Below are 67,501 nucleotides of genomic sequence, written 5' to 3' on the forward strand. Positions count from 1 at the left end.
ACATACACATTCAAGGTATAGAGCTTGAAAACCTCCCTGGAAAAACAATCATCTGAAAGTGACTTTGAGAGGGGAAAAGTTTGGAAGTAAAATTTCTATTTTTGGTTTGTTTTTAAAGGGGAGAGCGCGAACGCAGTCCCCACACTTATAAATTGCGCACCCGAGTCGTCCACATTTGGGACGATCGCAGGGGTCAACCAAGCCGATGTGCAATGGAAAGGTCTCGCCCCGGGCCCACAGCCTTGCGGATCACTGTAAAGCCTGTGCCAGGTAAGTATGCTTTTCCCTGGCCGCAGTTTTCATTTACATCATCCTGGCTTCACCCCACTCGGGTGTCTGTTAAACAACGCTTCACATATATTCCATGACAGGTTTCTTGTTCATACTGTTTAATGTACAGGACACTACATTAGCACATTCACTTTATGAAAAAAATACTGATAGAGAAAACCACACAGAACGGGGTTTATTTACATTTAAGCTGTATAAACGCTCTCCTCATGTCCGGGACGCAGGGGAGACAACTTGACAGTCAAAACACAACTGGCTCTCAATGGGATCCCATCTGAAATATATTCAAGTCAGAGTTGAATGAAATAGATTCTTTTGCTTAAGTATATAGCTTGACACATACACATTCAAGGTATAGAGCTTGAAAACCTCCCTGGAAAAACAATCATCTGAAAGTGACTTTGAGAGGGGAAAAGTTTGGAAGTAAAATTTCTATTTTTGGTTTGTTTTTAAAGGGGAGAGCGCGAACGCAGTCCCCCACACTTATAAATTGCGCACCCGAGTCGTCCACATTTGGGACGATCGCAGGGGTCAACCAAGCCGATGTGCAATGGAAAGGTCTCGCCCCGGGCCCACAGCCTTGCGGATCACTGTAAAGCCTGTGCCAGGTAAGTATGCTTTTCCCTGGCCGCAGTTTTCATTTACATCATCCTGGCTTCACCCCACTCGGGTGTCTGTTAAACAACGCTTCACATATATTCCATGACAGGTTTCTTGTTCATACTGTTTAATGTACAGGACACTACATTAGCACATTCACTTTATGAAAAAATACTGATAGAGAAAACCACACAGAACGGGGTTTATTTACATTTAAGCTGTATAAACGCTCTCCTCATGTCCGGGACGCAGGGGAGACAACTTGACAGTCAAAACACAACTGGCTCTCAATGGGATCCCATCTGAAATATATTCAAGTCAGAGTTGAATGAAATAGATTCTTTTGCTTAAGTATATAGCTTGACACATACACATTCAAGGTATAGAGCATGAAAACCTCCCTGGAAAAACAATCATCTGAAAGTGACTTTGAGAGGGAAAAGTTTGGAAGTAAAATTTCTATTTTTGGTTTGTTTTAAAGGGAGAGCGCGAACGCAGTCCCCACACTTATAAATTGCGCACCCGAGTCGTCCACATTTGGGACGATCGCAGGGGTCAACCAAGCCGATGTGCAATGGAAAGGTCTCGCCCCGGGCCCACAGCCTTGCGGATCACTGTAAAGCCTGTGCCAGGTAAGTATGCTTTCCCTGGCCGCAGTTTTCATTTACATCATCCTGGCTTCACCCCACTCGGGTGTCTGTTAAACAACGCTTCACATATATTCCATGACAGGTTTCTTGTTCATACTGTTTAATGTACAGGACACTACATTAGCACATTCACTTTATGAAAAAATACTGATAGAGAAAACCACACAGAACGGGGTTTATTTACATTTAAGCTGTATAAACGCTCTCCTCATGTCCGGGACGCAGGGGAGACAACTTGACAGTCAAAACACAACTGGCTCTCAATGGGATCCCATCTGAAATATATTCAAGTCAGAGTTGAATGAAATAGATTCTTTTGCTTAAGTATATAGCTTGACACATACACATTCAAGGTATAGAGCATGAAAACCTCCCTGGAAAAACAATCATCTGAAAGTGACTTTGAGAGGGGAAAAGTTTGGAAGTAAAATTTCTATTTTTGGTTTGTTTTTAAAGGGAGAGCGCGAACGCAGTCCCCACACTTATAAATTGCGCACCCGAGTCGTCCACATTTGGGACGATCGCAGGGGTCAACCAAGCCGATGTGCAATGGAAAGGTCTCGCCCCGGGCCCACAGCCTTGCGGATCACTGTAAAGCCTGTGCCAGGTAAGTATGCTTTTCCCTGGCCGCAGTTTTCATTTACATCATCCTGGCTTCACCCCACTCGGGTGTCTGTTAAACAACGCTTCACATATATTCCATGACAGGTTTCTTGTTCATACTGTTTAATGTACAGGACACTACATTAGCACATTCACTTTATGAAAAAATACTGATAGAGAAAACCACACAGAACGGGGTTTATTTACATTTAAGCTGTATAAACGCTCTCCTCATGTCCGGGACGCAGGGGAGACAACTTGACAGTCAAAACACAACTGGCTCTCAATGGGATCCCATCTGAAATATATTCAAGTCAGAGTTGAATGAAATAGATTCTTTTGCTTAAGTATATAGCTTGACACATACACATTCAAGGTATAGAGCATGAAAACCTCCCTGGAAAAACAATCATCTGAAAGTGACTTTGAGAGGGGAAAAGTTTGGAAGTAAAATTTCTATTTTTGGTTTGTTTTTAAAGGGAGAGCGCGAACGCAGTCCCCACACTTATAAATTGCGCACCCGAGTCGTCCACATTTGGGACGATCGCGGGGTCAACCAAGCCGATGTGCAATGGAAAGGTCTCGCCCCGGGCCCACAGCCTTGCGGATCACTGTAAAGCCTGTGCCAGGTAAGTATGCTTTTCCCTGGCCGCAGTTTTCATTTACATCATCCTGGCTTCACCCCACTCGGGTGTCTGTTAAACAACGCTTCACATATATTCCATGACAGGTTTCTTGTTCATACTGTTTAATGTACAGGACACTACATTAGCACATTCACTTTATGAAAAAATACTGATAGAGAAAACCACACAGAACGGGGTTTATTTACATTTAAGCTGTATAAACGCTCTCCTCATGTCCGGGACGCAGGGGAGACAACTTGACAGTCAAAACACAACTGGCTCTCAATGGGATCCCATCTGAAATATATTCAAGTCAGAGTTGAATGAAATAGATTCTTTTGCTTAAGTATATAGCTTGACACATACACATTCAAGGTATAGAGCATGAAAACCTCCCTGGAAAAACAATCATCTGAAAGTGACTTTGAGAGGGAAAAGTTTGGAAGTAAAATTTCTATTTTTGGTTTGTTTTTAAAGGGGAGAGCGCGAACGCAGTCCCCACACTTATAAATTGCGCACCCGAGTCGTCCACATTTGGGACGATCGCGGGGGTCAACCAAACCGATGTGCAATGGAAAGGTCTCGCCCCGGGCCCACAGCCTTGCGGATCACTGTAAAGCCTGTGCCAGGTAAGTATGCTTTTCCCTGGCCGCAGTTTTCATTTACATCATCCTGGCTTCACCCCACTCGGGTGTCTGTTAAACAACGCTTCACATATATTCCATGACAGGTTTCTTGTTCATACTGTTTAATGTACAGGACACTACATTAGCACATTCACTTTATGAAAAAATACTGATAGAGAAAACCACACAGAACGGGGTTTATTTACATTTAAGCTGTATAAACGCTCTCCTCATGTCCGGGACGCAGGGGAGACAACTTGACAGTCAAAACACAACTGGCTCTCAATGGGATCCCATCTGAAATATATTCAAGTCAGAGTTGAATGAAATAGATTCTTTTGCTTAAGTATATAGCTTGACACATACACATTCAAGGTATAGAGCATGAAAACCTCCCTGGAAAAACAATCATCTGAAAGTGACTTTGAGAGGGAAAAGTTTGGAAGTAAAATTTCTATTTTTGGTTTGTTTTTAAAGGGAGAGCGCGAACGCAGTCCCCACACTTATAAATTGCGCACCCGAGTCGTCCACATTTGGGACGATCGCAGGGAAGTCAACCAAACCGATGTGCAATGGAAGGTCTCGCCCGGGCCCACAGCCTTGCGGATCACTGTAAAGCCTGTGCCAGGTAAGTATGCTTTTCCCTGGCCGCAGTTTTCATTTACATCATCCTGGCTTCACCCCACTCGGGTGTCTGTTAAACAACGCTTCACATATATTCCATGACAGGTTTCTTGTTCATACTGTTTAATGTACAGGACACTACATTAGCACATTCACTTTATGAAAAAATACTGATAGAAAACCACACAGAACGGGGTTTATTTACATTTAAGCTGTATAAACGCTCTCCTCATGTCCGGGACGCAGGGGAGACAACTTGACAGTCAAAACACAACTGGCTCTCAATGGGATCCCATCTGAAATATATTCAAGTCAGAGTTGAATGAAATAGATTCTTTTGCTTAAGTATATAGCTTGACACATACACATTCAAGGTATAGAGCATGAAAACCTCCCTGGAAAAACAATCATCTGAAAGTGACTTTGAGAGGGGAAAAGTTTGGAAGTAAAATTTCTATTTTTGGTTTGTTTTTAAAGGGAGAGCGCGAACGCAGTCCCCACACTTATAAATTGCGCACCCGAGTCGTCCACATTTGGGACGATCGCGGGGAGTCAACCAAACCGATGTGCAATGGAAGGTCTCGCCCCGGGCCCACAGCCTTGCGGATCACTGTAAAGCCTGTGCCAGGTAAGTATGCTTTTCCCTGGCCGCAGTTTTCATTTACATCATCCTGGCTTCACCCCACTCGGGTGTCTGTTAAACAACGCTTCACATATATTCCATGACAGGTTTCTTGTTCATACTGTTTAATGTACAGGACACTACATTAGCACATTCACTTTATGAAAAAAATACTGATAGAAAACCACACAGAACGGGGTTTATTTACATTTAAGCTGTATAAACGCTCTCCTCATGTCCGGGACGCAGGGGAGACAACTTGACAGTCAAAACACAACTGGCTCTCAATGGGATCCCATCTGAAATATATTCAAGTCAGAGTTGAATGAAATAGATTCTTTTGCTTAAGTATATAGCTTGACACATACACATTCAAGGTATAGAGCATGAAAACCTCCCTGGAAAAACAATCATCTGAAAGTGACTTTGAGAGGGAAAAGTTTGGAAGTAAAATTTCTATTTTTGGTTTGTTTTAAAGGGAGAGCGCGAACGCAGTCCCCACACTTATAAATTGCGCACCCGAGTCGTCCACATTTGGGACGATCGCAGAAGTCAACCAAACCGATGTGCAATGGAAGGTCTCGCCCCGGGCCCACAGCCTTGCGGATCACTGTAAAGCCTGTGCCAGGTAAGTATGCTTTTCCCTGGCCGCAGTTTTCATTTACATCATCCTGGCTTCACCCCACTCGGGTGTCTGTTAAACAACGCTTCACATATATTCCATGACAGGTTTCTTGTTCATACTGTTTAATGTACAGGACACTACATTAGCACATTCACTTTATGAAAAAATACTGATAGAAAACCACACAGAACGGGGTTTATTTACATTTAAGCTGTATAAACGCTCTCCTCATGTCCGGGACGCAGGGGAGACAACTTGACAGTCAAAACACAACTGGCTCTCAATGGGATCCCATCTGAAATATATTCAAGTCAGAGTTGAATGAAATAGATTCTTTTGCTTAAGTATATAGCTTGACACATACACATTCAAGGTATAGAGCATGAAAACCTCCCTGGAAAAACAATCATCTGAAAGTGACTTTGAGAGGGGAAAAGTTTGGAAGTAAAATTTCTATTTTTGGTTTGTTTTAAAGGGGAGAGCGCGAACGCAGTCCCCACACTTATAAATTGCGCACCCGAGTCGTCCACATTTGGGACGATCGCGAAGTCAACCAAACCGATGTGCAATGGAAAGGTCTCGCCCCGGGCCCACAGCCTTGCGGATCACTGTAAAGCCTGTGCCAGGTAAGTATGCTTTTCCCTGGCCGCAGTTTTCATTTACATCATCCTGGCTTCACCCCACTCGGGTGTCTGTTAAACAACGCTTCACATATATTCCATGACAGGTTTCTTGTTCATACTGTTTAATGTACAGGACACTACATTAGCACATTCACTTTATGAAAAAATACTGATAGAAAACCACACAGAACGGGGTTTATTTACATTTAAGCTGTATAAACGCTCTCCTCATGTCCGGGACGCAGGGGAGACAACTTGACAGTCAAAACACAACTGGCTCTCAATGGGATCCCATCTGAAATATATTCAAGTCAGAGTTGAATGAAATAGATTCTTTTGCTTAAGTATATAGCTTGACACATACACATTCAAGGTATAGAGCATGAAAACCTCCCTGGAAAAACAATCATCTGAAAGTGACTTTGAGAGGGAAAAGTTTGGAAGTAAAATTTCTATTTTTGGTTTGTTTTTAAAGGGGAGAGCGCGAACGCAGTCCCCACACTTATAAATTGCGCACCCGAGTCGTCCACATTTGGGACGATCGCAGGGTCAACCAAACCGATGTGCAATGGAAGGTCTCGCCCCGGGCCCACAGCCTTGCGGATCACTGTAAAGCCTGTGCCAGGTAAGTATGCTTTTCCCTGGCCGCAGTTTTCATTTACATCATCCTGGCTTCACCCCACTCGGGTGTCTGTTAAACAACGCTTCACATATATTCCATGACAGGTTTCTTGTTCATACTGTTTAATGTACAGGACACTACATTAGCACATTCACTTTATGAAAAAATACTGATAGAGAAAACCACACAGAACGGGGTTTATTTACATTTAAGCTGTATAAACGCTCTCCTCATGTCCGGGACGCAGGGGAGACAACTTGACAGTCAAAACACAACTGGCTCTCAATGGGATCCCATCTGAAATATATTCAAGTCAGAGTTGAATGAAATAGATTCTTTTGCTTAAGTATATAGCTTGACACATACACATTCAAGGTATAGAGCATGAAAACCTCCCTGGAAAAACAATCATCTGAAAGTGACTTTGAGAGGGGAAAAGTTTGGAAGTAAAATTTCTATTTTTGGTTTGTTTTAAAGGGGAGAGCGCGAACGCAGTCCCCACACTTATAAATTGCGCACCCGAGTCGTCCACATTTGGGACGATCGCAGGAGTCAACCAAGCCGATGTGCAATGGAAAGGTCTCGCCCCGGGCCCACAGCCTTGCGGATCACTGTAAAGCCTGTGCCAGGTAAGTATGCTTTTCCCTGGCCGCAGTTTTCATTTACATCATCCTGGCTTCACCCCACTCGGGTGTCTGTTAAACAACGCTTCACATATATTCCATGACAGGTTTCTTGTTCATACTGTTTAATGTACAGGACACTACATTAGCACATTCACTTTATGAAAAAATACTGATGGAGAAAACCACACAGAACGGGGTTTATTTACATTTAAGCTGTATAAACGCTCTCCTCATGTCCGGGACGCAGGGGAGACAACTTGACAGTCAAAACACAACTGGCTCTCAATGGGATCCCATCTGAAATATATTCAAGTCAGAGTTGAATGAAATAGATTCTTTTGCTTAAGTATATAGCTTGACACATACACATTCAAGGTATAGAGCATGAAAACCTCCCTGGAAAAACAATCATCTGAAAGTGACTTTGAGAGGGGAAAAGTTTGGAAGTAAAATTTCTATTTTTGGTTTGTTTTAAAGGGAGAGCGCGAACGCAGTCCCCACACTTATAAATTGCGCACCCGAGTCGTCCACATTTGGGACGATCGCAGGGGTCAACCAAGCCGATGTGCAATGGAAAGGTCTCGCCCCGGGCCCACAGCCTTGCGGATCACTGTAAAGCCTGTGCCAGGTAAGTATGCTTTTCCCTGGCCGCAGTTTTCATTTACATCATCCTGGCTTCACCCCACTCGGGTGTCTGTTAAACAACGCTTCACATATATTCCATGACAGGTTTCTTGTTCATACTGTTTAATGTACAGGACACTACATTAGCACATTCACTTTATGAAAAAATACTGATGGAGAAAACCACACAGAACGGGGTTTATTTACATTTAAGCTGTATAAACGCTCTCCTCATGTCCGGGACGCAGGGGAGACAACTTGACAGTCAAAACACAACTGGCTCTCAATGGGATCCCATCTGAAATATATTCAAGTCAGAGTTGAATGAAATAGATTCTTTTGCTTAAGTATATAGCTTGACACATACACATTCAAGGTATAGAGCTTGAAAACCTCCCTGGAAAAACAATCATCTGAAAGTGACTTTGAAGGGGGAAAAGTTTTGAAGTAAAATTTCTATTTTTGGTTTGTTTTTAAAGGGGAGAGCGCGAACGCAGTCCCCCACACTTATAAATTGCGCACCCGAGTCGTCCACATTTGGGACGATCGCAGGGGTCAACCAAGCCGATGTGCAATGGAAAGGTCTCGCCCCGGGCCCACAGCCTTGCGGATCACTGTAAAGCCTGTGCCAGGTAAGTATGCTTTTCCCTGGCCGCAGTTTTCATTTACATCATCCTGGCTTCACCCCACTCGGGTGTCTGTTAAACAACGCTTCACATATATTCCATGACAGGTTTCTTGTTCATACTGTTTAATGTACAGGACACTACATTAGCACATTCACTTTATGAAAAAAATACTGATGGAGAAAACCACACAGAACGGGGTTTATTTACATTTAAGCTGTATAAACGCTCTCCTCATGTCCGGGACGCAGGGGAGACAACTTGACAGTCAAAACACAACTGGCTCTCAATGGGATCCCATCTGAAATATATTCAAGTCAGAGTTGAATGAAATAGATTCTTTTGCTTAAGTATATAGCTTGACACATACACATTCAAGGTATAGAGCATGAAAACCTCCCTGGAAAAACAATCATCTGAAAGTGACTTTGAGAGGGGAAAAGTTTGGAAGTAAAATTTCTATTTTTGGTTTGTTTTAAAAGGGAGAGCGCGAACGCAGTCCCCACACTTATAAATTGCGCACCCGAGTCGTCCACATTTGGGACGATCGCAGAAGTCAACCAAACCGATGTGCAATGGAAAGGTCTCGCCCGGGCCCACAGCCTTGCGGATCACTGTAAAGCCTGTGCCAGGTAAGTATGCTTTTCCCTGGCCGCAGTTTTCATTTACATCATCCTGGCTTCACCCCACTCGGGTGTCTGTTAAACAACGCTTCACATATATTCCATGACAGGTTTCTTGTTCATACTGTTTAATGTACAGGACACTACATTAGCACATTCACTTTATGAAAAAATACTGATGGAGAAAACCACACAGAACGGGGTTTATTTACATTTAAGCTGTATAAACGCTCTCCTCATGTCCGGGACGCAGGGGAGACAACTTGACAGTCAAAACACAACTGGCTCTCAATGGGATCCCATCTGAAATATATTCAAGTCAGAGTTGAATGAAATAGATTCTTTTGCTTAAGTATATAGCTTGACACATACACATTCAAGGTATAGAGCTTGAAAACCTCCTGGAAAAACAATCATCTGAAAGTGACTTTGAGAGGGGAAAAGTTTGAAGTAAAATTTCTATTTTTGGTTTGTTTTTAAAGGGAGAGCGCGAACGCAGTCCCCACACTTATAAATTGCGCACCCGAGTCGTCCACATTTGGGACGATCGCAGAAGTCAACCAAGCCGATGTGCAATGGAAAGGTCTCGCCCGGGCCCACAGCCTTGCGGATCACTGTAAAGCCTGTGCCAGGTAAGTATGCTTTTCCCTGGCCGCAGTTTTCATTTACATCATCCTGGCTTCACCCCACTCGGGTGTCTGTTAAACAACGCTTCACATATATTCCATGACAGGTTTCTTGTTCATACTGTTTAATGTACAGGACACTACATTAGCACATTCACTTTATGAAAAAATACTGATGGAGAAAACCACACAGAACGGGGTTTATTTACATTTAAGCTGTATAAACGCTCTCCTCATGTCCGGGACGCAGGGGAGACAACTTGACAGTCAAAACACAACTGGCTCTCAATGGGATCCCATCTGAAATATATTCAAGTCAGAGTTGAATGAAATAGATTCTTTTGCTTAAGTATATAGCTTGACACATACACATTCAAGGTATAGAGCTTGAAAACCTCCCTGGAAAAACAATCATCTGAAAGTGACTTTGAAGGGAAAAGTTTGGAAGTAAAATTTCTATTTTTGGTTTGTTTTTAAAGGGAGAGCGCGAACGCAGTCCCCACACTTATAAATTGCGCACCCGAGTCGTCCACATTTGGGACGATCGCGAAGTCAACCAAACCGATGTGCAATGGAAAGGTCTCGCCCGGGCCCACAGCCTTGCGGATCACTGTAAAGCCTGTGCCAGGTAAGTATGCTTTTCCCTGGCCGCAGTTTTCATTTACATCATCCTGGCTTCACCCCACTCGGGTGTCTGTTAAACAACGCTTCACATATATTCCATGACAGGTTTCTTGTTCATACTGTTTAATGTACAGGACACTACATTAGCACATTCACTTTATGAAAAAATACTGATGGAGAAAACCACACAGAACGGGGTTTATTTACATTTAAGCTGTATAAACGCTCTCCTCATGTCCGGAACGCAGGGGAGACAACTTGACAGTCAAAACACAACTGGCTCTCAATGGGATCCCATCTGAAATATATTCAAGTCAGAGTTGAATGAAATAGATTCTTTTGCTTAAGTATATATAGCTTGACACATACACATTCAAGGTATAGAGCATGAAAACCTCCCTGGAAAAACAATCATCTGAAAGTGACTTTTGAGGGGAAAAGTTTGGAAGTAAAATTTCTATTTTTGGTTTGTTTTTAAAGGGAGAGCGCGAACGCAGTCCCCACACTTATAAATTGCGCACCCGAGTCGTCCACATTTGGGACGATCGCGAAGTCAACCAAACCGATGTGCAATGGAAAGGTCTCGCCCCGGGCCCACAGCCTTGCGGATCACTGTAAAGCCTGTGCCAGGTAAGTATGCTTTTCCCTGGCCGCAGTTTTCATTTACATCATCCTGGCTTCACCCCACTCGGGTGTCTGTTAAACAACGCTTCACATATATTCCATGACAGGTTTCTTGTTCATACTGTTTAATGTACAGGACACTACATTAGCACATTCACTTTATGAAAAAATACTGATGGAGAAAACCACACAGAACGGGGTTTATTTACATTTAAGCTGTATAAACGCTCTCCTCATGTCCGGGACGCAGGGGAGACAACTTGACAGTCAAAACACAACTGGCTCTCAATGGGATCCCATCTGAAATATATTCAAGTCAGAGTTGAATGAAATAGATTCTTTTGCTTAAGTATATAGCTTGACACATACACATTCAAGGTATAGAGCTTGAAAACCTCCCTGGAAAAACAATCATCTGAAAGTGACTTTGAAGGGGGGAAAAGTTTTGAAGTAAAATTTCTATTTTTGGTTTGTTTTTAAAGGGGAGAGCGCGAACGCAGTCCCCCACACTTATAAATTGCGCACCCGAGTCGTCCACATTTGGGACGATCGCAGGGGTCAACCAAGCCGATGTGCAATGGAAAGGTCTCGCCCCGGGCCCACAGCCTTGCGGATCACTGTAAAGCCTGTGCCAGGTAAGTATGCTTTTCCCTGGCCGCAGTTTTCATTTACATCATCCTGGCTTCACCCCACTCGGGTGTCTGTTAAACAACGCTTCACATATATTCCATGACAGGTTTCTTGTTCATACTGTTTAATGTACAGGACACTACATTAGCACATTCACTTTATGAAAAAATACTGATGGAGAAAACCACACAGAACGGGGTTTATTTACATTTAAGCTGTATAAACGCTCTCCTCATGTCCGGGACGCAGGGGAGACAACTTGACAGTCAAAACACAACTGGCTCTCAATGGGATCCCATCTGAAATATATTCAAGTCAGAGTTGAATGAAATAGATTCTTTTGCTTAAGTATATAGCTTGACACATACACATTCAAGGTATAGAGCTTGAAAACCTCCCTGGAAAAACAATCATCTGAAAGTGACTTTGAAGGGAAAAGTTTGGAAGTAAAATTTCTATTTTTGGTTTGTTTTAAAGGGGAGAGCGCGAACGCAGTCCCCACACTTATAAATTGCGCACCCGAGTCGTCCACATTTGGGACGATCGCGGGGGTCAACCAAGCCGATGTGCAATGGAAAGGTCTCGCCCCGGGCCCACAGCCTTGCGGATCACTGTAAAGCCTGTGCCAGGTAAGTATGCTTTTCCCTGGCCGCAGTTTTCATTTACATCATCCTGGCTTCACCCCACTCGGGTGTCTGTTAAACAACGCTTCACATATATTCCATGACAGGTTTCTTGTTCATACTGTTTAATGTACAGGACACTACATTAGCACATTCACTTTATGAAAAAATACTGATGGAGAAAACCACACAGAACGGGGTTTATTTACATTTAAGCTGTATAAACGCTCTCCTCATGTCCGGAACGCAGGGGAGACAACTTGACAGTCAAAACACAACTGGCTCTCAATGGGATCCCATCTGAAATATATTCAAGTCAGAGTTGAATGAAATAGATTCTTTTGCTTAAGTATATAGCTTGACACATACACATTCAAGGTATAGAGCATGAAAACCTCCCTGGAAAAACAATCATCTGAAAGTGACTTTGAGAGGGGAAAAGTTTTGAAGTAAAATTTCTATTTTTGGTTTGTTTTTAAAGGGAGAGCGCGAACGCAGTCCCCACACTTATAAATTGCGCACCCGAGTCGTCCACATTTGGGACGATCGCAGGAAGTCAACCAAGCCGATGTGCAATGGAAAGGTCTCGCCCCGGGCCCACAGCCTTGCGGATCACTGTAAAGCCTGTGCCAGGTAAGTATGCTTTTCCCTGGCCGCAGTTTTCATTTACATCATCCTGGCTTCACCCCACTCGGGTGTCTGTTAAACAACGCTTCACATATATTCCATGACAGGTTTCTTGTTCATACTGTTTAATGTACAGGACACTACATTAGCACATTCACTTTATGAAAAAATACTGATGGAGAAAACCACACAGAACGGGGTTTATTTACATTTAAGCTGTATAAACGCTCTCCTCATGTCCGGGACGCAGGGGAGACAACTTGACAGTCAAAACACAACTGGCTCTCAATGGGATCCCATCTGAAATATATTCAAGTCAGAGTTGAATGAAATAGATTCTTTTGCTTAAGTATATAGCTTGACACATACACATTCAAGGTATAGAGCTTGAAAACCTCCCTGGAAAAACAATCATCTGAAAGTGACTTTGAGAGGGAAAAGTTTTGAAGTAAAATTTCTATTTTTGGTTTGTTTTAAGGGGAGAGCGCGAACGCAGTCCCCACACTTATAAATTGCGCACCCGAGTCGTCCACATTTGGGACGATCGCGGGAGTCAACCAAGCCGATGTGCAATGGAAAGGTCTCGCCCCGGGCCCACAGCCTTGCGGATCACTGTAAAGCCTGTGCCAGGTAAGTATGCTTTTCCCTGGCCGCAGTTTTCATTTACATCATCCTGGCTTCACCCCACTCGGGTGTCTGTTAAACAACGCTTCACATATATTCCATGACAGGTTTCTTGTTCATACTGTTTAATGTACAGGACACTACATTAGCACATTCACTTTATGAAAAAATACTGATGGAGAAAACCACACAGAACGGGGTTTATTTACATTTAAGCTGTATAAACGCTCTCCTCATGTCCGGAACGCAGGGGAGACAACTTGACAGTCAAAACACAACTGGCTCTCAATGGGATCCCATCTGAAATATATTCAAGTCAGAGTTGAATGAAATAGATTCTTTTGCTTAAGTATATAGCTTGACACATACACATTCAAGGTATAGAGCTTGAAAACCTCCCTGGAAAAACAATCATCTGAAAGTGACTTTGAAGGGGAAAAGTTTTGAAGTAAAATTTCTATTTTTGGTTTGTTTTAAAGGGAGAGCGCGAACGCAGTCCCCACACTTATAAATTGCGCACCCGAGTCGTCCACATTTGGGACGATCGCAGGGGTCAACCAAGCCGATGTGCAATGGAAAGGTCTCGCCCCGGGCCCACAGCCTTGCGGATCACTGTAAAGCCTGTGCCAGGTAAGTATGCTTTTCCCTGGCCGCAGTTTTCATTTACATCATCCTGGCTTCACCCCACTCGGGTGTCTGTTAAACAACGCTTCACATATATTCCATGACAGGTTTCTTGTTCATACTGTTTAATGTACAGGACACTACATTAGCACATTCACTTTATGAAAAAATACTGATGGAGAAAACCACACAGAACGGGGTTTATTTACATTTAAGCTGTATAAACGCTCTCCTCATGTCCGGAACGCAGGGGAGACAACTTGACAGTCAAAACACAACTGGCTCTCAATGGGATCCCATCTGAAATATATTCAAGTCAGAGTTGAATGAAATAGATTCTTTTGCTTAAGTATATAGCTTGACACATACACATTCAAGGTATAGAGCTTGAAAACCTCCCTGGAAAAACAATCATCTGAAAGTGACTTTGAAGGGGGAAAAGTTTTGAAGTAAAATTTCTATTTTTGGTTTGTTTTAAAGGGAGAGCGCGAACGCAGTCCCCCACACTTATAAATTGCGCACCCGAGTCGTCCACATTTGGGACGATCGCAGGGGTCAACCAAGCCGATGTGCAATGGAAAGGTCTCGCCCCGGGCCCACAGCCTTGCGGATCACTGTAAAGCCTGTGCCAGGTAAGTATGCTTTTCCCTGGCCGCAGTTTTCATTTACATCATCCTGGCTTCACCCCACTCGGGTGTCTGTTAAACAACGCTTCACATATATTCCATGACAGGTTTCTTGTTCATACTGTTTAATGTACAGGACACTACATTAGCACATTCACTTTATGAAAAAAATACTGATGGAGAAAACCACACAGAACGGGGTTTATTTACATTTAAGCTGTATAAACGCTCTCCTCATGTCCGGAACGCAGGGGAGACAACTTGACAGTCAAAACACAACTGGCTCTCAATGGGATCCCATCTGAAATATATTCAAGTCAGAGTTGAATGAAATAGATTCTTTTGCTTAAGTATATAGCTTGACACATACACATTCAAGGTATAGAGCTTGAAAACCTCCCTGGAAAAACAATCATCTGAAAGTGACTTTGAAGGGGGAAAAGTTTTGAAGTAAAATTTCTATTTTTGGTTTGTTTTAAAGGGAGAGCGCGAACGCAGTCCCCCACACTTATAAATTGCGCACCCGAGTCGTCCACATTTGGGACGATCGCAGGGGTCAACCAAGCCGATGTGCAATGGAAAGGTCTCGCCCCGGGCCCACAGCCTTGCGGATCACTGTAAAGCCTGTGCCAGGTAAGTATGCTTTTCCCTGGCCGCAGTTTTCATTTACATCATCCTGGCTTCACCCCACTCGGGTGTCTGTTAAACAACGCTTCACATATATTCCATGACAGGTTTCTTGTTCATACTGTTTAATGTACAGGACACTACATTAGCACATTCACTTTATGAAAAAAATACTGATAGAGAAAACCACACAGAACGGGGTTTATTTACATTTAAGCTGTATAAACGCTCTCCTCATGTCCGGAACGCAGGGGAGACAACTTGACAGTCAAAACACAACTGGCTCTCAATGGGATCCCATCTGAAATATATTCAAGTCAGAGTTGAATGAAATAGATTCTTTTGCTTAAGTATATAGCTTGACACATACACATTCAAGGTATAGAGCTTGAAAACCTCCCTGGAAAAACAATCATCTGAAAGTGACTTTGAAGGGGGAAAAGTTTTGAAGTAAAATTTCTATTTTTGGTTTGTTTTTAAAGGGAGAGCGCGAACGCAGTCCCCACACTTATAAATTGCGCACCCGAGTCGTCCACATTTGGGACGATCGCAGGGGTCAACCAAGCCGATGTGCAATGGAAAGGTCTCGCCCCGGGCCCACAGCCTTGCGGATCACTGTAAAGCCTGTGCCAGGTAAGTATGCTTTTCCCTGGCCGCAGTTTTCATTTACATCATCCTGGCTTCACCCCACTCGGGTGTCTGTTAAACAACGCTTCACATATATTCCATGACAGGTTTCTTGTTCATACTGTTTAATGTACAGGACACTACATTAGCACATTCACTTTATGAAAAAATACTGATGGAGAAAACCACACAGAACGGGGTTTATTTACATTTAAGCTGTATAAACGCTCTCCTCATGTCCGGAACGCAGGGGAGACAACTTGACAGTCAAAACACAACTGGCTCTCAATGGGATCCCATCTGAAATATATTCAAGTCAGAGTTGAATGAAATAGATTCTTTTGCTTAAGTATATAGCTTGACACATACACATTCAAGGTATAGAGCTTGAAAACCTCCCTGGAAAAACAATCATCTGAAAGTGACTTTGAAGGGGAAAAGTTTGGAAGTAAAATTTCTATTTTTGGTTTGTTTTAAAGGGGAGCGCGAACGCAGTCCCCACACTTATAAATTGCGCACCCGAGTCGTCCACATTTGGGACGATCGCAGGGGTCAACCAAGCCGATGTGCAATGGAAAGGTCTCGCCCGGGCCCACAGCCTTGCGGATCACTGTAAAGCCTGTGCCAGGTAAGTATGCTTTTCCCTGGCCGCAGTTTTCATTTACATCATCCTGGCTTCACCCCCACTCGGGTGTCTGTTAAACAACGCTTCACATATATTCCATGACAGGTTTCTTGTTCATACTGTTTAATGTACAGGACACTACATTAGCACATTCACTTTATGAAAAAATACTGATGGAGAAAACCACACAGAACGGGGTTTATTTACATTTAAGCTGTATAAACGCTCTCCTCATGTCCGGAACGCAGGGGAGACAACTTGACAGTCAAAACACAACTGGCTCTCAATGGGATCCCATCTGAAATATATTCAAGTCAGAGTTGAATGAAATAGATTCTTTTGCTTAAGTATATAGCTTGACACATACACATTCAAGGTATAGAGCTTGAAAACCTCCCTGGAAAAACAATCATCTGAAAGTGACTTTGAAGGGGAAAAGTTTTGAAGTAAAATTTCTATTTTGGTTTGTTTTAAAGGGGAGAGCGCGAACGCAGTCCCCACACTTATAAATTGCGCACCCGAGTCGTCCACATTTGGGACGATCGCAGGGTCAACCAAGCCGATGTGCAATGGAAAGGTCTCGCCCCGGGCCCACAGCCTTGCGGATCACTGTAAAGCCTGTGCCAGGTAAGTATGCTTTTCCCTGGCCGCAGTTTTCATTTACATCATCCTGGCTTTCACCCCACTCGGGTGTCTGTTAAACAACGCTTCACATATATTCCATGACAGGTTTCTTGTTCATACTGTTTAATGTACAGGACACTACATTAGCACATTCACTTTATGAAAAAAATACTGATGGAGAAAACCACACAGAACGGGGTTTATTTACATTTAAGCTGTATAAACGCTCTCCTCATGTCCGGAACGCAGGGGAGACAACTTGACAGTCAAAACACAACTGGCTCTCAATGGGATCCCATCTGAAATATATTCAAGTCAGAGTTGAATGAAATAGATTCTTTTGCTTAAGTATATAGCTTGACACATACACATTCAAGGTATAGAGCTTGAAAACCTCCCTGGAAAAACAATCATCTGAAAGTGACTTTGAAGGGGGAAAAGTTTTGAAGTAAAATTTCTATTTTTGGTTTGTTTTTAAAGGGGAGAGCGCGAACGCAGTCCCCCACACTTATAAATTGCGCACCCGAGTCGTCCACATTTGGGACGATCGCAGGGGTCAACCAAGCCGATGTGCAATGGAAAGGTCTCGCCCCGGGCCCACAGCCTTGCGGATCACTGTAAAGCCTGTGCCAGGTAAGTATGCTTTTCCCTGGCCGCAGTTTTCATTTACATCATCCTGGCTTCACCCCACTCGGGTGTCTGTTAAACAACGCTTCACATATATTCCATGACAGGTTTCTTGTTCATACTGTTTAATGTACAGGACACTACATTAGCACATTCACTTTATGAAAAAATACTGATGGAGAAAACCACACAGAACGGGGTTTATTTACATTTAAGCTGTATAAACGCTCTCCTCATGTCCGGAACGCAGGGGAGACAACTTGACAGTCAAAACACAACTGGCTCTCAATGGGATCCCATCTGAAATATATTCAAGTCAGAGTTGAATGAAATAGATTCTTTTGCTTAAGTATATAGCTTGACACATACACATTCAAGGTATAGAGCTTGAAAACCTCCCTGGAAAAACAATCATCTGAAAGTGACTTTGAAGGGGGAAAAGTTTTGAAGTAAAATTTCTATTTTTGGTTTGTTTTTAAAGGGGAGAGCGCGAACGCAGTCCCCCACACTTATAAATTGCGCACCCGAGTCGTCCACATTTGGGACGATCGCAGGGGTCAACCAAGCCGATGTGCAATGGAAAGGTCTCGCCCCGGGCCCACAGCCTTGCGGATCACTGTAAAGCCTGTGCCAGGTAAGTATGCTTTTCCCTGGCCGCAGTTTTCATTTACATCATCCTGGCTTCACCCCACTCGGGTGTCTGTTAAACAACGCTTCACATATATTCCATGACAGGTTTCTTGTTCATACTGTTTAATGTACAGGACACTACATTAGCACATTCACTTTATGAAAAAATACTGATGGAGAAAACCACACAGAACGGGGTTTATTTACATTTAAGCTGTATAAACGCTCTCCTCATGTCCGGAACGCAGGGGAGACAACTTGACAGTCAAAACACAACTGGCTCTCAATGGGATCCCATCTGAAATATATTCAAGTCAGAGTTGAATGAAATAGATTCTTTTGCTTAAGTATATAGCTTGACACATACACATTCAAGGTATAGAGCTTGAAAACCTCCCTGGAAAAACAATCATCTGAAAGTGACTTTGAAGGGGGAAAAGTTTTGAAGTAAAATTTCTATTTTGGTTTTGTTTTAAAGGGGAGAGCGCGAACGCAGTCCCCACACTTATAAATTGCGCACCCGAGTCGTCCACATTTGGGACGATCGCAGGGGTCAACCAAGCCGATGTGCAATGGAAAGGTCTCGCCCCGGGCCCACAGCCTTGCGGATCACTGTAAAGCCTGTGCCAGGTAAGTATGCTTTTCCCTGGCCGCAGTTTTCATTTACATCATCCTGGCTTCACCCCACTCGGGTGTCTGTTAAACAACGCTTCACATATATTCCATGACAGGTTTCTTGTTCATACTGTTTAATGTACAGGACACTACATTAGCACATTCACTTTATGAAAAAATACTGATGGAGAAAACCACACAGAACGGGGTTTATTTACATTTAAGCTGTATAAACGCTCTCCTCATGTCCGGAACGCAGGGGAGACAACTTGACAGTCAAAACACAACTGGCTCTCAATGGGATCCCATCTGAAATATATTCAAGTCAGAGTTGAATGAAATAGATTCTTTGCTTAAGTATATAGCTTGACACATACACATTCAAGGTATAGAGCTTGAAAACCTCCCTGGAAAAACAATCATCTGAAAGTGACTTTGAAGGGGGAAAAGTTTTGAAGTAAAATTTCTATTTTTGGTTTGTTTTTAAAGGGGAGAGCGCGAACGCAGTCCCCCACACTTATAAATTGCGCACCCGAGTCGTCCACATTTGGGACGATCGCAGGGTCAACCAAGCCGATGTGCAATGGAAAGGTCTCGCCCCGGGCCCACAGCCTTGCGGATCACTGTAAAGCCTGTGCCAGGTAAGTATGCTTTTCCCTGGCCGCAGTTTTCATTTACATCATCCTGGCTTCACCCCACTCGGGTGTCTGTTAAACAACGCTTCACATATATTCCATGACAGGTTTCTTGTTCATACTGTTTAATGTACAGGACACTACATTAGCACATTCACTTTATGAAAAAATACTGATGGAGAAAACCACACAGAACGGGGTTTATTTACATTTAAGCTGTATAAACGCTCTCCTCATGTCCGGAACGCAGGGGAGACAACTTGACAGTCAAAACACAACTGGCTCTCAATGGGATCCCATCTGAAATATATTCAAGTCAGAGTTGAATGAAATAGATTCTTTTGCTTAAGTATATAGCTTGACACATACACATTCAAGGTATAGAGCTTGAAAACCTCCTGGAAAAACAATCATCTGAAAGTGACTTTGAAGGGGGAAAAGTTTTGAAGTAAAATTTCTATTTTTGGTTTGTTTTTAAAGGGGAGAGCGCGAACGCAGTCCCCCACACTTATAAATTGCGCACCCGAGTCGTCCACATTTGGGACGATCGCAGGGGTCAACCAAGCCGATGTGCAATGGAAAGGTCTCGCCCCGGGCCCACAGCCTTGCGGATCACTGTAAAGCCTGTGCCAGGTAAGTATGCTTTTCCCTGGCCGCAGTTTTCATTTACATCATCCTGGCTTCACCCCACTCGGGTGTCTGTTAAACAACGCTTCACATATATTCCATGACAGGTTTCTTGTTCATACTGTTTAATGTACAGGACACTACATTAGCACATTCACTTTATGAAAAAATACTGATGGAGAAAACCACACAGAACGGGGTTTATTTACATTTAAGCTGTATAAACGCTCTCCTCATGTCCGGAACGCAGGGGAGACAACTTGACAGTCAAAACACAACTGGCTCTCAATGGGATCCCATCTGAAATATATTCAAGTCAGAGTTGAATGAAATAGATTCTTTTGCTTAAGTATATAGCTTGACACATACACATTCAAGGTATAGAGCTTGAAAACCTCCCTGGAAAAACAATCATCTGAAAGTGACTTTGAAGGGGGAAAAGTTTTGAAGTAAAATTTCTATTTTTGGTTTGTTTTTAAAGGGGAGAGCGCGAACGCAGTCCCCCACACTTATAAATTGCGCACCCGAGTCGTCCACATTTGGGACGATCGCAGGGGTCAACCAAGCCGATGTGCAATGGAAAGGTCTCGCCCCGGGCCCACAGCCTTGCGGATCACTGTAAAGCCTGTGCCAGGTAAGTATGCTTTTCCCTGGCCGCAGTTTTCATTTACATCATCCTGGCTTCACCCCACTCGGGTGTCTGTTAAACAACGCTTCACATATATTCCATGACAGGTTTCTTGTTCATACTGTTTAATGTACAGGACACTACATTAGCACATTCACTTTATGAAAAAAATACTGATGGAGAAAACCACACAGAACGGGGTTTATTTACATTTAAGCTGTATAAACGCTCTCCTCATGTCCGGAACGCAGGGGAGACAACTTGACAGTCAAAACACAACTGGCTCTCAATGGGATCCCATCTGAAATATATTCAAGTCAGAGTTGAATGAAATAGATTCTTTTGCTTAAGTATATAGCTTGACACATACACATTCAAGGTATAGAGCTTGAAAACCTCCCTGGAAAAACAATCATCTGAAAGTGACTTTGAAGGGGGAAAAGTTTTGAAGTAAAATTTCTATTTTTGGTTTGTTTTTAAAGGGGAGAGCGCGAACGCAGTCCCCCACACTTATAAATTGCGCACCCGAGTCGTCCACATTTGGGACGATCGCAGGGGTCAACCAAGCCGATGTGCAATGGAAAGGTCTCGCCCCGGGGCCAACAGCCTTGCGGATCACTGTAAAGCCTGTGCCAGGTAAGTATGCTTTTCCCTGGCCGCAGTTTTCATTTACATCATCCTGGCTTCACCCCACTCGGGTGTCTGTTAAACAACGCTTCACATATATTCCATGACAGGTTTCTTGTTCATACTGTTTAATGTACAGGACACTACATTAGCACATTCACTTTATGAAAAAATACTGATGGAGAAAACCACACAGAACGGGGTTTATTTACATTTAAGCTGTATAAACGCTCTCCTCATGTCCGGAACGCAGGGGAGACAACTTGACAGTCAAAACACAACTGGCTCTCAATGGGATCCCATCTGAAATATATTCAAGTCAGAGTTGAATGAAATAGATTCTTTTGCTTAAGTATATAGCTTGACACATACACATTCAAGGTATAGAGCTTGAAAACCTCCCTGGAAAAACAATCATCTGAAAGTGACTTTGAAGGGGAAAAGTTTGAAGTAAAATTTCTATTTTGGTTTGTTTTTAAAGGGAGAGCGCGAACGCAGTCCCCACACTTATAAATTGCGCACCCGAGTCGTCCACATTTGGGACGATCGCAGGGAAGTCAACCAAACCGATGTGCAATGGAAAGGTCTCGCCCGGGCCCACAGCCTTGCGGATCACTGTAAAGCCTGTGCCAGGTAAGTATGCTTTCCCTGGCCGCAGTTTTCATTTACATCATCCTGGCTTCACCCCACTCGGGTGTCTGTTAAACAACGCTTCACATATATTCCATGACAGGTTTCTTGTTCATACTGTTTAATGTACAGGACACTACATTAGCACATTCACTTTATGAAAAAAATACTGATGGAGAAAACCACACAGAACGGGGTTTATTTACATTTAAGCTGTATAAACGCTCTCCTCATGTCCGGAACGCAGGGGAGACAACTTGACAGTCAAAACACAACTGGCTCTCAATGGGATCCCATCTGAAATATATTCAAGTCAGAGTTGAATGAAATAGATTCTTTTGCTTAAGTATATAGCTTGACACATACACATTCAAGGTATAGAGCTTGAAAACCTCCCTGGAAAAACAATCATCTGAAAGTGACTTTGAAGGGGGAAAAGTTTTGAAGTAAAATTTCTATTTTTGGTTTCTTTTTAAAGGGGAGAGCGCGAACGCAGTCCCCCACACTTATAAATTGCGCACCCGAGTCGTCCACATTTGGGACGATCGCAGGGGTCAACCAAGCCGATGTGCAATGGAAAGGTCTCGCCCGGGCCCACAGCCTTGCGGATCACTGTAAAGCCTGTGCCAGGTAAGTATGCTTTTCCCTGGCCGCAGTTTTCATTTACATCATCCTGGCTTCACCCCACTCGGGTGTCTGTTAAACAACGCTTCACATATATTCCATGACAGGTTTCTTGTTCATACTGTTTAATGTACAGGACACTACATTAGCACATTCACTTTATGAAATTATGAAAAAAATACTGATGGAGAAAACCACACAGAACGGGGTTTATTTACATTTAAGCTGTATAAACGCTCTCCTCATGTCCGGAACGCAGGGGAGACAACTTGACAGTCAAAACACAACTGGCTCTCAATGGGATCCCATCTGAAATATATTCAAGTCAGAGTTGAATGAAATAGATTCTTTTGCTTAAGTATATAGCTTGACACATACACATTCAAGGTATAGAGCTTGAAAACCTCCCTGGAAAAACAATCATCTGAAAGTGACTTTGAAGGGGAAAAAAGTTTGAAGTAAAATTTCTATTTTGGTTTTTGTTTTAAAGGGAGAGCGCGAACGCAGTCCCCACACTTATAAATTGCGCACCCGAGTCGTCCACATTTGGGACGATCGCAGAAGTCAACCAAACCGATGTGCAATGGAAAGGTCTCGCCCCGGGCCCACAGCCTTGCGGATCACTGTAAAGCCTGTGCCAGGTAAGTATGCTTTTCCCTGGCCGCAGTTTTCATTTACATCATCCTGGCTTCACCCCACTCGGGTGTCTGTTAAACAACGCTTCACATATATTCCATGACAGGTTTCTTGTTCATACTGTTTAATGTACAGGACACTACATTAGCACATTCACTTTATGAAAAAAAATACTGATGGAGAAACCACACAGAACGGGGTTTATTTACATTTAAGCTGTATAAACGCTCTCCTCATGTCCGGAACGCAGGGGAGACAACTTGACAGTCAAAACACAACTGGCTCTCAATGGGATCCCATCTGAAATATATTCAAGTCAGAGTTGAATGAAATAGATTCTTTTGCTTAAGTATATAGCTTGACACATACACATTCAAGGTATAGAGCTTGAAAACCTCCCTGGAAAAACAATCATCTGAAAGTGACTTTGAAGGGGGAAAAGTTTTGAAGTAAAATTTCTAGTTTTGGTTTGTTTTAAAGGGAGAGCGCGAACGCAGTCCCCCACACTTATAAATTGCGCACCCGAGTCGTCCACATTTGGGACGATCGCAGGGGTCAACCAAGCCGATGTGCAATGGAAAGGTCTCGCCCCGGGCCCACAGCCTTGCGGATCACTGTAAAGCCTGTGCCAGGTAAGTATGCTTTTCCCTGGCCGCAGTTTTCATTTACATCATCCTGGCTTCACCCCACTCGGGTGTCTGTTAAACAACGCTTCACATATATTCCATGACAGGTTTCTTGTTCATACTGTTTAATGTACAGGACACTACATTAGCACATTCACTTTATGAAAAAAATACTGATGGAGAAAACCACACAGAACGGGGTTTATTTACATTTAAGCTGTATAAACGCTCTCCTCATGTCCGGAACGCAGGGGAGACAACTTGACAGTCAAAACACAACTGGCTCTCAATGGGATCCCATCTGAAATATATTCAAGTCAGAGTTGAATGAAATAGATTCTTTTGCTTAAGTATATAGCTTGACACATACACATTCAAGGTATAGAGCTTGAAAACCTCCCTGGAAAAACAATCATCTGAAAGTGACTTTGAAGGGGGAAAAGTTTTGAAGTAAAATTTCTATTTTTGGTTTGTTTTTAAAGGGGAGAGCGCGAACGCAGTCCCCCACACTTATAAATTGCGCACCCGAGTCGTCCACATTTGGGACGATCGCAGGGGTCAACCAAGCCGATGTGCAATGGAAAGGTCTCGCCCCGGGCCCACAGCCTTGCGGATCACTGTAAAGCCTGTGCCAGGTAAGTATGCTTTTCCCTGGCCGCAGTTTTCATTTACATCATCCTGGCTTCACCCCACTCGGGTGTCTGTTAAACAACGCTTCACATATATTCCATGACAGGTTTCTTGTTCATACTGTTTAATGTACAGGACACTACATTAGCACATTCACTTTATGAAAAAATACTGATGGAGAAAACCACACAGAACGGGGTTTATTTACATTTAAGCTGTATAAACGCTCTCCTCATGTCCGGAACGCAGGGGAGACAACTTGACAGTCAAAACACAACTGGCTCTCAATGGGATCCCATCTGAAATATATTCAAGTCAGAGTTGAATGAAATAGATTCTTTTGCTTAAGTATATAGCTTGACACATACACATTCAAGGTATAGAGCTTGAAAACCTCCCTGGAAAAACAATCATCTGAAAGTGACTTTGAAGGGGGAAAAGTTTTGAAGTAAAATTTCTATTTTGGTTTGTTTTAAAGGGAGAGCGCGAACGCAGTCCCCACACTTATAAATTGCGCACCCGAGTCGTCCACATTTGGGACGATCGCAGGGGTCAACCAAGCCGATGTGCAATGGAAAGGTCTCGCCCCGGGCCCACAGCCTTGCGGATCACTGTAAAGCCTGTGCCAGGTAAGTATGCTTTTCCCTGGCCGCAGTTTTCATTTACATCATCCTGGCTTCACCCACTCGGGTGTCTGTTAAACAACGCTTCACATATATTCCATGACAGGTTTCTTGTTCATACTGTTTAATGTACAGGACACTACATTAGCACATTCACTTTATGAAAAAATACTGATGGAGAAAACCACACAGAACGGGGTTTATTTACATTTAAGCTGTATAAACGCTCTCCTCATGTCCGGAACGCAGGGGAGACAACTTGACAGTCAAAACACAACTGGCTCTCAATGGGATCCCATCTGAAATATATTCAAGTCAGAGTTGAATGAAATAGATTCTTTTGCTTAAGTATATAGCTTGACACATACACATTCAAGGTATAGAGCTTGAAAACCTCCCTGGAAAACAATCATCTGAAAGTGACTTTGAAGGGGAAAAGTTTTGAAGTAAAATTTCTATTTTGGTTTGTTTTTAAAGGGAGAGCGCGAACGCAGTCCCCACACTTATAAATTGCGCACCCGAGTCGTCCACATTTGGGACGATCGCAGGGGTCAACCAAGCCGATGTGCAATGGAAAGGTCTCGCCCCGGGCCCACAGCCTTGCGGATCACTGTAAAGCCTGTGCCAGGTAAGTATGCTTTTCCCTGGCCGCAGTTTTCATTTACATCATCCTGGCTTCACCCCACTCGGGTGTCTGTTAAACAACGCTTCACATATATTCCATGACAGGTTTCTTGTTCATACTGTTTAATGTACAGGACACTACATTAGCACATTCACTTTATGAAAAAATACTGATGGAGAAAACCACACAGAACGGGGTTTATTTACATTTAAGCTGTATAAACGCTCTCCTCATGTCCGGAACGCAGGGGAGACAACTTGACAGTCAAAACACAACTGGCTCTCAATGGGATCCCATCTGAAATATATTCAAGTCAGAGTTGAATGAAATAGATTCTTTTGCTTAAGTATATAGCTTGACACATACACATTCAAGGTATAGAGCTTGAAAACCTCCCTGGAAAAACAATCATCTGAAAGTGACTTTGAGGGGAAAAGTTTTGAAGTAAAATTTCTATTTTTGGTTTGTTTTAAAGGGAGAGCGCGAACGCAGTCCCCACACTTATAAATTGCGCACCCGAGTCGTCCACATTTGGGACGATCGCAGGGGTCAACCAAGCCGATGTGCAATGGAAAGGTCTCGCCCCGGGCCCACAGCCTTGCGGATCACTGTAAAGCCTGTGCCAGGTAAGTATGCTTTTCCCTGGCCGCAGTTTTCATTTACATCATCCTGGCTTCACCCCACTCGGGTGTCTGTTAAACAACGCTTCACATATATTCCATGACAGGTTTCTTGTTCATACTGTTTAATGTACAGGACACTACATTAGCACATTCACTTTATGAAAAAATACTGATGGAGAAAACCACACAGAACGGGGTTTATTTACATTTAAGCTGTATAAACGCTCTCCTCATGTCCGGAACGCAGGGGAGACAACTTGACAGTCAAAACACAACTGGCTCTCAATGGGATCCCATCTGAAATATATTCAAGTCAGAGTTGAATGAAATAGATTCTTTTGCTTAAGTATATAGCTTGACACATACACATTCAAGGTATAGAGCTTGAAAACCTCCCTGGAAAAACAATCATCTGAAAGTGACTTTGAAGGGGGAAAAGTTTTGAAGTAAAATTTCTATTTTTGGTTTGTTTTTAAAGGGGAGAGCGCGAACGCAGTCCCCCACACTTATAAATTGCGCACCCGAGTCGTCCACATTTGGGACGATCGCAGGGGTCAACCAAGCCGATGTGCAATGGAAAGGTCTCGCCCCGGGCCCACAGCCTTGCGGATCACTGTAAAGCCTGTGCCAGGTAAGTATGCTTTTCCCTGGCCGCAGTTTTCATTTACATCATCCTGGCTTCACCCCACTCGGGTGTCTGTTAAACAACGCTTCACATATATTCCATGACAGGTTTCTTGTTCATACTGTTTAATGTACAGGACACTACATTAGCACATTCACTTTATGAAAAAAATACTGATGGAGAAAACCACACAGAACGGGGTTTATTTACATTTAAGCTGTATAAACGCTCTCCTCATGTCCGGGACGCAGGGGAGACAACTTGACAGTCAAAACACAACTGGCTCTCAATGGGATCCCATCTGAAATATATTCAAGTCAGAGTTGAATGAAATAGATTCTTTTGCTTAAGTATATAGCTTGACACATACACATTCAAGGTATAGAGCTTGAAAACCTCCCTGGAAAAACAATCATCTGAAAGTGACTTTGAAGGGGGAAAAGTTTTGAAGTAAAATTTCTATTTTTGGTTTGTTTTTAAAGGGAGAGCGCGAACGCAGTCCCCACACTTATAAATTGCGCACCCGAGTCGTCCACATTTGGGACGATCGCAGGGGTCAACCAAGCCGATGTGCAATGGAAAGGTCTCGCCCCGGGCCCACAGCCTTGCGGATCACTGTAAAGCCTGTGCCAGGTAAGTATGCTTTTCCCTGGCCGCAGTTTTCATTTACATCATCCTGGCTTCACCCCACTCGGGTGTCTGTTAAACAACGCTCACATATATTCCATGACAGGTTTCTTGTTCATACTGTTTAATGTACAGGACACTACATTAGCACATTCACTTTATGAAAAAATACTGATGGAGAAAACCACACAGAACGGGGTTTATTTACATTTAAGCTGTATAAACGCTCTCCTCATGTCCGGGACGCAGGGGAGACAACTTGACAGTCAAAACACAACTGGCTCTCAATGGGATCCCATCTGAAATATATTCAAGTCAGAGTTGAATGAAATAGATTCTTTGCTTAAGTATATAGCTTGACACATACACATTCAAGGTATAGAGCTTGAAAACCTCCCTGGAAAAAAAACAATCATCTGAAAGTGACTTTGAGAGGGGAAAAGTTTGAAGTAAAATTTCTATTTTTGGTTTGTTTTAAAGGGGAGAGCGCGAACGCAGTCCCCACACTTATAAATTGCGCACCCGAGTCGTCCACATTTGGGACGATCGCAGGGGTCAACCAAGCCGATGTGCAATGGAAAGGTCTCGCCCCGGGCCCACAGCCTTGCGGATCACTGTAAAGCCTGTGCCAGGTAAGTATGCTTTTCCCTGGCCGCAGTTTTCATTTACATCATCCTGGCTTCACCCCACTCGGGTGTCTGTTAAACAACGCTTCACATATATTCCATGACAGGTTTCTTGTTCATACTGTTTAATGTACAGGACACTACATTAGCACATTCACTTTATGAAAAAATACTGATAGAGAAAACCACACAGAACGGGGTTTATTTACATTTAAGCTGTATAAACGCTCTCCTCATGTCCGGGACGCAGGGGAGACAACTTGACAGTCAAAACACAACTGGCTCTCAATGGGATCCCATCTGAAATATATTCAAGTCAGAGTTGAATGAAATAGATTCTTTTGCTTAAGTATATAGCTTGACACATACACATTCAAGGTATAGAGCTTGAAAACCTCCCTGGAAAAACAATCATCTGAAAGTGACTTTGAGAGGGGAAAAGTTTGGAAGTAAAATTTCTATTTTTGGTTTGTTTTTAAAGGGGAGAGCGCGAACGCAGTCCCCCACACTTATAAATTGCGCACCCGAGTCGTCCACATTTGGGACGATCGCAGGGGTCAACCAAGCCGATGTGCAATGGAAAGGTCTCGCCCCGGGCCCACAGCCTTGCGGATCACTGTAAAGCCTGTGCCAGGTAAGTATGCTTTTCCCTGGCCGCAGTTTTCATTTACATCATCCTGGCTTCACCCCACTCGGGTGTCTGTTAAACAACGCTTCACATATATTCCATGACAGGTTTCTTGTTCATACTGTTTAATGTACAGGACACTACATTAGCACATTCACTTTATGAAAAAATACTGATAGAGAGAAAACCACACAGAACGGGGTTTATTTACATTTAAGCTGTATAAACGCTCTCCTCATGTCCGGGACGCAGGGGAGACAACTTGACAGTCAAAACACAACTGGCTCTCAATGGGATCCCATCTGAAATATATTCAAGTCAGAGTTGAATGAAATAGATTCTTTTGCTTAAGTATATAGCTTGACACATACACATTCAAGGTATAGAGCATGAAAACCTCCCTGGAAAAACAATCATCTGAAAGTGACTTTGAGAGGGGAAAAGTTTGGAAGTAAAATTTCTATTTTTGGTTTGTTTTTAAAGGGAGAGCGCGAACGCAGTCCCCACACTTATAAATTGCGCACCCGAGTCGTCCACATTTGGGACGATCGCAGGGGTCAACCAAGCCGATGTGCAATGGAAAGGTCTCGCCCTGGGCCCACAGCCTTGCGGATCACTGTAAAGCCTGTGCCAGGTAAGTATGCTTTTCCCTGGCCGCAGTTTTCATTTACATCATCCTGGCTTCACCCCACTCGGGTGTCTGTTAAACAACGCTTCACATATATTCCATGACAGGTTTCTTGTTCATACTGTTTAATGTACAGGACACTACATTAGCACATTCACTTTATGAAAAAATACTGATAGAGAAAACCACACAGAACGGGGTTTATTTACATTTAAGCTGTATAAACGCTCTCCTCATGTCCGGGACGCAGGGGAGACAACTTGACAGTCAAAACACAACTGGCTCTCAATGGGATCCCATCTGAAATATATTCAAGTCAGAGTTGAATGAAATAGATTCTTTTGCTTAAGTATATAGCTTGACACATACACATTCAAGGTATAGAGCATGAAAACCTCCCTGGAAAAACAATCATCTGAAAGTGACTTTGAGAGGGGAAAAGTTTGGAAGTAAAATTTCTATTTTGGTTTGTTTTAAAGGGGAGAGCGCGAACGCAGTCCCCACACTTATAAATTGCGCACCCGAGTCGTCCACATTTGGGACGATCGCAGGGGTCAACCAAGCCGATGTGCAATGGAAAGGTCTCGCCCGGGCCCACAGCCTTGCGGATCACTGTAAAGCCTGTGCCAGGTAAGTATGCTTTTCCCTGGCCGCAGTTTTCATTTACATCATCCTGGCTTCACCCCACTCGGGTGTCTGTTAAACAACGCTTCACATATATTCCATGACAGGTTTCTTGTTCATACTGTTTAATGTACAGGACACTACATTAGCACATTCACTTTATGAAAAAATACTGATAGAGAAAACCACACAGAACGGGGTTTATTTACATTTAAGCTGTATAAACGCTCTCCTCATGTCCGGGACGCAGGGGAGACAACTTGACAGTCAAAACACAACTGGCTCTCAATGGGATCCCATCTGAAATATATTCAAGTCAGAGTTGAATGAAATAGATTCTTTTGCTTAAGTATATAGCTTGACACATACACATTCAAGGTATAGAGCATGAAAACCTCCCCTGGAAAAACAATCATCTGAAAGTGACTTTGAGAGGGGAAAAGTTTGGAAGTAAAATTTCTATTTTGGTTTGTTTTAAAGGGGAGAGCGCGAACGCAGTCCCCCACACTTATAAATTGCGCACCCGAGTCGTCCACATTTGGGACGATCGCAGGGTCAACCAAGCCGATGTGCAATGGAAAGGTCTCGCCCGGGCCCACAGCCTTGCGGATCACTGTAAAGCCTGTGCCAGGTAAGTATGCTTTTCCCTGGCCGCAGTTTTCATTTACATCATCCTGGCTTCACCCCACTCGGGTGTCTGTTAAACAACGCTTCACATATATTCCATGACAGGTTTCTTGTTCATACTGTTTAATGTACAGGACACTACATTAGCACATTCACTTTATGAAAAAATACTGATAGAGAAAACCACACAGAACGGGGTTTATTTACATTTAAGCTGTATAAACGCTCTCCTCATGTCCGGGACGCAGGGAGACAACTTGACAGTCAAAACACAACTGGCTCTCAATGGGATCCCATCTGAAATATATTCAAGTCAGAGTTGAATGAAATAGATTCTTTTGCTTAAGTATATAGCTTGACACATACACATTCAAGGTATAGAGCATGAAAACCTCCCTGGAAAAACAATCATCTGAAAGTGACTTTGAGAGGGGAAAAGTTTGGAAGTAAAATTTCTATTTTGGTTTGTTTTAAAGGGAGAGCGCGAACGCAGTCCCCACACTTATAAATTGCGCACCCGAGTCGTCCACATTTGGGACGATCGCAGGGGTCAACCAAGCCGATGTGCAATGGAAAGGTCTCGCCCCGGGCCCACAGCCTTGCGGATCACTGTAAAGCCTGTGCCAGGTAAGTATGCTTTTCCCTGGCCGCAGTTTTCATTTACATCATCCTGGCTTCACCCCACTCGGGTGTCTGTTAAACAACGCTTCACATATATTCCATGACAGGTTTCTTGTTCATACTGTTTAATGTACAGGACACTACATTAGCACATTCACTTTATGAAAAAAATACTGATAGAGAAAACCACACAGAACGGGGTTTATTTACATTTAAGCTGTATAAACGCTCTCCTCATGTCCGGGACGCAGGGGAGACAACTTGACAGTCAAAACACAACTGGCTCTCAATGGGATCCCATCTGAAATATATTCAAGTCAGAGTTGAATGAAATAGATTCTTTTGCTTAAGTATATAGCTTGACACATACACATTCAAGGTATAGAGCTTGAAAACCTCCCTGGAAAAACAATCATCTGAAAGTGACTTTGAGAGGGGAAAAGTTTGGAAGTAAAATTTCTATTTTTGGTTCTTTTTAAAGCAGGAGGCCTATTGTAGTTATATAGCTTGACAGATACATAATTCAAAAGGTATAATTCAATTTCAACAGCAAATATCTGCAAAACTACTCATCTCAATGACTTTGAAATGTCTTGAGTAGATGCGCAATCAAAATGTGTACAAGTTCGTCTGGACGGGTCGAGTCGCTAAAATGCACCGCTTGGCCGCTATTTTGGATTGAAGTTTTTGCTGGTGCTTTTCATCATAATCCCGAATACTTTCCTCCCAAAATGTGCTGCACTGAAAGTACAAGAGCTACGGCTTTCAAACTTTGCATACTTGGTGTCTGTGCACCTTCCTACACAGGGGCATCGTCAAATGTGGCTATGTGGATATGATGGCCGCGATATTGGACGCTACTTCTGGGCCAAAGTTGTCTTCAAAAACTACCAAGAACTTCTTTGCGATTTTGTGACAAACCAAACTTAGCACATACAACACTTGAAACGTTTTGAGAACTTTAGTTATTCATTTATTGATGTCACTTCTAAAGAGCGCCATCAGAGTTGCTGATCAAAACATCTGTGCAGCATTATCCATGTGAACACAGCGTATGGTAGCTAAAAGGGAAAAAAAAACTATTTGAGACGTGCCCCAAATGAAAGAAAAAGAGTGCCAAGCAAACTGACGCACAACTCGAGGCACACCACACCAGAAATCACGCAAAAAGTATTCCAACACCGTACCAGTCATCATAAATGATACTTACATTCAGAAACCCAAAGTTTGGACAGATTTAATGAAATAAGGACTTCTTTATATCACCGACGGCCCAGGGATACATTGCCGAATGTGTCATAAGTTTCATCGACATTTACAGCACCGCAGATTACCCGTGCAAAACATGGGACAGTCTGAAGGAAAGTGCGAGGACGATTATGGCCGCTCTTTCAAGCAGGTACTCGCGTTGTCTGTTATCGATTCCCCACAGACGCAGGCAAGTTGCACATACTTATTCACCGTGTCAGCATCGATAGCACTTGAAAACTAATAGGTAAGTATGCAGTCACATGTTCATAACATCTACATCTATATCTACATCTCAAAATGTGCATGGGATGCCTTGGCGACACTTTGCCCGCTAAATTCCCCCCCACCCTTCCTTCCCCCATGATATATCCTATAAAGAGACTACCACTGCAAAGCGTGGTCCACGTGCAGATACGGGACACGATGTCAATTTCAATTGACAATGACGAGCGCTGTCCAGCGGCCAACGTGGTGTTATTGTCGATTACAGAGATATAATATTTCTTGTGTCTGACAAGAAGACATTTAATTCTCAACGTGATAACATACTTGGCTTTGTCTGTATCCATCCTATGAATACATGTCTTGTGACCGATGAAAGACTACATAAAGGAATTGAGTAATTAGAGCTAATACAATGTTAATAATAATAAGTAGATCTGTTATGTGACAAAAACCCACAGCGTTACACAAAATTAAAATACATTGCAGTAGAGGTGTTATATCTTCATTGTAATTCAATCTTTTGTAAGGGGTATGTCTTTAGGCAGCTTTTAAACATTGTCAATGATTGTGCATTCCGGGTCATGGTAAAACTTGTAGCTGTGGTCTAAGGGGGGTAGCCCTGATCTAGCTGAAGGAAGCGCTAGTAAAATCGTTCAACACTGCCCACTCGCCGGCTTTACAATGCCCAAAGACTAATGCGCTTTCGGTAACATTTGGGTTTTGTGCAGTTTGCATGGATTTCAAAACTTTACAGGTGACCTGTATCGAGGTGTTACGTGTATTTCCAGTATATATACCTGCTCTCGATTCACAAATTCAGTTCCAACGACCCGAGTGTAACAATGTGATGGATACTGATACAAACTACTGAAGTACCTTAACTGCTGGGAAATCACAAGTTCACTTGCGTGAGCGTGAGAGTGAGTGAGTGAGTTTAGTTTTACGCCGTACTCATCACTATTCAAGCTGTATGGCGGCGGTCTGTAAATAATCGAGTCTGGGCCAGACAATCCAGTGATTATCAGCATGAACATTGATCTGCGCAATTGGGAACCGATTACACCGGTACTATGTCAACTAAGCTCAGCGTGAGAGAAACAGTGTTGTGGATATTGGTACATGCTACACAAATACAGAGTACGGGCGCTTCGTGTCACATTTCAACTTGGCTGTTGTTGATATTTAAGTGGAAATGGTATCTACACTCACACGAAAATAAACACCATAAACAACCACATAAACACTGAGTACCTATCCCACTTCCACATCTACACAGACGCATCCATTAATACTTACAAAAACACAGGCATAGACATACATGTACAACAAACTCACCCTTTAACAATAAAGTTAACGCTATACTAACCATACCACCATCAACACTGCAAAACTGACAGCAATCCTCACTACACTCTACAGCAAACACACTTCCTTATACTATCCAAATCCTTCAGTCCTATTAGACAATACACTAATCTAATGTACAGGACACCCCAGTGAGTACAGCTGACAGAACAGGGCTAGACGTAATAATTTGTGGCTTGTAAGAACATGGGGCTTGGGAGACGGGGTCTAGAGGAATGATGCCCACAATAGTCACAATAGTCACCCTTGCGCTTACGTTGTCTATTGTCTCTATTGGGGCGGTGGGGTAGCCTAGTGGTTAAAGCGTTGGCTCGTCACGCCGAAGACCCGGGTTCGATTCCCCACATGGGCACAATGTGTGAAGCCCATTTCTGGTGTCCCCCGCCGTGATATTGCTGGAATATTGCTAAAAGCGGCGTAAAACTAAACTCAGTCAGTCAGTCAGTATTGTCTCTATTGTGTTACCAGAGCCCCAGGCTCACTTTCATGTTGTATACTATCCACTAAAACATGGATCTATACCTGAACTATTCTGTTTGCTCGCTGACCTATCCAAATTTATAAACGTTGTCTTAAAAAGTTGATAATCATGTCCATCAAGACTTTTCGTTGAATATATTATAATCATGTATGTATGTACATGTACATTTTTATATAAACTCTATATCAATAAGGGACTAATAAACTTGCACACAAATATCAATGCATATAGCCATCTTCTACCTTTGGGCGACAGTACTATAAACTGCGACCTTTGGGCGACATTCGCCCAAAGGTCGTGTATATACTAGTATGTCGCCCAATGGTTGCTGTTTAATACTATATACCTTTATACATTTCTATGGCTGCTTATCTTATATATGTCGCCCTTTGGTTGTCTATGTGTTTCAGTGTCTTTCAGAGACAATTGTATTTCATATGTGTGCATGAAACAGACTATCTTGTTTCCGATGTTTAACATCGCACATACAATCAATTGATATTTTTGTGCTTAATTTCTTAAATATGATGCAGTCAAACAAACCAGACTAGTTAGAATAAACACTGGGATTAGGATTACTTGTAATATTTCTAAAATATTATGCTGTAACGTACATTTATCATTTGGCATAACTTGTTTCCCACTCAAGCGCCGATGTGCCCTTGCTTTAGATTAGTTTACGTTGTTTACCACTCATGGTTTGCTAAGGAATAAGTTTTGAGGATATGTTAAGATTAACCAACAACTAAATATCTTGTACACATTATTAGACAATTTTAGTTATCTTTTTAGTTTTAATTTGTTTTTGCTAGGCATTGTATTATCTGTAGGGATTAGGATTAGCGTGTGAATTTACCTCGTATACACCGTCGGAAATGGCAATCAGCTGTTCACACTTTTCCCCGTGATCTACTGGTGATTTAGTTAAAATTTATCCAATATTACCACGCGATGAATTCTAATGGAGTGATCGAAAAAAATCTAGTATCTGAAATTATTGTGTTTCCATAAGAAATATATTGTTTCGTTTTAATTGTAGGCTATGCTCTATAAATGTAATATTTATTTCTGGGGGTAAGAAAACGGCATCGTATCGCTTCCCGTGAATGCACAAGAGGAGACGATTTTGTCAGTAAAGACGTCACATTTTCAATTAAAAATCATTAGACAATTTTATTTATCTTTTCAGTTCTAATTTGTAGTTGCTAGGCGTTGGATTATATGCAGGGATTAGGATGAGCGTGTGTATTTGCCTCGTATACACCGTCGGAAATGGCAATTAGCTGTGCACACTTTTCCCCGCGCTCTACCGGCGATTTAGTTAATCGGAGTGATCGGAAAAATATAGTATCTGAAGTTATTTTGTTACCATGAGAAATATATTGTTTCATTTTAATTGCAGGTTTTGCTCTATTAATGAAAAAATATATATAATCTTAACTAAGGTTATGCTACAGCACTTTGGTGTATTGCTGGATAGTATTTATACAAGGAACAATTTGACCTGTCACCAATGAGGTATTTCAACTGTGAAAACACTTCGTTGACATGTGATCGTCCAGCTACAAGAACTATTACTTTTAACGAAATGAAATATGTATACGTATCCATTTTTTGCCAAATACACTTCATTTCTCGAGGCGTGAGTAGATGCAATATGATAGTGATTTTTGTGATTAATGCGGACCGAAGTTATAATATCGGTGAGAAGTCATCATTTCACTGCAGTTGATATAAACATTCCTTTTTGACCTTTTGAGTAAAATTAATAAACTGGATTGCAAAGTCCAGATATAAAAAAATGTGTTTCATGATGAGATAAAGAAACAACAAGATTAACTTGCGTAATTAAATATGGATTTGTTGACACTATTTCTAATGATTGATCACGACGAAAAAATCAGCGAAGGTTGATGGAGTCTGGAGTCTGAATACCATCTAACCACAGCCCATTTTGAGCCAGTGGGGATTATTCCCGTTCTCTTATCATACACTGGGGCACACCAGACGACTCCTAAATAAACTGGGGCTCCGGCATAGATATTTGCCTGATGTCTGGTCTGAATACTCCGGCATCTGATTACAGCCCATTTTGAAATAGACACCGCGCTAAATCTTCAAGTGGTACACCACCACCACCCCACCCCCACTCCATGGAAAATGGAGCCATAATCCACCCCAGTGCGAACCAATGATAGGAACAAGAAAACATTGTAAGTTGAAAAATACTATTTATTAAACCAAATAGTTTTGACATTCTTATTTGCATAACTTAGCAAAAATTGTAATTTTGCATTTACACTTCTCTGAACGAGAGCTTGACTAACATTCGCCGGTTAAATTGCTGATTATGTTGTTCTGTGATGAGGTGTTTCACTCTATGAGGGTGGGTTCAAATCACACATGGGATTGACTCCACCTCCACCAGCAAAGTACTAGTATCTGTACTTTTACTGGGAAAGTGAATTCCCAAATGTGACATCCCTTAGAAATTATCTGATTAGTTTTAAGTTAATCTTATTCTTGAAATGTGTGCCATCTCTTCCTTGTCCTTTGCTGGTGTATCTTCTTATTGATCATCATCTTGTTCTCAGCTGAACATAAGAGCATTCACGCTTGTAAATCTGTAGAAATGCCTGAACTGTCTCCTTTTCTGAAATATGACAAAGTTTTCAAAATTATGTTAAAACATCAAGGTACAATTCTAGTGAGTATCATCACTCGGCTTCTAGTCCTATAGTCTTTACCCAACTCCCCAACTTAAGGTTTTATTAGGACAAGTAAACATTTGCCATTTTAAAGATTTAGCGCATTTGTTATCACTATGAGGACTTGTGTCCTAAATATACTATTCCTACTTTGCTTAGGAACAAATCATTGATTCAACAGAAAACTATGATGTGGGGTCTAATTTGGTTTAAATATCTAAGCTTATTGTAAGTATGGATCCTAGGTTTCAGTATGTCACTTAGCCTTGTGGATCCCATACCTGCTATTGACAGGTGTTGTGTATTTGTAAATGACTCATTCCATGATTTGCAAAATGGTTGATTGGTGCCATTAAAACGTTTTTATGGTTACTCATGTATCAAGTGCATAAGGTTAGATTATAGTAGAAGTTTGCCTAAAGAAAGGTTACTGTTTTATTATTTATCCACTTTGAAATGAATACAATTTCAAATAATAAATCTATGGTTAAGTAAAGTTGGGAATTTTGTGATCCTTGGCAAAGCTTGAGTAGTCTATGTTAGTTTCTAATCACAAATGGTTTAAGTATTTTAATGAACTTTTAAACTGTGTTTCCATTGATGATAATATTGAAGATGTGTGGAGCAAAGTGGATACCGACACTGATATAGAGGATGAACATTTAGCTGTATTAAATGAACCTTCTTCGGAAGAGGAGGTATTTTTAAGCTTGAAAAATATTAAAAATAATAAATCACCAGGACCGGATGGATTAGTCGCCGAGTTCTTTAAAGCTACTAAGAATTACATATCACCTCTATTAACTAAACTCTTTAACAAACTGTATGATAGTTCAATTTTTCAAAAATGTTGGGGGGAAAGCATCATATGCCCTTTGCATAAATCTGGTGATAAAACAGATCCAAACAATTATAGAGGCATTTCATTGATCAACTGCTTATGCAAGGTTCTAGCCTCAATTGCTCAAGCTATGGTCACCAAATATCTGTCAAAGCGAAATGGAAGGTTCTATTGCCTTTTATTGACTTTTCCAAGGCATTTGACTCTATTAACCATAAATTACTTTTTATGAGTTTGATAGAAAAGGGGTAAAGGGAAAATTCCTTAAATTTATTATCAACATGTATTCTACATTGTGCGCTTGTGTAAGAACTGATTCGGGGTTATCACCCTATTTCAAATGTAATATTGGTACCCGCCAAGGATGCACTCTAAGTCCGCAGATTTTTATTATATTCATAAGCAAACTTGCTCAAATGCTGGAGGAAGATGGTGGAAGAGGTGTATTCATATCAACTCATATTCCTGATGTATTTTCGCTATTATTTGCCGATGATGTATCAACTGTATCCGACACTGCTTTACAGCTCCAAAAAGAAAATTAATATTGTTGAAAAATTCTGTGCAGATGCAGGAATGAAAGTTAATCTGAACAAAACAAAAATTATTGTTTTTAGAAATGGTGGTCCTCTTCGTTCTTATGAGAAATGGTTTTTAAATGGTGAACAAATAGAAGTTGTGAATATGTACAGATATCTTGGGATTGTGTTCACCCCTAAATTGTCATGGACTAAAGCCAAATCCTGTTTAGCAGCTCAAGCAAGCAAAGCTATATTCTCCATCTATAATTACCAGAAACATTTTGGATGTATTAATCACAAGGACATTTTTAAGATATTTGACTCCATGATTACACCTATTCTGTGTTATGGATCAGAGATTTGGGGAACTACCTATTGCAGACATATTGAAACTGTACATTTTAAGTTCTGTAAGACTTTTCTCAAAGTCAGCAAGTATACCAACAATAGCATGGTGCTTGGAGAGTGTGGCAGACTCTCACTGCAATACCACTATACCTCTAGATCAATAATGTACTGGTGCAGACTGTTGCAGCTACAACATCATAGACTTCCTTATCAGGCCTATCAAATGCTCAAATCTCTTGATGATAATAATAAATCTACTTAGGCTTCACATATAAGACAAATCCTTTTCAGTATGGTTTTGGGTTTGTATGGATCTCACAAGAAATTGGCTGCATTAAAACATTTATATCCATCTTCAAGCAGCGATCTTATGACTGCTTCCTTCAAAATTGGCGTTCCTCACTTGACTCTTCATCTAAATGTAAATATTATTCACAATTTAAATCTTTACTTAATGTCAAACACTACTTGTCATGTGATCTCCTCCCATATCAAAGGAAAGTTATGGCTATGTTCCGCTGTAACAACTTTTAGATTAGCAGTGGAAACCGGCCGCCACACAAATACACCCTATGACCAACGTCTCTGCCTTTACTGCCACTCTGTTGGTTTAAACTATGTTGAAGATGAGCTCCATGTTCTACTCATCTGTGGTAAATATTCTGAAATAAGAAATAAATGTTTCACAACCCACCAGACCCACCCTCCAACAATTGAAACTTCTGTGCGTTTAATTACTCGCAACGGCATTAATTTTCTAAAATCATTAACTACATTCCTCTCCACCGTATTAAAACTAAGACATAAATCCACTACTACTATCACTTGACCCTGTACTCCAATCGTCATCCTATATCCAGCAAGTATGTATTCTTTATAATTGCACTATGTTGTATTATGGGCCAAGGGCCTACATTACTGAAATAAAATGTCTGTCTGTCTGTCTGTCTGTCTAATCACAGCATAACAACGTAGAGTCCTTAAATTAACTTTGCAATAAGGTAGAATAGAAATAATTCTATAAAGATGGAGCCGTGAGTATTGAGGAAACTTTAAATCTCGTAACATGGCTGAAAATTGAATGGGAGTGACTGCCACTGTCTATGAGAGAAATGAGGGTCAACACTAGTGGTGAGTGAGTTTAGTTTTACGCCGCTTTTAGCTATATTCCAGCAATATCAGGGTAAGGGAAACCAGAAAAAGGCTTCACAGTGAACCCATGTGGGGAATCGAACCCGGGCCTTCGACATGACAAGCAAACGCTTTAACCACTAGTCTGTTGAACTAGTAGTAGTAATCGCTTCATTAAGCAGATAGAGACTGACTACCACTGAGAAGGGGAAGAGTAGGAGAAGGATGTCCAGCTGGGAACTGTGAGCTTCATGTAGGTGGAGACTGTGAGCTTCATGTAGGTGGAGACTGTGAGCTTCATGTAGGTGGAGACTGTGAGCTTCATGTAGGTGGGGACTGTGAGCTTCATGTAGGTGGAGACTGTGAGCTTCATGTAGGTGGAGACTGTGAGAGCTTCATCTAGGTGGAGACTGTGAGCTTCATGTAGGTGGGAACTGTGAGCTTCATGTAGGTGGAGACTGTGAGCTTCATGTAGGTGGAGACTGTGAACTCATGTAGGTGGGAACTGTGAGCTTCATGTAGGTGGAGACTGTGAGCTTCATGTAGGTGGAGACAGTGAGCTTCATGTAGGTGGAGACTGTGAGCTTCCATGTAGGTGGGAACTGAGAACTTCATATATGTGGGAACTGTCAGCTTCATGTAGGTGGGGACTGTGTGGAGCTTCATGTAGGTGGGGTGGGGACTGTGAGCTTCATGTAGGTGGAGACTGTGAGAACTTCATGTAGGTGGGGAACTGAGAGCTTCATGTAGGTGGGGACTGTGAGGCTTCATGTAGGTGGAGACTGTGAGCTTCATGTAGGTGGAGACTGTGAGCTTCATATATGTGGGGACTGTGAGCTTCATGTAGGTGGGGACTGTGAGCTTCATGTAGGTGGGGACTGTGAGCTTCATGTAGGTGGAGATTGTGAGCTTCATGTAGGTGGGGACTGTAGGCTTCATGTAGGTGGAGACTGTGAGCTTCATGTAGGTGGGGATTGTGAGCTTCATGTAGGTGGAGACTGTGAGCTTCATGTAGGTGGAGACTGTGAGCTTCATGTAAGTGGGGGACTGTGAGCTTCATGTAGGTGGGAGACTGAGCCTAGCTTCATCTAGGTAGGGATTGTAGGCTTCATGTAGGTTTGGGACTGTGAGCTTCATGTAGGTGGAGACTGTGAGCCTGGCATGTAAGTGGGGACTGTAGGCTTCATGTAGGTGGAGACTGTTAGCTTCCTATCTAGGGTAGGGGGATTGTTTAGGCTTCATGTAGGTGGAGACTGTGAGCTTCATGTAGGTGGGGATTGTAGGCTTCCAAGTGTAAGTGGAGACTGTGAGCTTCATCTAGGTAGGGATTGTAGAGCTTCATGTAGGTGGAGACTTTTAGCTTCATCATCCAGGTAGGGTGTGGAGGCCCATGTAGGTGGAGACTGTGAGCTTCATCTAGGTAGGGATTGTAGGCTTCTGTGTAGGTGGAGACTTTTAGCTTCATCTAGGTGGTAGGGATTGTGGAGAGCTCCATGTAGGTGGAGACTGTGAGCCTATGTAGGTGGGGACTGTGAAGGCTTGGACATTGAAGGCTGGGACTGTGAGCTTCATGTAGGTGGGGACTGTGAGCTTCCATGTAGGTGTGGAGACTGTGGAGACTTCTATGTATTTGGGGACTGTGAGCTTCCTGTAGGTGGGGACTGTGAGCTTCATGTAGGTGGGGAGTGTAGGCTTCATGTAGCTGGGGACTGTGAGCCTCTCATGTAGGTGGGGACTGAGAGAACTTCATATGTGCGTGGGGACTGTGGTGGATCCTTCATGTAGGTGGAGACCGTGAGCCCCATGTGGAGACCGTGAGCCGGCATATGTGGGGACTGTGAGCTTCCCATGTAGGTGGGGACCGTGAGCCCATGTAGGTGGGGACTGTGAGCCTCATGTATGTGTGGACTGTGAGCCCATCCAGGCGTGGACCGGTGGCCCCATGTAGGTGGAGGACCGTGAGCCCCATGTAGGCGGCGACCGTGAGCCCATGGGAGGGACCAGTGGAGCATGGCGTGGACCGTGAGCCTGGTGGGCCAGCCGGCGGAGACCACCGTGGAGCCCATGGACCGTGAGACCGTGAGCCAACAGCGTGGACCAGGAGGCCTGGGACCGTTGACCGCAGGACCATGTGCCCCAAGGACCGTGGAGACCGTGGAGCCTAGGCGTGGACCTGTGAGCCCCCGTGGACCGTGGAGGAGACCGTGAGCCCCATGCAGGTGGACCGTGAGCCGGCATGGACCGTGAGCCGACGGGAGCCGAGCCCACGGACCCGTGAGCCCATGGGACCGGCGTGGACCGTGAGCCATGGAAGACCGTGAGCGGAGACCGTGAGCCGGCGGTGGACCGTGAGCCAAGGTGGACCGGAGGACCGGTGACCGGACCGGACCGGCGGACCGGTGGGGACCGGGGACGACCGGAGACCGGAGCCGACCCCGGAGACCGACCCATGACCGGCCGACCAGGTGGACCGGTGGACCGTGAGGACGCCGACCAGGTGGACTTCAGGTCGGCGGATGACCGGAGCCGGCGACCGTGGAGCCGGACCCAGGTGGACCGGCGGAGACCGGTGAGCCGACCCAGGCCCATGGTGGAGGACCGTGGAGCCGGCGGATACGAGCCGGACCCCAAGGAACGGCATGACCGTGGAAAGACCGGAACGCGGACGGCCGGTATGGACCGTGAGCCGGCGGAGAACGGGACCGTGGAGCCAAGTGGACCGTGAGCCTGGCGGGACCGGGTGAGCCGGCGTGGACCGTGAGCCGGCGTGGAGACCGGTGAGCCGGCGCCAGACCGTGGAGCCGGGGACTGAGCCGGTGGAGACCGGGGAGACCGCGGAAGGGACCGTGGACCGTGGAGTCGGCACCAGAGTTTTAAGTGGAGAATGGAGACCGTGAGCCGACCCAGGCTTCAAGGTGGAGACGTGGAGTTTACCCAGGTGGATTGTAGGAAGGATCCCCAGCGGACCGTGAGCCCATGTGAGCGACCCCATGGAGACCGTGAGCCGACCCAGGTGGGGAAATGGCCGCATGACCGGCGGAGGACCGTGAGCCGACCCAGGCCGGCGGAGACCGGTGGACCGGAGCCCCATGGAAATCGACCAGACCCGGTGTGGACCAGACGCGGACCGAAGACCCATGACCGGAACGCATGGACCGGAAAGCCCATGGAAACGGAGGCACGGAAGATGAAGACCGTGGAACTGACCACGGACAGCCACGGAACACGGCCCCAAGATGTGGACCATGTGAGCCGAGACCGTGGACCGTGGACCGGCGACACCGGATGGCTGAGGACAGCGGTGAGACCGTGGACTTTGAGCCATGGAAGTGGACACAGGAAGAGGACCGTGGATCTGAGACCGTGCCCCACAGGGACAGTGGAACCCCAGGAAGGACACAGACTTTTGAAGATGGAGATCATGGATCCATAAAATTTTGAGACTGCAGTGGGGTGGGGACTGTGAGCTTGATGGAGGACTGTGGAGGAAAAGGGACCAGGAGCCGCATAATGGACCGTGGAGCTTGATGAAAATGGATTGAGCCATGGAATGAGCCCAGTGGTGGATATGGAGCTTGGTGGAGACTGTGAGCTTGAAAGTGGAGACTGTGGAGTTTATCTAGGGATTAAGGTGGAGACTGTGGAGTTTTATCTAGGGACAGGGTTTGTGGGATCGGGTGGAGGGGACTCACAGGTTTATGGTGGACTGGGTGGAGTTTGGTGGAAGGACAGGAAAGGGGGGACTAGGTGGAGACTGGAGCACAAAAGGTGGGGACTGTGGAGTGGAGTTTATGGAAATGGTGGGGACCAGGTTTAAGATGGAGACAAGGAGGGTTTATGGTGGAGACTGGTGGAGCCGGAGGGGTGGGATGGAGGGGGGGACAGGCCGGTGGATGGTGGAGGAAGGAATGGTGGAGGACAAACTCCATCCAGGTGGATCAGGAAATAGGTGGACCCGACCCAGGACTGTGGCGGCCCCATGCAGGTGACCGTGAGCCTGGCGGTGGAACCCGTGGAGCCGGTGGTGGAAATAACCCGGCGGAAGCACAGGACGGCGGACCGGAGACCGTGGACCGTGGAAACCGGCGGATACGAAGAAGACCGTGAACGAGGACCGCATGGAAAGCCCGGAATACGGCATGTAGACCATGGAGCCGCGGAACGACCGGGGATACGCATGGACCGGAAACATGGACCGGCCCGGCGACCGAAGATCGAAATGGACCGGTGGAAACCGGATACGGAAGATGGAGACCGACCGACGACACAGGAACGCGGATACGAAGATGACCGGTGGACCGGCGGACCGGAGCCGACAAGGAGACGTGGAGCCGTGGACCGGAGCCGGTACGGAGGAGACCGGAAGGAAAGGACCGGCGGAGACCGCATCCAGGAGACCGGAGCCGACCCAGGCCGGCGGACCAGGCCCCATGGACCGGTGGCCGGCGGAGACCGGTAGACCGGCCGGACCGTGGACCGGATCCGGCGGACCGGCGGAGACCGGAGCCGGCGGGACCGGACCATGGCCGGCGGAGACGAGCCGACACGGAGGACCGTGAGGACCGTGAGCCGCATGGCGGACCGTGAGCCGGCGGACCGACCCAGACCGGCGACCGTGAGCCCGGCGGGACCGTGAGCCGCACGACCCAGGACCAGGCCCATGGTGACCAGAGCCGGCGGAGACCGGTGGAGCCGACCCAGGCATGACGAAGCCGACCCAGCGGAGACCGTGAGCCGACTGGCCGACCCAGGCATGGAGACCGGTGAGCCGGTGGACCGGACCGGAGCCGGTGGACCGTGGAGACCGGACGGCCGGACCGTGGACCGGTAGCGGACCGGTGGACCGAGCCATGACCGGATGGCCAGTGGAGACGGCGGAGCCCATGGTGCCGACCACGAATGACCCGGCAGGTGGACCGTGAGCCTGGCGGAGGACCGGCGGACACAACCAAGTGGACCGCCATGACCGGTGGCCCCAGGCACCGGAGACCGGAGCCGGCGGACCGACCCAGGCCGGCGGCCGGAGACTGGCCGACCCAGGCCTGCGGAGACCGTGAGCCGACCCAGGCCGACCCAGGCATGACCGGAACCCCATGGAGGCCGGACCGTGAGCCGCATGGACCGTGGAGGACCGTGGAGGACCGTGGAGCCCCAGGAAATGGACCAGAGGCCCCATGGACCGTGAGCCTATGGACCGGAGCCCCAGTGGAGACTGAGCCGGTGGCCATGGAGACCGTGGAAAGCCATCCCAGGGACTTGTGGTGGAGCTTGACCCCAGGGGACGGTGGAGACTGGTGGAGCCCCAGTGGAGACTGTGGAGTTTTAAGTGGACTGCATGGTGGAGACTTAGCCATTCCAGGTGGACAGGAATGGAGATGGATGGTGGACTGTGGAGGAGACGAAGAAGGACCAGGGATTGGGTGGAGACTGGGGAGTTTGGTGGTGGATGGTGGAAATGGAGGTTTGGTGGAGACTTGTGGAAAGCCGACCAGGGATTGTAGGCCGAATGGACAGGGTGGAGGAATCAGGGAGCCATGGATCAGGAGTTTGCAGTGGTGGAGGAAATGGTGGACTTGGGAGGGACTGTGGAGTTTGTGGGACGGAGTATGGACTGTGGAGTGGAATGGAAGGAGACTGGGGAGCCAGTGGAATGGAGAATGGACAGTGGTGGAGGATGGTGGACATGGTGGGAAGTGGACAGTGGATCAGAATCTACGCAGGCCGGGGACCGTGGAGCCCATGGCGGAGACCGTGAGCCCCATGGGCGGGACCGTGGAGCCCGGTGAGGACCGACCACGGCGGAGACCGGAGCCGGCGTGGACACCCAGGACGAAGCCGACCCGGCGGTGACCGGCCCCAGGCCGACCCAGGTGACCGGAACGGTGAGCCATGGAGCCGGCGGAGACCGACCGTGAGGTGGGGACCGGCGGCTGACCGTGAGCCGGTGGACCGTGAGCCGGCGCGGAGACTGTGAGCCGGCGGACGCATGGACCGTGAGCCGGCGGAGAGCCTGGCGGGACCGGAGCCGGCGGAGACCAGCCGACCCAGGCCCCATGTAGGCTGGGGACCGGGTGAGCCTGGCGTGGAGACCGTGGAGCGGGACCGTGAGCCGGCGGACCCAGTGGACCGGCGGACCCAGGTGACTTTAGCCGGTGGAGACTGTGACGGTGACGACCCAGGCATGACTGGCCGGCGGGGACCGTAGGCGGGACCGTGGACCGGCGGACCGTGGACCGTGAGCCGGCGGACCGTGAGCCGGTGGACCTGAGCCGGCGACCGTGAGCCGGCCGGCGTGGAGACCGTGAGCCGGCGACCGGTGAGTTTGGCGGTGCCGACTTGCACGGACACCGGCGGACCGTGAGACTGTGGCCGGCGTGGACACGGAACGGGACCAGGCCCGGCGACCGCATGACCGACCCAGGACCGTGGAGCCGGTGGAGACCGGAGCCGGCGGACCGGCGGATCACGACGCAGGCCGGAATGGAGACGGTGGCCATGGCACCGACCCAGGCCGACCCAGGACCAGGCCGGCGGACCGACCCAGGACCAGGCCGGCGGTGACCGTGAACGGACCGTGAGCCGGCGGACCGTGGAGCCATGACCGGCGACCGGCGTGGCATGGACCGTGAGCCGGCGTGGACCGAGCCCCATGCATGTGGAGGACCGGTGAGCCGGCCGGCGTGGAGACCGGACCGAATGAGACGGCCGGTGAGCCGAGACCGGTGGCGGCGCGGACCGTGGAGCCTTGCATGGGACCGTGGAGCTTTAACGTGAGACCGTGAGCCGGCGGAGGACCGAGCCGCACGGGAGACCGGTGGACCGGACCAAGGTGGACCGTGAGGTGGACTGGAGACCGGAGCCGGCGGAGACTGCATGGAAACCGTGGAGGTGGGGACTGTGGAGCTGGAGATCAGAAGACCCAGGATCCAGGACCAACCAGAGCCGAAACACAGGCCGGTGAGCACGAAATGAGGAAGGAACTTGCACACTGGAATGCAGGACTTATCTGTCTTGCACCAACTGGAGGGAAAGCTGCCTGGAGGCCACAGACGTGGTGGTGCCACACACCGTGGACCCACCAGACCCAGAAGACCGGATCCAGGCCGCAGCTGACTTGCCACATGGAACCCAGGGTATCCCATATACAGCCTGATCGGAACCAGGACCCGGAGGGGAGACACGGATGTCTGAGTGGATGTGGCATTGAAGGAAATAACAGTGGACAATGGACAAAAAGCCACACCAAGGAGCCAGGAAATGGACACACAACCACATGGTGGAGACATAACACTGGAATGGACCACGACAACAGAGGAAACAAAATGACCACAGCCGACCCAGGAAGGATGGAGAGGATGGAGCTTGTGTGGAAATGAGAACTTACAGCACAGACCTTAAGTGGGGACTGTAGGTTTATGTGGACTGTGGAGTTTGTGGGACTGCAGTGTGGAGACGGGGAAATGAAGGGATTAATAGTTTGGTGGTTGGGACTGTGGAGCTTGGTGGAGACTGTGGAGCTGGTGGGGACTGTGGAACTTATGGTGGACCAGGTTTATCCCAGGTGGACATGGTGGAGGACAGCCATGTGGTGGAGACAGGATTGCAGGCCTGTGCAGGTGGAGACTTTCTAGCCCATCTATAGGTAGGGACGAAGTGGCCTATGCAGGTGGAGACTGTGAGCTTCCATCCAGGTAGGGATTGCAGGCTCTGTGTAGGTGGAGACTTTTAGCCATCTAGGTAGGGATTGTAGGCCTATGTAGGTGGAGACTGTGGAAGTGGTGGGGAGTGGAAGCCGGAAAATAATGGAAATATGGGGACGGGAGCCGGTGGAGACCGGCGGCCGGACCGTGGGGACGGGGAGCCGGTGGTGGAAGGTGGACCGGAGTTTTATGGTGGACGGAGCATGTATGGAGGGACTGTGAGCCATGTGGGGAAGCCGGTGGTGGAGACGGTGGTGGAGATTGTGGAGTTTAAGTGGACGGAAAGGAATATGGAGGATGGTGGTGGAGTTTGCAGGACGCGGCAGTGGACCGACCGGAAATGAACGCCACCGGTGGACCGGACCGGTGAGCCGGCGGGACCGGCGACCGGCGGAGCCCAGACGGAACGGACCGCATGACCGTGGAGCCGCCGGACCGGCGGGACCGTGGAGCCGGCGGAGGACTGAGCCGGCGGACTGTGGAGACCGGACCCAGCGGAGACTGTGGACCGCGGAGACCGTGAGCCGACTGGCCGTGGACTTTAGCCGACCGGTGAGTCGACCCAGGCCGACCCAGGCCGGCGGAGACCGTGAGCCGGCGGCCGGCACCGGTGCCCGTGGAGACCGGAGCCGGCCGACCGTGAGCCGGTGGACCGGCGGACCGTGGAGCCGGCGTGGACCGCATGACCGGACACACCGGACCGTGAGCCCATGGACCGTGGAATGAGCGACCGTGGAGACCGGACACCGTGAGCCCCATGGACGGGGACCGTGAGACCGCACCCAGGTGGAGACCGGCGGGACCAGGTTTGATGGAGATCGAGCCGACCCAGGCCGTGGAGACTTTAGCCATCCAGGTCGGCGACCGACCCAGGCCGACCCAGGACCGGCGGAGACCGTGAGGTGGCCGGCGGACCGTGGACCGGAGACCGGCGGACCGTGGCCGGGACCGTGAGCCGGAGACCGGTGAGCCGGTGTAAAATGAATCACGTTTTAATTCATGAAATTTCTATTTTCATGATGCGTTTCTTTGGGGAGAGTATATTTGGTGACTGTGAGCTTCATGTAGGTGGGAAATGAGAACTTCATGTATGTTTTCACGGTGAGCTTCATGTAGGTGGAGACTGTAGGCTTCATGTAGGTGGGGACTGTGAGCTTTATGTAGGTGGAGACTGTAGGCTTCATGTAGGTGGGGACTGTGAACTTTATGTAAGAGGGGACTGTGAGCTTTACGTAATTGGGGACTGTGTGCTTTTTACAGGTGGTGAATGTGTGCTTCACGTAGATGGGAACTGTGATTTTTTATGTGGATGGGGACTGTGTGCTTTCAACCATAAATATATTTGAAAACATACTTCCTAAACTGTAGTACATACAGACACCATGAGCATCACTACCAGAGTACCCACGTTCGCTTTGAACAGGACTATCCGTCTCCACCTTAGATAATGGGAAATGTCGCTACCATATATGTTTCATACCGTCAGCACAACTGTAAAGTGATACCGGAAAGCAGCTTACACATATAACCTTCTGCCCATGACAATGAAGTTCATTTCTTAACCAAAGTGTATGCTATTGTTCAGTGTTTATTAAGTGTTTTCTGTTCTCAGCTTTGGCATAAGGTATATGACCTTTGTGACCACAGTGATGGCATAACTAATGGTGTGGATTAATGCAGTATAGTTTCTGAAAGTCCCGCTTTTCTAACTAGGGTGGTCCAGCTTGGGATATAGGGTTGTCTATACTCTTGTTTTACTTCATGAGACTTAGCCCATTGAGTATGTTATGAATACACTCAATCAACCTTGAAACTTGTTTAACTATATCTCACAAAGGAAACAGTGCTATTGTACAAACGGTGTGAGTCATAATGATATCATTTGGGCAAGAGTACAAACGATGAAAAATGAATTCGGCATCGTTGTTGAAAAGAAAGACCCTCAACAAGAACGCCATACTGATGAAACTGTTGCAAACCATCAACCGATCAACAAACCCAAATATAAATGTAAATATATAGTCAACAGATATGAAGCGACTTACCGCTGAGCAGAGAAACATATATACACCTGTGCATTAATTAAGCATGCGATGAAAATACGATGCGATGCTACAGAAAACTTGGGGTATATCCATCAATCTAATCAACCTGTAGTTAAAGAAGCTTTATCCACTGACAGTTTTACAAATACCATAACCGTTTCTATTCCTTATAAAAGAATATGTTGATGAAAATGTGATGGGACAGAATTTTTACCCATAATAACTATTCCTCTCCTGCTCAAACTACACAATTAAATTATTGAATTAAGGTTTGACTAAAAATAACAATTTTGTTATATACCAAGATGACATTTTACACATTATGTAAGCTATAATTATGCATAAGCAGGAAGAACCCAAATGTGAAAGATTCAGATCTTTTTCCAACAATTCAGATTGCTAATTGACAAAAAATGAAAAAGGCCACATTAATAAGATTTTGCAATATTTTTTTTAGGATTTTGAGTTTATTGTAATGAATAAACACTTCTCCTTGCCGGATACTGATAATTACAGCTAACATATGCTTGTTTTGTTTGTAACTTTTAATGCATTTTAAAATGTTCCTTTTCTAAATCTTAGTTTACAAACTTTCATCCATTCACAATAAATAACGAATTTATAGGCCACACAACAATCAATTCTTACTTTCACTTTCAAAATAAGGTAGCTTGTTTTAGGACTGAAAATCACCTGTTTTAAATATAAGAAATTATCCTAATTAAAATGCATGGTAATTTCAATGATGTTTTCGTTTTGAAATGTTATATGCTTGCTCTATCAAATTATAAAGGTTATTTTTTGGAAAGAATTTCATTTCAGACATAATCAATTGGTAAAAATACAGGGTGGTACTTATTTTATGCACAGATGTATATATATGAACCTAATATAGGGTTCTGGATCCGAATATATTAGGTTGATATATATCGCTCTTCTTCTCTGCTCAACGATAAATCGTGTCATGTCTTTTGTGTGTTGAGACAAAAGTACAGTTCTGCACATGGTGTGTTTTGGGGAAAATCATCATGAATATTCCTGGAATAGGGGTGACATCTCCCTGTTGAAACTGTTCTAGCAGAGGAATGGTAGTTCGACAGATCGCAAAATCTGATCAATATGGAGACGAGCTCTGAGAATCTCATTAGTAACAAACAAACCTCCCCATCACAATCTCGCCTCTGTAATATAGGGTTCTTGAAATGTTATATGCTTGCTCTATCAAATTATAAAGGTTATTTTGCGGGAAAGAATTTCATTTCAGACAAAATTATTTGGTAAAATACAGGGTGGTGCATATTTTATGCACATATGTATATATATATGAACTTAATATAGGGTTCTGGATCCGAATATGTTAGGTTGATGTAATGGTAATGGTGAGAAATCTGTTCGACGACGTGCCTGCGGGTTTGTGACCCTTGTATTGGTCTTCCGGTCCTAGGCCTGTATGCTGTTGGGACAGTTTGGCGGCTTGTATGGCGATGGTGCACTTCGCAAATTCTTTCGTGCAACACGACGATTCTGTGTTGCACCGATATGCAACACCCAATTACATATATCACTCTTCTCTCCGGTGAGTGGTAAATCGCGTCATGTCTGTTGTGTGTAAAGACAAACGTACAGTTCTGCACGTGTTAAAACTCAATTCTCACATGTAGTTTCTGAAGATCTTGTATGTTTCAGTGAAAAAAAATCGGTAAATTTGAAAACAAAACAAAATGCAACACTTAATTTTCGTCAAATCATAATGCATATAGCGCCCAAGGGATGTTCTCTCTACTAACATATGGCTTTGTGAGCATACGATCGTGAATGAATACATATTTACTTTTGGTCACGTTTGTTTGGCCCGAGTGGTTTTCTTTACAGCCATGGTAAAGTTGGAAAATAATATTTATAATTTCAACATGATTGATAATATTAACATCAAAGCAGCTCTGGTAATCTTTACTCAGAATACACACACAATCTCAAGCAACACAGGAGTTTAATCAGTTATGAAGAGCATACAGTTCTCCTTCTCCTGGATCTATTTTACAGATACATCCAAGGGTGACGACGTCAACTGAAGGGGCTAAATACTGCTACTGTTCCCCTTGAAAGGGCAACGATAAGTCCTCCTCATTCAAAGGAGAATGTATCTACAAACGTTTCTAACGTAGAATATTTATGATTCTATTTTGAACCGAAATGAAAGTCCTAGCAATTGTGACTGACTTGAAAGAAGGTGTAAATCCCTGCTGGTGTGTTGTGTACCGTTTCGTTGGTCCCAGACATGGTGGCCAACATTTACTGATGGTCAATAATAGCCTGTTGTTATCATGCATTATCCTGTAATGTCGTTTTAATGGTTACATACTTACCTTATAAACAAATTTGTGATATTACTGTATTACATTTATGCATGTGTCATGTGTATTCTCATATAGTCATGTTATGGCTGAAATAGTGTCGATGTGTCATTTACTTTATCTCACTGAGACAGAGCTCTCTTTCAAATGTCACAATTGTTTTTCATTTTCCCATGATTCATACGTTACATATATTTTGTCGAATGCAAACTATAGAATGATATTTACTAATTTCCAAGCTTACGAATACATGTACAGTGCACTCTGTCAAACTCGGACTCTGTCTTTCTCGGATTGCTGTATAAACAGGACTGAACTCACGGTCCCGGCGTAATCCTTCTTTGTTGTCATAATGAAAAAGTTCTGTATCTCGGACTCTCATTATTTCGGACTTCGGACCAAAGTGTCGGCCCGATAAGGTAGTTACATGTAAAAACATTGCTATATAATTCGGACTGAGCAGGAAGTCCGCTTGGCCAATAAACCCTGAATAAACATTCCGTTGATTAGTTTGTGTATTTATTTACTTAGCAGGAAGTCCGCTTGGCCAAGACCGCGTCATCTAGCGGTGAAGGCTTATTTACCTTTGATGCGACTAACACCAATTGTAAACTATAATTGAGCCGATCATGTCAACTCAGTGTCAATGTCACTATGTAAGAAGCGATTTTATTGGATACAGATTGGTTTCTAATGACGCTTTTTCGCCACCGTCTGCTATAAGGGTCGTAATTGGTCAAAATCAAACACGTGACCTAATTAAGAAATTTAAGAAATACAGTTCGCTCTACCACCATGTATAGTGTAATAAAACACACTTTCGCCCTGAACTATAACAACGTTAAAGCGTCCTCGGGATTTAACGTTGCAATAGTTCGGGGCGAAACTGTATTTCTTTCTAAGACGCCAAATTTAATACTTTCTAAGGATAATGACGATTAATCTAAGGCAGAAAACAAACGATGTGTCGGTGGCCGAAATTACGAATCCTCCCACTGGGCTAACTGACGTGCTGTTCTATTGACGTGTCTGCCCCCTACGTTAAGACGAACGTTACCAGAAAAGCAACTGATAAACAGTTTGATGACGGTTTACGGACGGGTTAAATATCTTCTCTAAATTATGTTAATTACATCTGTGATTAACGTAAACCATATGGGGCAATATGAACGTCGCATTTCAACAACCAACGTAAGTTTAGATCAGTACATCCAGATGAAGGTGACTAGTTAATCGACATTCCACAGTTGCATTGTGGGAATGTAAACATTGCGAACGTTACCGTGTCGCTGTAAAATTGTCAGTCGAACTGAGACATTTTATCCGTTGGAAAACATAAACGTGATGTTAGCTGAGTGGAAGCAACTGCAAACCAAGAAACGGATTGCAACGGAGTACTTTATTCTAGGAGTCTGTACGAGTCACTGACAACTGACATGCATCGTGACGTCGGTTACATTGTGACGTAATGCGAAAGTGTTCGATTACGAGGGGCAGACTAGAATGGTGCAGTGACGCCAATGCATTGTGACGTATGGCAAAAGTGCACATCATCGTCTGATAAATTACTGTTGGCGCCTTTGATCTTTCACCGAAGCATCTTAGAAACTCCCATACATAAGTTTTGTGTTTAATTGTGATAACACTTGTGTTGCAAAGTGACATTGCCATAACCTAAAACCTGACTGTATCATACTTGAATCTGTCTGCCATGAAAGAGTGTAACAATGTGAATTTAACACGGAAATGTTCTTAAAACTGGTGAATGTATCTATCACGCAAGTGTCTGAATCAATGACAATGTCTGTACAAATTGAAAAAACCCACAATATTAAAGAAGGTCAAGAATATGTAATAGTCCATGGGACTTTGCAGTATCTGCTGCTGTTTTCCCTTTCTTGTTCCTGGCGTTAACATCAACTGAGTCCTGTGCGAGGACATACTTCACCACCTCTATATTACCTCCCTGACAGGCAGTGTGAAGGAGGTGGTTGCCTCTTTCATCGACCAGTGACACGTCAGCTCCTTTACTCAGGAGGAAGACTACCACTTCCTTATGTCCATTTTCTGCCGTCTCCATCACAGGAGTCCTACCCAGGAAGTCTCTACTATTGATGCCCACATTGTCCTGTGCAAGGACATACCTCACCGTCTCTACATCCTCTCCTGACAGGCAAAGTGAAGGATGTTCCTACCTCTTTATTGACCAGTGACACATTAGCCCCTTTTCTCACGAGGAGCTCTACCACGTCCTTATGTCCAGTTTCTGATGCAACCATCGCCGGTGTTTTCCTTATCCTGTCTCCTCTGTTAATGTCCAATATATTTGCGAGAGGATATACTTTCCCCATTTCCACATATCCTCCCCGACAGGCAGCGTGAAGGACATTATCACCTCTTTTATCGACCAGTGACATATCAGCTCCTTCACTCACGAGGAAGTCTACAACTCCCCTACGCCCGTTCTTTGCTGCTATCATCATAGGAGTCATACTCCTAAAACCTCTACTATTGATGTCCACATTGTCCTGTTCGAGGACCTGCTTCACCGCCTCTATATCTCCTCTCTGACAGGCAGCGTAAAGTTGTGTGTTAAGTCTTTTGTTGCCTTTTTATTGATCAGTGACATATCAGCTCCTTTACTCTGGAGTTCTACAACTCCTTTTGTATCCCCTTGCTGATGCAACCATCACCGGTGTCTTCCTTGACAAGTCTGGACTGTCCTGAAATCAAAAGTGCAATATTTTGTACTTGGGTTTACTTCCCAAGAAACGAAGCAGCCGGGATACCGAACCCAGTCAGAGCAGGTGGGTGTGCACTCAAGTGTAACTGCTGGTTCATTTGTCGATGCCCTCACGGCTCATTGTGTGTGTATATATAGATATGTTGGATTTTGTAAATACATGCTCAATTTTTGTGTATAACATTTTGCAATCAACAGACATCATAACATGTCATGTGTACAAGTATCACACCTGCCTGTCTGTGTAATTACATAATGTGACAGTGACCGAACTCGGGCCATAAATCAATGCGTATTGTTTATGGTGTATAGCCTGATAGGTGTTAAGTTCAAAATGCATGTAGTCAGTGATCAAAGTTGTGTATTGAATATTGTCATTAGCAGACAGGCAGGCAGACACATAGGTGTCAATAAAACAGACATTGAGTTTGTCTATGACAAAAACATATCTATATCACAGTTAGAAATTCTGTCAACGCTAAATAATGACATTGCTTTTAAGTATCGAACTGAGAAAGTGACTCGGTGAGGAAGAACGTGTGGTGAAATAGACAAATGAAATTATATAAACAGTTAAATCGGTAATCTACTGTCATAACATATAAAAGCTCGCGCCTGTGAAATATCAACAAAACATTAGAAAAATAGCTCACATCAAAGCCTTCACCGAGTATTCCTAGCTGCGCGAACCTATTTCACTGCGCATGTGCTATGAGCGCAGCCCAGCCCAGCTGTTGAAACCACTTTTCCCCAAGCGCTTGAAAAATTAGTGAATCGTTTGAACTCCGATTTCGCGCGGGTTTTTCATCGCGTTGTTTTCCAACTTTATAAGTTGAATTTGCATATTTGATGATTTGTTTCAGTAAGTCCATACCGAAAGGTATCAGAATCTGCCAAGTTGTGTTTTACGTTGCATGTGACCTTTAAGAAGTAGGGTTGATACAAACTTTATGTAACTTTTGTCAAATTACTATGAATGAAACAAAGACACATATTGTTTCAGTATATATGTTCTGCAAGTGAATATATGTATATGTCTTTTGGACCATTTCAACAGTTTGACACACATTTACAAACATCCATTGAACACAAAATGAAGGCAGGTCTCATGACGAATACACTTGCCACTTCTCTTCCTGTTGTATCGTTCATATAACTACACAGATCTAGACACACATACACACCTTGCAACACTTCCATTTTACATAGACATAACTTACATGCGATTGATTCTCAGAACGGCCGCCGGGTCCGCCTGTCCTCTCAATCTTCTTTGATTCACTTGCTCGATGACAGTATGCGAAAATGAAGGAATCGTCGTTACAGTCAAGCTGGCACGTCTTCATGTCAATGTTTCTAAAATGATTGCCCTCTCCTTCATGTTCCCTGTCATCTTAAGTCCACATTCCTTTGAGCTGCATGTGGAAAGAACACACATGTAAACGGCTACTGCTAAGGCACTCTGGAGACAGTTATTTAAACAGAATGGCATCATCTTGAAGTAATCACAGAAGAACACAGGGACTGAGCACTGGTTAGACGAATAAGAGAGGCTGCTGAACAACGGTTCAGAGATCACTGTCAAAGGTATTCTGAGTTCTGACTTTAAGTAGTTGTTTCAGGACATCACGTGACATTAAAATGTGGTCATAATGGCAGAGGCTTCAATACATCAATAACAGAAATGCCAGAGCGTGCTATACCACATATGAGAGATCAGTGGAAACGGTAAACTGAGTTCTTCTTTTACGTGGATGCATCCGGGACATCACGTGACACAAGTGAAATCAATAAAGCGCAAGGCTTGACATGTCACTGTCATATATACGAAGGTATATTTATTTCTATGCAAACCGAATGGCTTACTAGTCCAGGGCGATCAACACAAAAGGTCCATGAACAACTTTTACCAACAACCCAACAGGTCATCCACCTTCACTATAAACAACCCAACAGGTCCACCACCTCCGCTATAAACAACCCATCAGGTCCACCACCACCTTCACTATAATCAGCAGAAAGGTCTACCACATTCACTATAAACAACCCAACAGGTGCACCACATTCACTATAAACAACCAAACAGGTCCACCACCTTCACTATAAATGCCCCAACTGGTCCACCACCTTCACTATAAACAACCAAACAGGTCCACCACCTTCACTATAAACAACCCAACAGGTCCACCACCTTCACTATAATCAGGCACCCATGAAGGCCACCTCCTCGTGGTGGGTGCTGGGTAACGCTAAGCGCCCTTCAACCCCCGTTGTGGGACCCGGGGATATTTGGTCCACCAACCCGTTTGCCGTGGGTTGCGCCCCTGTGTCGGTGGAGGACGGGAACCACTCCTACCAATTAACTTAGTAGACAAATATAGCTATTCAAGTCATATTTGCTTGAGTATAACATCCCTGTATCCCTGGTGTTTGCATGCTGGAGACCCGATGCAGTTAGACACCGTCCTCGTTGACACTCCATGGTGGGTGGGGACCAGGGCTGTCGAATCAATTTTATATCACCATGGCTCACAATCATTCTGGTTCTAGTCGCAGTGAAAAAAGAAGAGACGTTTGGAAGCTGAGATATTGTCCTCTGATGATGATATTTCTCTTCCTCAAAATTCAAATTCCTGGGCACGATTTATTGTCGTTGACTCAAAAGATGGACTCCCTTTGAAAATCAACCCTTTTGCTATTAGCAAAGCAATTGAAGGCATTTGTGGCGAAGTAACAAATGCTTTCACGGCTCCGAGGCGGCTCTCTTTTGCAGAATGTGCCCGACGACCACAGGCTGTTAATCTTTTTGAAATGTACCACTTTTGTGTCAATACTGAAGTCACTGTCTCAGTACACCGAACTCTAAATTCCAGTCGAGGGATCATCCGCGACAGAGCCCGTTGTCTCGCGGAAATGACTGAGGAAGAAATACTGAAAGAACTTTCTGGGCAACATGTGACCTCAGTGAAACGTTTCATGAGAAAAGATGGAGATGCAATTATCCCAACAAATACTTATTTGTTCACTTTTCGCTGACTGCTATCCCCAAATCCATTAAGGCAGGCTATTTTAACATCGGAGTGGAGGTGTATGTCCCCAATCCACCTGGTGTGTTAATTGTCAGAAATTTGGACATGGTTCCAAATTCTGCAATTGAAAATACTCAAACTCAATACTCGAAGACAAACGTTGTTGTGACACAGACACTACAAACGGAATCAGTGTTAAACGTTTACAGCTTCAAGGCACTGTAACAATCAACAGAACATAAAACATGAGGAAGGAACGTGTTGGTTCCCTGCAAACAATAACGTCAACCTTTGAGTATATGTTTGAAGCCAAAAGGAAAAAAAATATAATCTCATCAAAAAGCAGAATGCCCTATAAGAATCTCACCTCTGCCACGTCGGATAGCATATCCGTTGATGAACGGGTCTTCATCTTGGCTTTCTATTGTCGCAAGATGGCTCTCCAAGTAATAACAACAGTAGGCCTGAAAAGTACACTCCATTGTTTAAACAGCAAGCAGAGGAAGCACGTTCTTCCAAGACGACACTTACCATCTGTACATCTCTTTAAATACGAAAGACTAAATTTTGTTCAAGTCTAGAGAGATATGTCTGCACATACTTTTTATCAGTGACAGAAAAGTGATTTGTAAAATACATGTCCACATCTGCTTTTCTGACTCAGTTGGAATAATTTAAATTTTCGAGTTAACTGTTTTGAGCAATTTGTTTCAGTACATTGTATACAAACAACTATGTCTTCTGTAAATGAAGTCAAATAAATAGGGTATATCATGTGTCAGGGGTGATGAGACCATCTCATGCTGCAGTTTCACTTCATTCTGTGTTGTTGTTTAACGTTATGTGGTGGCGGTCTGCACATAACTGAGCCTGAACCAGGCAATACAGTTATCAACAGCGTGAGCATTAAATTGAGATACAATGACACGTGTCATTCGAGTCAGCAACCCGGATCGTCATGTATTCATCACATAATTTTGAAAGGCTGAATTTTGTTAAGTCCAGAACATATTTCTGACAATTCTAACCTTCACAGGTGGTCAGAATATTTCAGCTTACATTGTATCATGATAAATACTTTATAAGTTGTATGCTTTTCTCTCAAGGTAATACGGTCTGATGTACGCCTCTTTGTAGCAGTGTCACCCGAGCTGGAAGGCGCACATCAGACCGTAGTACCCGAGGGAGAAGCATGCAACGTGTTTATCTTACCGCCATGTTAAATGTACAAAATATCATTTTATTTCATTTTAAAGATCGCTACTACCGACTATATGACAATTAAACAAAATGGCGTCTGTCTCTCGACTTGATTTTTTCAAATCCATGAAACATATTCTGACAAGCTTAAAACTGCTTTAAAAGGTTCATTATGTTCAAATTGAGAGTGCCAACGAATAATGTATAAAGTAGTTTAAATAAAGCAGTGAAAGTCGGTAAAATAAATGTGTACAAAGTGAACTAAAACAGCTAATCGAACGGTTTCGAACTCCGGTCACTGCATGCCCTCATATTACTCAGCGGAGAGTTTGGCGGTTACCGTGGCAGCAGGTAATATCCTCCTGGGAGGGTGACACGGAAACTTGTTTAAGCGTCATTGACCAATAAAATTAAAGTATTTTACATGAAGGTAAGATAAGTGGGTGGTTTGATTGTTTGAAGCCCAGTAGGAGAGAGTTAAGGTGAGAAAAATACTCTCATGCGATAATACTTACAGCCGCCTCTGGAAACGAACATCTCACGTTTGAGAACCAGTAGCAGGACTTTCTGTGTAGATAAAATCCTAGCGGACATCCCTGATAAAGGATAATATATCACTTTTGAATGGAAAACTGCTTAATAACATTGATTAATTTATGAAAATACAGCAACAAAACCCTTGAAAACCTAAAGAAACCTGAATCGTCGGATACCAACCAGTTAATTTTACCAGCACGATCATAATGAACTTATCATTTCTTACAAATCTACAGACAGATCAAATCCTTATTTACAGATGGATCCAAGGATGATGGTGCAGTTGCTTAAGCCACTGTCGTTGTATCGAATAAAATAGCACCCAGATTATCAGACAACAGTTCAATATTTATAGCAGAATCCAGAGCAATTATAACAGCTCTCAAATATATCAAAACCTATTTAAATATAATAGTTTATAATAGTGTCTGATTCCCTTTCCTGTCTTCAGGCCGTAATATAAGGAATATTTCTAATATACATCCACAGATCTGTGAAGTAATAGAAATGCATAATGCTCATGCTACTAGTCAGGGCGTAGTCTCTAAATGCCTACAGTGACAAATGCCTACAGTGTAGAATAAAAACAAAGTACTGCACCAGTGATTTCAAGCAGCAGTATCTTCTCCCCATTACATAAATGGAACATTCCAACAGACAAAGGTGGACAAATGCCTACACAATGAAAACATGCTGGGGTTTCATATATTTGTGAAATGGAACAATAATTGAATTCATATCTTTACATCTGACAGGGTCAAATATCTTTACATCATCTATGCATATTTATGCTGAGAATTTGTTTTACTCCATCTTCACTAGTCGACCAACAGCACTGAGAAAGTCCAAGGGAGCCTTCACACCAGCTCGTAGCTGATCCTTTAGTCTATCAAGCATGCTGTCAATCTCCTTGCACACGACGTCGTGGCGGTGGTTTAGCTCCATGGATGAACTGAACAAGCCTGTTCCGTTCGGTCTTCTCAGCTTCTGAAGAACCTTCACCAACTCAAAGCTGTTTGGATGAGCTCTCATGACGACCTTGCTCAGATGGGAATGCCACCCCTCGAGCACTATTTGGGAACACTGCTTCTGTGGCTCTGATGGCGGCGATTTCAAAGTCTGTTTGGATGCTAGTTGGCTGAAGTGGATGTCCAGTGGTTTCCTGTACTTTCTCACTCAAGAGTCTCAAGAGTCTGAACAGAGAGTCAAGGTAGCAAAGGTACTGTAAGTCCCCATGGTCCCTAGTATGGTGATCGGCCTTCAGTTGTTGGCGATCTATAGCATGTTTTTATCTTGTATTGTCCTAATAGTGCTATTAATTTTAACCTTCCACACTAGTTTTAAAATCTAATTGTGATATTCTAGTTGTTTTACTGTCCTTCGATGGCAAGTTTTATAATATATACATATTCTATTTCAACGAAAAATGTTCTCGTCACGATATGGCTGAAATATTGCCGATGTGACGTTAAATATTAACTCACTCACACACTCACTCACTTAAATGTAAACTTAGCATGTCCAGGCCATTTTAATATAACTAAATCAATATTCTTCCTCTGTTTTATTATTCATTATTATTTATGGAACTGTAAATACTGTCATTTCTTAACCTCCACTGGTCACGTGCAATTTTTCCTGACCCAAATTTTGAGAAAACATGTCCAAGTATCTTTGGTTTTATGGGGATGAATTGATGTGTGGAAATATAATTCAACAATTATTATGCACAAAAAGGACTTTTGTTTATAAAACAGGCTATTTCAAAGACGAGTAAATTTAAAAACCCACTTTGTTCTCCATAGTTCAAATAACACTTACAACTGGAATGGGAAATACTGCATTTATTTAATCTTTGTCTGTTTTTAAAGTAAATGGTTATTATGAACAAACAAAAATAATGAACATTTAATGAGACAGAATGACTCAAGCTGTGAATGATTATCGCTTGAGACTGTGGTAGATATCTGCATTTAAAACATATGCAAGAACATATTGGTATATATAACATATATAGAACATAGATAAGGCATCATGAGAAAAAAAATATTTAATATTTTCAATAGTGATGTTATATGATATCTGCATTTGTCTTTCAACCATCTAAGAAGTGATGACACAACTACTAGTGTGCTAAATCATAACACAAACCAAATTAAAGCATCAGGCGTAGCTTCTGTATTTCTTCTGATTTCAGAGGTACATCGCTGAGTCAATGGCCCTGAAAAAAAAGGAAAAGAAAAACCATGAATAATTACTTCTTTTTTCATGCCTTAAAGAAAACCATTTATTCTTTTATTGCAGACGGATATTAATTTTATATTAATTTGATTTAGAATAAATAGATATTCCTGATATTTCGTCTACGAATGGTTTTGGGATGTTGAATGCGTTTGAAATATTACAATACATTACATATCTTTTGAATGATTACAAATGTTAGTAAGAAATGGAAGCGAACTAGCATGTTCAACCACAAAAAATGTTCAGCTACAGGTTAGTAGAAAAACAAAAGATGTAAAAGATAAACAGTTGGTTCATTAGGTTAACTGACCAAAAGTAAAGAAAACAACAACATCTTTTGCAAGTTTCTTCACAGTTTCCATTTCCAGTTCTTGTTGAAAACTTTTCTGTGGAGCAACTACGTCTTTTTCAGCACTAGTTGGGACATCGAAAATTTCATTTCTGTAATTTTGTTTCTTTTGACCACGGTTTTTCCCATCACACGCCAGTGTTCAGTATATTTTCCGAGCGAGGGCATGTTCAACCTGACTAGTCTACAAACCCAATCAGAAAGAACTGTTCTTTTCAAACTGTTACAACTTTGAATTCTACACAATTCTAACACTAAGCCATTCTGAATAACTCCACTCGATATTCCTTAAAAAACTCAGGCTGGAGTCCAAACTTCCATAAAATTCATAAACATGACTGATGAAAAGTTTGACTGACTAACTACAATTGAGTGTTTGGATAACAGTTTCGATGTCGATGATGTTCTGCATTGATGTGAGTAGCTCCCTGGTGATCAGGGTTTGTGTGGAGACATCTTTGCATGTAGTCACTTCCTGTTCTTCTTGTACTTCTTCTAAATCCTGGTCAGGAAGGGGTTTGTTGTCTTCCCTCCCCAGAGGGAATAGGCCTCTGCTCTCATGTCCACAATGGTAGTATCAGAGTCATCTGCCCTTTGTTCTTCTTCGTGTATTCCAACATTTTCAGTTCAGGTCCATAATCCTTGACCAGTTCAACTTGTGTAATTCCAGGGGCAAGCCGAATGACGACTCGTGCCCCTCTAGAATGATTTCATATTGGCGTATGAACATCAGAACTACTTTACACAAGAACGGTAACTCTATTCCCGTTTGATTAAAATGTTTCCTAATATCACCCGAAGCACTGGTATATAGTATTGCTGTTGTTTTGGTGTTTTTTTTTGTTTGTTTGTTTTTTATTTTGTTGGTTTTTTACTTATTTATTTTTAAGAATTAAACCTCTTTGATACAACTGACAGAAGGACAGAAACATATTTGTTAAAGACATATTTTCATGTTTTCTAAATAGGGTTTAATATTCACTTATAGGAACTGTTTTGTTGAATATACAAACTGAACACCCGTGTAACCTTGCTGTCACACCTCTGGTGGAATTTTTAAATGAATTCGCTGAAAGACATATGAATGACAAAACAAAGTGAGACCAAAATATCCCCAGAGATGTGAAATATAAACCCGATGTTAAAGAATAATGTTGATTAGCTACATACAGATATAATATTATTGTTTTAAACTCGTAGCGAATTACACATGTTAGAAGCGCACATACAATCTCCATGACAAGCCCGCAAGATCGTCAGAAATACACTCAATTAGACCCATGAGAGCCGTTATGTCATCAAACGCACGTGCATGTATTTGACTCTCTCACCGTCCATGGCACTATCCTTACTAAAATCTACACGAGGCAACATAGTTCTGTTAGCCTCATTCCTTGGGCTTTCAATATGACGATATATATTTTTAGAAGTTGGAAGATAGAACAAGTATATATGGCAGCCAACTTCTTTAAGTATAGAACACGACGTTTCGAACACGACGCTGTTAAACCAAAGTCACTCACTCTCTCTTTGTGGCTTACCACTTTCACGTGGTTTCCTCCATACAGTCAGCAGAGGATAAAACAATATCTTCAAATTTGCTAACAGCGAGATTAAAATCGGAATATATGAGCATTGACAAATCTGTGAGTAACTGACATGACTGAGATAATTTGTTTACGAATCTTTTCAGACATGGAGGAGTTCCGTCTATATGTATACCTCTGGGGTTTGTTAGAGTCAGAAGGAATTTGGTCATAATCAGCTGATTTCATAAAATGACGACATGCTGGCATGTGTTTCGATTCTACTCTGGAATCGACTAACATATAATTGGTGTCATATTGACAGAACGAATAAAATAATCTACAACACTGCAACCTTGCTGAGCTATATACGTAAAGTTACCGTAACTATCTCCAGTTGCTCTCCCGTTGAATGTGTATACATTATGGGTAAAACACAGGTCAAGCAACAGCTCACCAAATTTATTGGGGGTCTTGTCACATGACTGCCTATATGGGGACAGTCGGTTCTTCAGGAAAGGCCAGTGGTCCAGCTGATCTATAGGTGTGGTTTTCTCAGCTGTAACATAAAATGTGGAGCCAACCGTTGGAGTATGCATTCCCAAAAATAATATACATCTTTATAGTCTATTATCGTTGTTTGGAACAAACGTGTCTATCTTAAGGCAAAGGGCATTATGTATGCTGGTCTCCATTTGTTGACAGTAGTCTGCAATTGAGTTGTGCACAAGTAGCATAACTCCGCCCGAGACTCTACCAGCCTTGGCAATCTTATAAGCTTTTTGCTACGTATATCTCATACGCATTTAGTTGAGGAAGTGCTCTAACCTGATCTAGCTTGAAAGGCATTCGATAAAATCCAGTGTCATCGATTTTGGATATAGATCCTTCGGTGTTCCAAGAAACATATTTAAGTAGGGAATTAAAGTCCAGTTACCTGAGCACCTGGTTGGTCTGTTCGTGACATATGGACCTGGCCTAGCTGTCATCCTCCCTAGCAGATCTCCCCTCGGGGGTTGGGCGCTTACTCCGCGACTAACTGCTGTCCCTCGGGGTTCGGGGTTGATGTATATACCCCGGGTCAGGGCTGTAAAAGCGCCTGATGGGGGTGGGAGATGATGTCAGTGTCTGTGCTTTGTTCAGCTCAGGACCTCTAGACACTGGCTTTGACTTGAAGGAATCTGCAAGGTGTATCGCTGTCTTGCATTGGTCTTGTTTCCAGTCTACCGTTCTTGTAGGCATCGAGTCCTTTTACTACGAAGGTCAGCCAGAGTGTCTCTCTGTGAGATTGTTAGCTACGCCTATCCCGCTACTTCTCAGCGTGTCTCTCTGTGAGGATCGTTAGCTACGCCTATCCCGCTACTTCTCAACGTGTCTCTCTGTGAGATCGTTAGCCACGCCTACCCACTACTTCTCAGCGTGTCTCTCTGTGAGATCGTTAGCCACGCCTATCCCGCTACTTTTCAACGTGTGTCTCTGTGGAGATCGTTAGCTACGCCGATCCCAATACTTCTCAACGTGTCTCTCTGTGAGATCGTTAGCTACGCCCATCCCAATACTTCTCAACGTGTCTCTCTGTGTGGATCGTTAGCTACGCCTATCCCACTACTTCTCAACGTGTCTCTCGATGTTTGAGTTCAGAGGTCTTCTCATCAGTGTGATTAAACTTGGACATAAGTGGGCGTGGTTTATCGGGTTTGGAGTTTCTACCTATGCAATGCGCCCATAAAATATCGCCTTTTACTCCACTCCATATGTCGATTCAAAACTGAGCACAATATTAATCCTTACACGACTCAAACGATTCATTTTGCTGTTCAGGTAGACCATAGAAATCTCCTGGACGCCGCTAGTCTATCTATCTCTGACCAGGAGCTGACACTATTTTCTCTAGATTTACGGAGGGCGGTGGGGTAGCCTAGTGGATTTAAAGCGTTGGCTCGTCACGCCGAAGACTCAGGTTCGATTCCCCACATGGGCAATACAATGTGTTAAGCCCATTTCTGGTGTCCCCGCCGTGATATTGCTGGAATATTGCTAAAAGCGGCGTAAAACCAAACTCAGTCAGTCAGTCTAGATTTACGGTAGTTTGCTCATGCCTCGACTTTATTACGCGTATCAGAAATGGATGTTTCTTTATGTGATGCATCTTGGTAATACGAGCAGCAGTTTGAATACGCTCGCTCAGAGTGTATAAGATACACTTCACTGTAGGTGTATTAATAATAATATTGTTAAATTTTCGAATATAGCATTCTACTCACATTAATCAAATTTCGCATTAAATTACTTTACAATTAAATAAATTTTCATATTGAGTTAAAAAATCGTTTTGCATTGAAATATAGTATTTTCAGGAAAGTATCTAAAGTAACTATCGGATTCATAAAATTAGCTGGGTTTTAGGGGGTTGTTTCAAATATTATAGTGTGTGATATACTGATAGTGTGAGAAAAAGGCTGTGCACTTCTTTGATATAAATTTGAATACCTCATGCGGGATTTTGAGGTCTTGAGGAATGGCCAACATGACTGATAGCCAACCTCGTGTTTAGTTTTTAGCAATATTCCATCAATATCACGACGGGGTCACACGTTGTACCCATGTGGGAGTCGAACCCTGGTCTTCAGCGAGACAGACAGAACACTTTAACCACTTTGGCTACCCCGGTGCCCAACCTTAACAACAGAGGATTGTGTAAGAAAACCAAAGACTGTTGGTTGTATCTGTGTAACGGATGCCTTGATTAAGCGACATGTCATACTATTAGCAAAAGCCTTAATCACTGAAGCATTGATGACCATGTAAACATCTTGTTGGCTGACTGGGACCATCATAAGGCACAGCTGGATCTGTCGACGATGTATCTAAACATTATCTAGTCTCCTTGTGTTCGGACAACAGGGTTCGACCGCATAAATATATACCATTAAAAAAGAACGCATAACCCAGAAATTTGTTGCGAAAAATGTTGTATTTTCAAACATGTATAACCCGTCCACAAATAGACTTCAGAAATGATTTTTTGTATCAGCTTAGAATAAAGGAAATGTCTATACAACCAAGTGGATAATTTTACATAACGGAGACACTGGGCGCCATGGTGACGACATGCAGCACGGGCCCGACGTCGGGTCTCCTGGCTCTCAGTCAATCTCTCTCAACCCGTTCCCGTACAGCTTGATCGGATATCCTCCGAAGTCCAGGCACCCTAGCTGCTGTGCTCTCACCCGTGGCAGTACGATCAAGTAGATGTAGTACCCGGATGTACCGATCTTGGACTACAGTGGTGACTCGAGTTCTGCCTGTACGGGAGTGGGTCATTTTGTTATACCTGTTTGGTTGTAAA

General features: G+C 44.0%; 1 protein-coding gene, 1 long non-coding RNA gene and 51 other non-coding genes across 53 annotated transcripts; all 53 read right to left on the reverse strand.

Annotated features, from left to right (window-relative positions):
• Positions 1-116: 116 nt before the first annotated feature.
• On the reverse strand, positions 117-278 carry LOC124276278. Its single transcript, XR_006898480.1, has one exon. It is a non-coding gene; the product is annotated as a U1 spliceosomal RNA (small nuclear RNA).
• A 465-nt stretch (positions 279-743) lies between these two features.
• On the reverse strand, positions 744-907 carry LOC124276263. Its single transcript, XR_006898466.1, has one exon. It is a non-coding gene; the product is annotated as a U1 spliceosomal RNA (small nuclear RNA).
• Positions 908-1,369: 462 nt separating this feature from the next.
• LOC124276282 lies at positions 1,370-1,531 on the reverse strand. Its single transcript, XR_006898484.1, has one exon. It is a non-coding gene; the product is annotated as a U1 spliceosomal RNA (small nuclear RNA).
• A 463-nt stretch (positions 1,532-1,994) lies between these two features.
• LOC124276283 lies at positions 1,995-2,156 on the reverse strand. Its single transcript, XR_006898485.1, has one exon. It is a non-coding gene; the product is annotated as a U1 spliceosomal RNA (small nuclear RNA).
• A 464-nt stretch (positions 2,157-2,620) lies between these two features.
• Positions 2,621-2,781, reverse strand: LOC124276300. The gene has a single exon (XR_006898501.1). It is a non-coding gene; the product is annotated as a U1 spliceosomal RNA (small nuclear RNA).
• A 464-nt stretch (positions 2,782-3,245) lies between these two features.
• LOC124276296 lies at positions 3,246-3,407 on the reverse strand. The gene has a single exon (XR_006898497.1). It is a non-coding gene; the product is annotated as a U1 spliceosomal RNA (small nuclear RNA).
• Positions 3,408-3,870: 463 nt separating this feature from the next.
• Positions 3,871-4,032, reverse strand: LOC124276264. The gene has a single exon (XR_006898467.1). It is a non-coding gene; the product is annotated as a U1 spliceosomal RNA (small nuclear RNA).
• Positions 4,033-4,494: 462 nt separating this feature from the next.
• On the reverse strand, positions 4,495-4,656 carry LOC124276313. The gene has a single exon (XR_006898513.1). It is a non-coding gene; the product is annotated as a U1 spliceosomal RNA (small nuclear RNA).
• Positions 4,657-5,117: 461 nt separating this feature from the next.
• On the reverse strand, positions 5,118-5,278 carry LOC124276310. The gene has a single exon (XR_006898510.1). It is a non-coding gene; the product is annotated as a U1 spliceosomal RNA (small nuclear RNA).
• Positions 5,279-5,740: 462 nt separating this feature from the next.
• On the reverse strand, positions 5,741-5,901 carry LOC124276314. The gene has a single exon (XR_006898514.1). It is a non-coding gene; the product is annotated as a U1 spliceosomal RNA (small nuclear RNA).
• Positions 5,902-6,363: 462 nt separating this feature from the next.
• Positions 6,364-6,523, reverse strand: LOC124276306. Its single transcript, XR_006898506.1, has one exon. It is a non-coding gene; the product is annotated as a U1 spliceosomal RNA (small nuclear RNA).
• A 464-nt stretch (positions 6,524-6,987) lies between these two features.
• On the reverse strand, positions 6,988-7,149 carry LOC124276298. The gene has a single exon (XR_006898499.1). It is a non-coding gene; the product is annotated as a U1 spliceosomal RNA (small nuclear RNA).
• Positions 7,150-7,612: 463 nt separating this feature from the next.
• On the reverse strand, positions 7,613-7,774 carry LOC124276284. The gene has a single exon (XR_006898486.1). It is a non-coding gene; the product is annotated as a U1 spliceosomal RNA (small nuclear RNA).
• Positions 7,775-8,238: 464 nt separating this feature from the next.
• On the reverse strand, positions 8,239-8,402 carry LOC124276275. The gene has a single exon (XR_006898478.1). It is a non-coding gene; the product is annotated as a U1 spliceosomal RNA (small nuclear RNA).
• A 465-nt stretch (positions 8,403-8,867) lies between these two features.
• On the reverse strand, positions 8,868-9,028 carry LOC124276307. The gene has a single exon (XR_006898507.1). It is a non-coding gene; the product is annotated as a U1 spliceosomal RNA (small nuclear RNA).
• A 462-nt stretch (positions 9,029-9,490) lies between these two features.
• Positions 9,491-9,651, reverse strand: LOC124276308. The gene has a single exon (XR_006898508.1). It is a non-coding gene; the product is annotated as a U1 spliceosomal RNA (small nuclear RNA).
• Positions 9,652-10,113: 462 nt separating this feature from the next.
• LOC124276316 lies at positions 10,114-10,273 on the reverse strand. The gene has a single exon (XR_006898516.1). It is a non-coding gene; the product is annotated as a U1 spliceosomal RNA (small nuclear RNA).
• Positions 10,274-10,738: 465 nt separating this feature from the next.
• Positions 10,739-10,899, reverse strand: LOC124276315. Its single transcript, XR_006898515.1, has one exon. It is a non-coding gene; the product is annotated as a U1 spliceosomal RNA (small nuclear RNA).
• A 465-nt stretch (positions 10,900-11,364) lies between these two features.
• Positions 11,365-11,528, reverse strand: LOC124276288. The gene has a single exon (XR_006898489.1). It is a non-coding gene; the product is annotated as a U1 spliceosomal RNA (small nuclear RNA).
• Positions 11,529-11,990: 462 nt separating this feature from the next.
• Positions 11,991-12,152, reverse strand: LOC124276297. The gene has a single exon (XR_006898498.1). It is a non-coding gene; the product is annotated as a U1 spliceosomal RNA (small nuclear RNA).
• Positions 12,153-12,616: 464 nt separating this feature from the next.
• On the reverse strand, positions 12,617-12,779 carry LOC124276312. Its single transcript, XR_006898512.1, has one exon. It is a non-coding gene; the product is annotated as a U1 spliceosomal RNA (small nuclear RNA).
• Positions 12,780-13,241: 462 nt separating this feature from the next.
• Positions 13,242-13,403, reverse strand: LOC124276301. The gene has a single exon (XR_006898502.1). It is a non-coding gene; the product is annotated as a U1 spliceosomal RNA (small nuclear RNA).
• Positions 13,404-13,865: 462 nt separating this feature from the next.
• Positions 13,866-14,027, reverse strand: LOC124276285. Its single transcript, XR_006898487.1, has one exon. It is a non-coding gene; the product is annotated as a U1 spliceosomal RNA (small nuclear RNA).
• A 462-nt stretch (positions 14,028-14,489) lies between these two features.
• On the reverse strand, positions 14,490-14,653 carry LOC124276271. Its single transcript, XR_006898474.1, has one exon. It is a non-coding gene; the product is annotated as a U1 spliceosomal RNA (small nuclear RNA).
• A 463-nt stretch (positions 14,654-15,116) lies between these two features.
• On the reverse strand, positions 15,117-15,280 carry LOC124276272. The gene has a single exon (XR_006898475.1). It is a non-coding gene; the product is annotated as a U1 spliceosomal RNA (small nuclear RNA).
• Positions 15,281-15,745: 465 nt separating this feature from the next.
• Positions 15,746-15,907, reverse strand: LOC124276286. Its single transcript, XR_006898488.1, has one exon. It is a non-coding gene; the product is annotated as a U1 spliceosomal RNA (small nuclear RNA).
• Positions 15,908-16,368: 461 nt separating this feature from the next.
• LOC124276302 lies at positions 16,369-16,529 on the reverse strand. Its single transcript, XR_006898503.1, has one exon. It is a non-coding gene; the product is annotated as a U1 spliceosomal RNA (small nuclear RNA).
• Positions 16,530-16,992: 463 nt separating this feature from the next.
• Positions 16,993-17,153, reverse strand: LOC124276304. Its single transcript, XR_006898504.1, has one exon. It is a non-coding gene; the product is annotated as a U1 spliceosomal RNA (small nuclear RNA).
• Positions 17,154-17,619: 466 nt separating this feature from the next.
• LOC124276299 lies at positions 17,620-17,783 on the reverse strand. Its single transcript, XR_006898500.1, has one exon. It is a non-coding gene; the product is annotated as a U1 spliceosomal RNA (small nuclear RNA).
• A 464-nt stretch (positions 17,784-18,247) lies between these two features.
• LOC124276311 lies at positions 18,248-18,411 on the reverse strand. The gene has a single exon (XR_006898511.1). It is a non-coding gene; the product is annotated as a U1 spliceosomal RNA (small nuclear RNA).
• Positions 18,412-18,875: 464 nt separating this feature from the next.
• Positions 18,876-19,037, reverse strand: LOC124276279. The gene has a single exon (XR_006898481.1). It is a non-coding gene; the product is annotated as a U1 spliceosomal RNA (small nuclear RNA).
• Positions 19,038-19,500: 463 nt separating this feature from the next.
• LOC124276294 lies at positions 19,501-19,663 on the reverse strand. Its single transcript, XR_006898495.1, has one exon. It is a non-coding gene; the product is annotated as a U1 spliceosomal RNA (small nuclear RNA).
• A 463-nt stretch (positions 19,664-20,126) lies between these two features.
• LOC124276265 lies at positions 20,127-20,290 on the reverse strand. Its single transcript, XR_006898468.1, has one exon. It is a non-coding gene; the product is annotated as a U1 spliceosomal RNA (small nuclear RNA).
• Positions 20,291-20,754: 464 nt separating this feature from the next.
• On the reverse strand, positions 20,755-20,918 carry LOC124276266. The gene has a single exon (XR_006898469.1). It is a non-coding gene; the product is annotated as a U1 spliceosomal RNA (small nuclear RNA).
• A 465-nt stretch (positions 20,919-21,383) lies between these two features.
• LOC124276277 lies at positions 21,384-21,548 on the reverse strand. The gene has a single exon (XR_006898479.1). It is a non-coding gene; the product is annotated as a U1 spliceosomal RNA (small nuclear RNA).
• A 461-nt stretch (positions 21,549-22,009) lies between these two features.
• LOC124276309 lies at positions 22,010-22,172 on the reverse strand. Its single transcript, XR_006898509.1, has one exon. It is a non-coding gene; the product is annotated as a U1 spliceosomal RNA (small nuclear RNA).
• A 464-nt stretch (positions 22,173-22,636) lies between these two features.
• On the reverse strand, positions 22,637-22,799 carry LOC124276270. Its single transcript, XR_006898473.1, has one exon. It is a non-coding gene; the product is annotated as a U1 spliceosomal RNA (small nuclear RNA).
• A 473-nt stretch (positions 22,800-23,272) lies between these two features.
• LOC124276305 lies at positions 23,273-23,434 on the reverse strand. Its single transcript, XR_006898505.1, has one exon. It is a non-coding gene; the product is annotated as a U1 spliceosomal RNA (small nuclear RNA).
• Positions 23,435-23,897: 463 nt separating this feature from the next.
• LOC124276273 lies at positions 23,898-24,061 on the reverse strand. Its single transcript, XR_006898476.1, has one exon. It is a non-coding gene; the product is annotated as a U1 spliceosomal RNA (small nuclear RNA).
• Positions 24,062-24,526: 465 nt separating this feature from the next.
• LOC124276267 lies at positions 24,527-24,690 on the reverse strand. Its single transcript, XR_006898470.1, has one exon. It is a non-coding gene; the product is annotated as a U1 spliceosomal RNA (small nuclear RNA).
• Positions 24,691-25,152: 462 nt separating this feature from the next.
• Positions 25,153-25,314, reverse strand: LOC124276289. The gene has a single exon (XR_006898490.1). It is a non-coding gene; the product is annotated as a U1 spliceosomal RNA (small nuclear RNA).
• A 460-nt stretch (positions 25,315-25,774) lies between these two features.
• LOC124276290 lies at positions 25,775-25,936 on the reverse strand. Its single transcript, XR_006898491.1, has one exon. It is a non-coding gene; the product is annotated as a U1 spliceosomal RNA (small nuclear RNA).
• A 461-nt stretch (positions 25,937-26,397) lies between these two features.
• On the reverse strand, positions 26,398-26,559 carry LOC124276291. The gene has a single exon (XR_006898492.1). It is a non-coding gene; the product is annotated as a U1 spliceosomal RNA (small nuclear RNA).
• A 464-nt stretch (positions 26,560-27,023) lies between these two features.
• LOC124276268 lies at positions 27,024-27,187 on the reverse strand. The gene has a single exon (XR_006898471.1). It is a non-coding gene; the product is annotated as a U1 spliceosomal RNA (small nuclear RNA).
• Positions 27,188-27,652: 465 nt separating this feature from the next.
• LOC124276292 lies at positions 27,653-27,814 on the reverse strand. Its single transcript, XR_006898493.1, has one exon. It is a non-coding gene; the product is annotated as a U1 spliceosomal RNA (small nuclear RNA).
• A 464-nt stretch (positions 27,815-28,278) lies between these two features.
• Positions 28,279-28,440, reverse strand: LOC124276280. The gene has a single exon (XR_006898482.1). It is a non-coding gene; the product is annotated as a U1 spliceosomal RNA (small nuclear RNA).
• Positions 28,441-28,904: 464 nt separating this feature from the next.
• Positions 28,905-29,068, reverse strand: LOC124276269. The gene has a single exon (XR_006898472.1). It is a non-coding gene; the product is annotated as a U1 spliceosomal RNA (small nuclear RNA).
• A 466-nt stretch (positions 29,069-29,534) lies between these two features.
• On the reverse strand, positions 29,535-29,696 carry LOC124276274. The gene has a single exon (XR_006898477.1). It is a non-coding gene; the product is annotated as a U1 spliceosomal RNA (small nuclear RNA).
• A 463-nt stretch (positions 29,697-30,159) lies between these two features.
• LOC124276281 lies at positions 30,160-30,320 on the reverse strand. Its single transcript, XR_006898483.1, has one exon. It is a non-coding gene; the product is annotated as a U1 spliceosomal RNA (small nuclear RNA).
• A 463-nt stretch (positions 30,321-30,783) lies between these two features.
• Positions 30,784-30,945, reverse strand: LOC124276295. Its single transcript, XR_006898496.1, has one exon. It is a non-coding gene; the product is annotated as a U1 spliceosomal RNA (small nuclear RNA).
• A 461-nt stretch (positions 30,946-31,406) lies between these two features.
• Positions 31,407-31,568, reverse strand: LOC124276293. The gene has a single exon (XR_006898494.1). It is a non-coding gene; the product is annotated as a U1 spliceosomal RNA (small nuclear RNA).
• Positions 31,569-46,130: 14,562 nt separating this feature from the next.
• Positions 46,131-47,567, reverse strand: LOC124276262 (atrophin-1-like). The gene has a single exon (XM_046711925.1). It carries the CDS (start codon positions 47,565-47,567, stop codon positions 46,131-46,133), a length of 1,437 nt encoding a protein of 478 aa, XP_046567881.1.
• Positions 47,568-61,020: 13,453 nt separating this feature from the next.
• LOC124276261 lies at positions 61,021-64,713 on the reverse strand. Its single transcript, XR_006898465.1, has 3 exons — positions 64,610-64,713; positions 62,185-62,254; positions 61,021-61,226 (listed from the first exon to the last, which is right to left on the reverse strand). It is a non-coding gene; the product is annotated as an uncharacterized LOC124276261 (long non-coding RNA).
• Positions 64,714-67,501: the final 2,788 nt, after the last annotated feature.

This window comes from Haliotis rubra, unplaced genomic scaffold (assembly GCF_003918875.1).
Source record: "Haliotis rubra isolate DU_JTF1 unplaced genomic scaffold, ASM391887v1 Scf2078, whole genome shotgun sequence".
Taxonomy (NCBI): Eukaryota; Metazoa; Mollusca; class Gastropoda; order Lepetellida; family Haliotidae; genus Haliotis; species Haliotis rubra.

Coding starts and splice junctions, on each gene's coding strand:
- LOC124276262 (XM_046711925.1), bottom strand. CDS start 47,567: ATGGGATACCCTGGGTTCCATGTGGCAAGTCAGCTGCGGCCTGGATCC.